Here is a 70,916-nt window from a genome sequence, read left to right on the forward strand (position 1 = left end):
TGTGCGGACTCCTGTCTCACTCCTTCTGTAACAAAAGCTCTAAGATGTTTTGCAAGACGTTTTGGTGTTTTTTAGACTTAATGATTTGATTAGCTTCAATTAAAGCTAATTCAAGCCAGTTCAAGGCAAAAACTTAGTCATTAGTCCTAAAAGAGAAGGCATAGATTTGGTTAAAAAAAAAAAAAAAAAAAAAAAAAAAAAAAAAAAAGGTTCCAGGTTTACAAATAAACTATTACAATTTCCCTGGAAATTATAAAATTCTTTTTTTTTTTTTTTTCATTTCCATGGGAGGATTTTAACAAAGGTTTACTGAAATAACATCGCTATGAGATGCAGGAGACGAAGTAGAAGGAACGGGGTCCAAAACACGAACGCTGGGCACGCGCTGGCCCGCGTGGCACCCGGTGGCACCCTGTGCCCGTGACCCAGCGCTGCTGGGCTGAGCTACAGCCTCGCTTGGTGAAGCGGGCAGAGGGCAGGGGAAGGCCGGTGCGTGTCCCAGAACGATACAGGCGCGATAAAACCACAGCAGCTGTGTGGAATCCGTGTATTTCTTTACTAAAAAAATTTATGTAAATTTGGTATACTAAAAACTGAAGCAAAAGAGATGGCTACAGGTGTACAGTATTATTAACACTTAGCATGTCCAAACAGTTTTCTTTCTGATATTAGCCATGTAGAAGGGCTGTGTTCAGCCTGTTTTTAGGACAACAGAAGTTTGGATAAATTCTGATAGCAGGGTAGGAATTTCTCAGAGTTTTAACTTGACTCCCATTGAACTCAGGAAAGGCTCTATCAACTTTGTGATACTGAATCTTAAGTATTCACAAAGAATTAAAAACTATATTTTTATTGCATCGGATCTGAGCACTACTCTGGCAGTAGCAGCAGCTTTACGGTTGCAAGCTTCTCTTTCTAGTATTGCCTGTCTGCAGTAGTAAATGGATTGGATTTATAAACTGTTTTCACAACTTTGTTGGATATCACATAGAAATATAGAACGGAGAATTCTGAGTCACTCCTGTAAGCAATCTTGGTACTGTGTGACTGAAGATAGCATACTATGAATTAGTAGTTTGCTTTCTAAAAATACAGTATATAATGAACGAAGTGACCTTTTATGCTATGTTCAGATATGAAGTAATTTTGAATAGAAACTTTTTTATCAAGATAACCTGCCTATGCATTTAGTGATTGCTTGCAGAAATGCCATGATAGTTGTACTTTTTTTTTCCTTGAATCTTTGATCTTTGCTTTTGAGGGACCACCCCAGGAGCACCACGTGCTCCTGTGTTTTGGGTGAGCGTGGACGCGTGTGTTGTGACTGGCCTCTGCGTCCCTGGCACCAAGACGCCGGCGGGTTTCCATGGATGGCTGCAGTGCTGGCCGCTCTGTGTGCTGTGGATGTGCTTTATGAAGCAATGCACCGCAAGAGGGAGTAGGCAGCTATTTGGAAATAATGCTGCTAGGTAAAATCCAGTCACAATACTAGGGATCTCTTAACTCTTCTCAAATGAAAAAAGATTTTGATTAGGTTTACATAATTTTGGTTCTGCAAAGGTTTTTAATCAGGAATTAAAATACAAATTTCCCATTTTCACAAGTGACCTGGTTAAAATTAGGTGTCTGAAAAATCTTCTATTGTTTCTGCAGATGGAAAGTTAGTAGAAGAGCATGCAGTCCCTGTCCTGCTAAAGCCAAACAGCTGAAAGGATGTCCCCAACTGCAAACAGCTACGGCAGCAGGGCCCGTCCTGCCACAGTTACCCTCTGTGCTCTGTTTTGCTTTATGTTGCTGTACCAGTAAAACAAATGAGTGTATTTCAATGTTGGTTTCCTTTTCTCGCCCTAATACAATGGTGTAGAGTTTTGTCTGTCTCGTTGCAGGATACTTTGTATCCAGCACATTTTTTCCAGCTGGTAGTTTATGCAGTGGAATCGTTTTGTGTCTTACAAACCTGAATGTGAAATATCACCTTCCCCCAGCAATACCTACTAGCTCTTTTTTTTTTTTTCCTATGTAAAGTTGTAAATCTTTATTGCTTTCATTATCGTATACTGGGAATACTGAAAATCTTGCTGAGCTGTGAAGAAATTCTCTATATTATCAAAATAACTATCTACTCTTATCTACTTAGCAAAAAATGCAACTTACCTTATCCTTTCATGTTCACATGACTCAGTAATAATGAAATTTATATAGCAGTAATAATCATATAATTGCTTCCCATCTACAGATTAATTATAGTTGTGTCAATCTTTAGAATATTGAGTGATGATTACAGTTGAAAATTACTTTGTATCTACAGAAAACTGAAGTGCAACTTTAATGGCTTGAATGATGCTTCCTTTCAAGTATAGTTGTATATTTATCATATCCATATTGTTCAGTGGGGGTAGGAAACTGAAGTCCATTTTTTTCAGTGTAAAAATTAATTTCTTTTTCAGTGGAAATGCCTTTAAGGGATTTAATGCAGATGAGACTGGAAACTCTGCTAGCTGACACCGGTTCAGGAGGGGGTTTAGTCTCTGTGTGGAAATAGTTTGTGGTGCAAGATTGAACTCTCGTGTCTGCAGTTTCCCTGTGCTGTTCCTGCTGTGTGCATCTCTGGCTGCTGTCCATTTATTAAATGAATGTGCAAGGAGTCCACGTCTGTGAGCAGATACTAGATTTACAAGTAGCAAAATTTTGGTAAAACAGATTTTTTTTTCTTCTGTCTCTCTCTGTCGAAATACTTAGACAAAAGATTATTTTAAAATGCTTCTCTCTTCTTGCCAAGAGTCTTAATGAAATGTACTAGTGATGCCTACAAAGACAACAAAATGCTCTTCTCCCTTCTGCTCTACAACATGCCAAGATAAAATGAGCAGGTAATGTTGGCTGGATGAGCTGTCTCTACAGTAAGCGTTGCTGTTTTCAGTGTGTTTTGAAATGCTTCAAAAAGGCCTGATGCACTGCTTGCCGTTGCACTTGTTTTGTGTTGTGAGATGAGAACACTGAAACACAAAGAGGGAAGTTTTCTAAACTTTCAAAACTCACCGTAAAAAATAAAAAAAACCCATTATATCCCTGTTTAAAAATATGAAGTAGATTAAACCTGCAGAGGTTTAATATATAAAAGGGATTGAACTTGCAGAGGTTTCGTTCTTCCATGTGAATGTTTTTCTCGGCCTGAGTCCGTTGGAAGAGCGGGGGGAAAAGCCCCTTTCCGTCACAGGATTTGGTTCAGCAGGGTGCGATAGTCCGTGGGAGAGCCCTTCCGTGCGGCCGCGGCGGGGAGGCGCGGGGGCTGCAGCCCGGCCGCGCGCGCCGTGCCCTGCGCCGGGGCTCCCGGTGCCGCCGCGGGCGCCTCGCTCCCCTGGCAAGGGTCCGTGAGGGAATACGGCGGGGGGTCGTCTGTAGGGATGTATATCTGTGTCGCTCCTGGGCCCACGCACTCATCGTAGCTGAAAGAAAAACAGATTTTTCATTAGATTGGTGTCATGTGAATTTTCGACCTAACAGGAGCAGGTAAGGTGCGAATTACCAGCCGCATCCTCATGCCGCTACGCAGGACGGGTAATACCCAAAAGCCTCAAGCCAGTCGCAGGAGGTTTAGCAAAAGTCCAAACGCATCCTCCTGCAGGAAGGCCTCGGGATGAGCCCTGCTCCTTCCCGACGGCTACGTGGGAGCCGCAGGAGCGACGCCAGCGGCTCGGGAAGGATCGCTGATGAGCTGAGGTAGCCCAGCGTGTCTCACAGCACTGATGATGTCCAGGCTGGGCCGTTATTTGGCTACACTGGAGTCTCACCTGTTTGCCTAGAAAAGGGAGCTTGATCCACTTCTGCTCTGAAACCAGCTCAGGGCTCGTGGGCTGGGGGAATATCCTGTTTTCCCAGCTTTCTGGCTCTGCAGAGTGGGGAAGAGGCACAGTGCTGTGTTCTTAAATGTTGGGCCTGCTTTGTTTGAGGCTACCCTGCTTGGATGTTTTGGGGTCACTTTTAATCTGACTCCTAGGTGGAAATATTTCCTGTAAAAACCTTATCTTGTTCAGCTGAGCTGAAAAACATCTCTGCTGGAGCCAGGGATATTATGAACCCATTTCCTCAACCACAGTAGCTGCTGAGTGATTAAGATCTAGGACGTTTCCTGAAACGTAGCATATTTAGCATCCATCTTCCCTGCAGGCAGCCGGCGCTCCTTCTGCCCCGGTAATTGCATTACTGCCGTGCTAAACCTCAACTAATCAGCCCTGCTCTAGATTGCGCGTGGCTTGTGAGCTCACCCCGCTGACGGGGCTGCTCTGCCACATCCACTGCAATCAGCCAGACCCTGCCGAAGAAAACAGTGGTTCTGCTGCTCTCCTTCGTACCTTAACCTCAACAGGAGCACCTGGAGCACAGGAGCACCTAGGAGAATACCGAAAAACACAACTGTTTTGAACTGTTCAGAAACATATCCCAGCAGGTAGAAGGTGTTGTTTTTGTGTAGGATGTGGAAAGGTTCTCAGCCCAGTTGCTACTAAAGCCGCTGCAGCTCTCCAGTGTTCCTGCTGCTCTGTTCAGTGATCCCAGACCTCAGCTGAAGACCAGGGAAGTGATGCTCCAAGCTCAGCCGTACGTGAAGTCAATGAGGGCAAAGGAACAGCAGGAAACCTTGCAGGGTTGCTTACTCTGAGCTGTATCTCCACTTAGTTCACGTTTTTTTTAGGATCATCTCTACTTAGTTGACTTTCTTTAGGATAATTGCTGACACGAAGCCCAGTCTTTCTTCATGTAAACATATATATATATATATTTATGATCAATAGGAATAAAATAAAACACCTCTCTTTCTCTGAAATCTAAGGCAAGTAATGCCTATCCCTCCCCATGATCTTGGCAATTAGGGTCACACCAAAAAAAAAAAAAACCCACCCTTCAAATAGAGCAGTAAGGAACCCATGCCAAATTTTCAATTAGCTTCTTGGCACCTTCACAGCTGTACCTACAGATCGTTATGGCCAAGGAGACAACTATAAATCATTCCAGCAGTGTGCTGCTAAAGTTACTGTGTTTCATTTGCCGTTTGTGATCTTGGTACTCAGTTTTCCATGTTCTTGGTTAAGCTTGGTACCTTTGCTCCTAGCACTGAAGGAGGGATATAGCAGTTTACAAATGCTACTGGCAGAGGCTACAGCCAAGATTCTCGGTGTTTTGCGTTGCTGAGGATGGAATGAAGCTGAATTAAGGCTGAATGTGCAATTTTAGCTTTTTTAGCTTTGTATTTTTCCCAGTTTGCTGCCTTTTTTTTTTCTCCTCCTTCTAATGACCTCGTTAGTTTGGTTATGCTTTCACAGGACTTAGAATGATATTCCTGTAATATAACTAATGAGTTATCAGTGCTGCAAGCATGAGTCTTTTCTCCTGCAAAGTCTATAATATGCGAGCTTGTGGATCTAGTCCTTACCACATCTTTTTTTTTATTAGAGCATTTTAAGCAAGTATTTTAATAAGTAATACACAATTGCAAAGGTACCTACTATTATGTATGTTAGAGGCTGGGGAAATCTCTTTCATGAGATTTAAAGGACTATTCATTTTTTTTTTTTAAAGTAATAGGGATCACTTCTTGCAGCTGATTATCATGTACTGATGATGTCAGTGATGCTGGACCAAGTCCTCGGTGGGATCTTTTAAAATAAAGTTTCATGTTTGGGGAGAAGAGGCATATTCCTGCAGAAAAGTGAGTAGAATGAAGAGAGCAACCTGGAGCAGAGTAACGGGGCGGCCTCTCCAACGGGGCGGCGCTGAGTTTGGGCACCCTGGGAGGTGCTGGCACGCGGGCCCGCCGGGCTGTGCCGCGCGGTGCCGCGGGCCGTCGCGCGGAGGCTGGCGTTTGTAAGCACAAATAACACCTCGCCTGCTCCCTCCGGAAGCAAATGAGTTTTCTGATCTCTAGCAGCTCAATTCTAGGGAGGAGGGCTGCTGCAGCTCACAGATTTGGGTTTGTTTAATGCCTTAGAGACAAAGACTGACCTTTAAAAATAAGCTTGATATCTAACAGTATCTCTTTCGAGTTTGTTATGTGTTACCTAGGTGTGATATGAGTCACTTGCAATATGCGTTCCTGTCTTGTACCGTGTACTAGGAGGTTTTGAGGGTGGCTGGTATGTTTTGTGGCAGCCTGCTTTAAAATACTGGTTTGAGGCAGAAGCTGCTAATGGGAGGGTGGAGGAAACCTCGGGAGTGGCTGAATGGAGAGAGAGATGGAAGTGTTGTCTGGTTGTGCATGATAGATTCTGTGTGTATGTTCTTTAATGCAATGGAGTATAAAGAAAACACTCATTATTTTGGAATAGGAAAGATTTGTATAGCGCCAAGAGAACTGATAGTCTTGGGTAAACTTTGGAAGAAATGCTACTGTTGTTTCTGCTGTGTGTAGTAGTGGCTGCAATTAAAAAGAACTAGCGCATTGGTAATGATTCTTAATACTAAAATTTTCGTGTTATCATAGTTTAGGCTCATTTTAGCGGAGTAGCTGGCGCTCCTGCCCCCAAAAGGGCAGCGTCCCCTGTCCTGTCACCTGCCACCTTGTCCCTCGCTGGCCCTCCCTCCTCGCAGCCGTGACCCCCTGTCTGCCCCGAACCAACAAGACTCGGACACGACGTCTCAGCCATGTCATAGAAGTGACCGCTCAGGAACAGCGAGGCAGCAGCACCTGTGTGTGTGTGTGTGTGTGTGTGTGTGTGTGTGTTCTGCAGCTGAAAACGCAGGAGCACGGAGGTTGTATGGCTTTGGAATGCAAAAATTCTTTTTAATATCTTGCAAAAGATGTATCCAGTGATAGTGTTATGCTTTGTCTGAGATTAAATTTTGTGGTGTTATTGTGCGTGTAAAAAGTAGCCAGTGTTCAGTTCAGTGGTTATGGGGAAAAGCCTTCTAGCCAAAAAAAAAAAAAAAAAAAAAAAAGCTTTTGGAAAGTGTTATGCTACTGCAGCATAATAATGGACTGCAGGAATGTGTTGCACTGCACCTCATGAATACCATGCATCTCTCTCCATCCTTGCAATAAGAAAACTCAGTTTCTTTTATTTCCTGGCTCCTTGCTGAATCCACTTTAATTGATCTTTCTCTTAATTGTAACCTCTCAGGGTTCGCTGCGTTTTGCAGGCGCTCGAGCTGCTGCCTGCGCCGCTTTGTCTCGCGTCTTGCCCGAGTAACTTGGTTGTCGCTGCAGCCTACACGAGGCTGCTGCTGAGGAGGGATCCTGCCAGGAGAGGGGAGGAGGATTCCTGTCTGTAACACCAGCTCAGCAAATGTAAATGTGACCCACAAAGAGAAGAATAATGCTTAAAAAAATACAGCGAATTTTCAGTCTGACCTGGTTGATTCAGAATGTAGCGACTGCTTGAGGGAGGAGGAGAATAACTTCATGAATTTGTCAGGTCTCATTGCAGTGAGTATTAGGATAGGTTTGTTGCTAAGGAGACACGAAGGAGCTTATTTAACTAGCTGTCATTCATAAATTATGGCTCACTCAGGAGAGAAGCAGGTTCTGCTTACAGGATTTTTAAAGCAGCAAACAATAGCTAGCGAAAAAAAAAAAACAAGTCTGGGGGCTGAGTTGTTCTTTGGGAATAGATGTTGTCTTGTTTACTTTGTTCATCTGTTACATGTTGTGATGCTACAGAAATTCTCTTCTCTATTTTGCTGATGACCTACTATCTTCCTTTATAAAAGTAAGCAGAATTGCTAATCTTTTCCTGGAAAATACGTGTGTTTACAGGTTTAAACTATGACTAAAAACAGCGTAGAGGATGTTGCCTAATAAAACTGAGACTGGAACAAATATCCTGTGACTCTAAAAGGAGAATCAAAGGAAAAACTAAACTGATGTGGTGGGTGACAACATAACTAGTTTGGCTAATGCTGCGTATGTCTGATCTCACAGTATATAAATGGTAGGGTTTGAAGAACAGCAGCTTGGAAATCTATGCAAGGGGTTCCTCTGGGATTTTTTTTTTTGCCTTAAATTGTATACATACTTTAGTTATATGTAGTAACCATGACAAAATCTTATTATTTATAACAGAATTGCTCTTGCTGACTTAGTGACTTGTGTCAGGAGGCAGGATATATTTCTATGTTTATTTCTGATAGGGACAGCTTTTGTTTGAGATGCTGTTTTTGCACATTTTGTTGCTGATTTAGTAAGCATTAGTTTAATATTTTCATATAGTGGCAATCCATTCTGTGTTGAAATATTTTGGAATCATGGGTTTCTGCAACTGGAGATATTGCCCTACTGGGAAAGTAACCAATTTTGAGGACTAGTTATGTAAGTTATAACATACATGAATTCTGACCCTCAGTTATGCGCATAGTTCTTGAACACTGACTCGTAAACAAGTATTGGAAAGTCAAAATGTCTCTTTTTTTTTCTAATCAAAATAATCACCCCCAATCCCCCAAACTGTTGTTTGATGGCAAAAAACTTTGTGGGTTAGCCTCACAACATGAAGACGGAATTGTGAGATGATTTTTTGACTAAAAATACCGCAATTGAGCAGATAGATAGAAAGGCTTGGACATTTGAGAAGAAGGGAAATGGCACAAAAGCTCTCAGAAAATGTCTGTAAACACATTTAAGCTGGAAATGAGAAGAATGCCGTAGTAATTAGAAATTGGTTCCGTTCTCATGTATTATGGAACTAATATAATGGGGCCCAAAGATCCTTGCAGATTTCATTACGGCATTAAATAACTTTCTGTTGTTGATTATGGGAGGTTTGCTTGCGGCAGGGGCTGAGCCTGCGGGCAGCAGCAGCCCCACGTGCCTTCCAGCTCTCCATCCGTGACTTCCAGCTGTCCCTCAGCCCTGACCCCAGGGACCTTCCTGGTCACAGAGGAGCGAGCGGAGGCAGCTCGAGGACGCCCTTCCGTGCCGCACAGAGGAGCGGAAGGAGCTGCTGCGGCTCCGCTGGCATCCGCAGCATCTGAGGACCTCCTAGGGAAGGATTCCGTTTCCATGCACACCAAGACATCTGGAATGCTTGTCTATAGGGACTTGTTGGGATCTCACTTGCAGACTCTGACCTCTCAAGGGATGGTTTAATGTTTGACATCAAGACAATATCCCTGTGCCCATCAGAGGGGCTGTTAGATGTGGGAGTTCGGAGGAAAAAAAAAAATCCCTTCACAGAAAGTAGCAATCAGCTAATCAAAAATTAACATCTAATATTAATTAGCAATGCTCTGAGGATGTGAAAGGGAGGGCTATGAGGACCGACTGTGCTCGGGTATTATCAGTGCTAGGATTCATCAAGCCTGAGCAATATGATTATCTCTAGAAATGATCTTATTTAGATCAGGTAAGATGTCCGGATGAGGAATAGTGAGCATGTTTTTAAGGAGGAAAAAAAGAAAGGTGTGTGAATACTGGGCTAATGGGTAACAAACAGGTTTTCATCATAGTGAACCCCACAGGACACATTTCAATGTGAAATATGGGGAGAATTTGTGCGGCCTCCATTAAAACTGTTCCTCAAGCTAAATCCCGTCATCTCTTAAGAGTCCCTGCTGGGTGATGTTACTGTATGAGACAGTCGTGACTCATAGATGAACAAGGCGATAACCTTGGCTGCCTAAAGCGCCCTACGTGCCATTAATATCCCATCAGCAAGGAGCAAAAAAGCACTTGCTCAAGTAGGGTGAAATGGATTTCCTCTGGCCAAAAGGTGAAAAGTCGGTAAAACGCCTTTCATGCAAGAATCCTCAAAACTCTCTCCTCATTTTTTTAAAAAATGCAGTTCTAAATTTACTAGGTCCTTGTTCAATACTGTACATTCAGCCATTAAAAAAGCATATAAACGCCAATTATTTTTGAAGTGTGTATTAGTGGCATTGTACTTCTTGCCAAAATTACTCCAGAAAGTGTGTGTGTGTATATATTTAAGTAAAAACAATATACTCGGTGCTCATCTCTGCAGCGTGCGGTGATGTGAGGGGGCTGCTCGGCGCTGCGGCACGGAGCCGGCGCTGCCGCGCTTGCCTGGGGCAGCTACTTGTGACTTGGTGATTTCTTTCCCTTCAAACATGTGTCGAGAGGTATGGGCTAAAGCAAGAGCTTCCCTTGCTGCTCCACACTCTGGTTGTTCCCATTTTGCAGTCATGCTGTTGGCTTTTGCGGGTGTTTGGATTAGTTTTAAATTACCTCTTCTGCTGTATGAATTAGGAAGGATTCCATTAATTTGGCCAGTGCTGCATTTCACTAAACATTTGAAAATGTTATAATATGTAACAAGATTGATCCCAGTAGCATTAATATTTTAAACACACAAGGTCAAAGACATCTTCCTGCCACCTGCTTTCATCCCAAGCAATCTCCACATTCCTGCTCATGCTTTACTAACTAGCAAATACACATTTTAATAATGTGCTGTGGAGGATAGTGTGGAGGTAGCTACACATAAATATATCAGGCTCTTACATAAGACTCAAAATATCCATGTAAGGCTTTTTCATCAGTGCTTTTGTGAACAGAAAATTACAAAAGAATGTATAATGTATTAATAGTGAGTTGAAAAGTCTCTACATAACTTTGTTTTCTGCCATCTGCTATGCTTTACTTTTCCTGAAGTTCTCTCCAAATTGTGTAGCATTTAATAAGATTTTGATGATTTGCCCAAACTATTTATTTTTTCCTAAAATACTTCAGTAGAAGGGAGGGGAAAAAAATCTAAATCAATAACAATAGCAAGCTGCAATAGGTTTTGCAGAATTGCAAACAGTGGGGTGAGCAGTGTGTCCTTGTCCGTGCAGAGCCAGGTCTGAGGGCTGCAGCTCCCGTGGCTTTGGGTCCTGGCGGGCAGTGCTTGGGCACCTTTATGGTGCTCTCAGGCTGGGCTGTCAATGTCCCCAGATATTTCCTTAGGCCAATGTGGGACCTGCTTGCGGCTATGAATTTGTGCCAAGCTTCTCATAGGGGTAGCTGGAGGATTCATGGGGAAACATCCCCATGAGTGCAGTCCTGTATCACTTCCATAGCCCGTTCCAAACAGAAAGCAGAGGTAAGAAGCCTGTTCTGGGGCTGTTTTGTACTGAAAATGGAAGGAATCTTCTGTATAAGCTTGTAAGGTCTGTCTGCTAAAGGAATTTGTTCTCCGAGCTTGTTCTCGGGATCTGGCCAGCTGCCCACGCAAGTTGTTGCTTGGGTGTCAGCTGGTTTACTTTTATTAGTAAAGGCTTGTAGGTGTGGGACCAAAACGGGTGTAAATTTGAAAGTGGATTTATATGAGATTTTACAGGGTAGATGCCAGGCTCAGAACAATTTTTCACATGTGAGCTTTTTGCTGAAACACTTGCACCAGCTCTAAAAGGCAGCTGATTACCTGGTGTTGCTTTGTGTGATAATAGTTCATCAATAAGCTGTACATAGAGGCTGATTGTTCAACATGAACTATAGAACACAAAAAAAGAGCTCTATATTCCACGTTCAGACATGGGCTTTTGCAGAGCTCTCATTAAGGCCAGATTTTTGGTTTCTCCACTTAATGCAATATCCCTTAGGCAGAATGGTTCCCTTTCTATCTTAAGGAATCTCATGAACAGAAGAAATTCTCAAGGAATTGATTAAAAGCTGGAGGCTGCTCTGTTGTGAAAGCAGCTCTGCAAGCTTTCCCGAGTTAAGCAAAGCTAATTCAGAATAATTTGACTGAAGCAAAGTCTATAATGGAAATGTACCTAGGTAATTTTACTTGTGTATTTTAATGTCATCTTATAAGTATTAACATTAATGAGACTATTAGTAAATGATAAGTAACTGTACGAGTCTTTAATAAGGTTATACTTTGCTTAGTTCAAGTATAAGTTTTCCTTAGCAAAGTTCATTTCTATTTAGCTTGATCTGCACTTCTGTGGTGGCTGCAGGCCTAGCAGTTTTATTTTCCTCTTCAAGAGGCTTTGCAAGTGTAGGGCTGCAATGTTGAGTGTCTCAGCAGGGCCAGGGCTTACCAGGGAGGTGAATCGGGATACATGACGCTGACCCGAGAAAGTGTCTCCAGATAGGAACCGAACTCGAAAATTGGTGGGAACTCCTCCATGCATGTGGATCTCAGCTCTCCAAAAGAGCCACCATGGGAGAAGCCATCTGGAGCTGGAAAACAGGCAATAGAGAGACCCTCTTTTATTTCCTCCTCTATGATGGATTCTTTGAGTCAGTATTATTGTTTACAGTTCTGCCTTAAGTCAGAATATAAACCTCCTGAGGCAGAGGCATTCCTGGTGTTCTGGATCTCCAGGTCTTGTAAGACATTTTATTCCTTCAAGAGCCAGTGCCAGCCGCAGCTGCGCCCGGGCGCCTCGGCTTGTGGCCCAGCAACTATAATACTCGGTGCTGCCCTACAAGTGCAAGTGTGTGGAATTCTTTCTGTGCATTCGTGATGAAACTAAGTTCTGCTTCCTTCCACTTCAAATGTTAGCAGGATTGCTGAGCTATAGAGGCTGGGAGCTGTAGAGGCTCATTGATTCTATGCAGGTACTTAAAAGTAGGCTTATGCGTCTGGTTTTAAGTGTCAATGTCTAGAGAGAGCAGGAAAAATGGATGTTACAAAAACTTATTCGTGTTAACCATTAAGTATGGGACTTGTGCTGTGTGAACTCAGTGCACAGAGATGCTGTTATGCTACAGAGTTGGCTGTTTTTCACATGTTTCTTTGTAATCGCTTGCCCAGGAGCCAGATGCTTTTGCTGCCCTAGGTACCAGCTATTATGAGTGCTAATTACTGGCTTATTAGCTGGCTGTCTTACCATAACTAGCATCTCTCCTCAGCTGCGTGTGTCGTAACCGGCCGTCCTTGCGCAGGCTGCCCACGATGATGGTGACGCAGGAGAGGAACAGCACGAGCCCGATCACCACCCCGGCCACCAGCAGCGGGGACACGAGCAGGCTGGCGTCGCTGCCGTGTTCGCTGTAGCTGGGGAACTCGCTGGCGGGGCCGCTCTGGTTGAGGTGCACTTCTGTGTGCAGAGAGAGCAGGAGTCAGGCAGAAATCAAAGGAATGCGCACAATGAATGCACTTTGCTACGGACATCCAACTTATGGAGCTGTTGATAACTGACTCTGAGCAGTGGTTCCCATGTTACCTGTGGAATATCCTGGAAGAGTCAACCATCCAGGGATGAATATGAATATGAAAATGAATATGAAAAGTAGATTCCTTTGTTCTGCTAGTGGGGAATGTTGTTACTAGGTATGAAAAGACTCCAAGGATTTGCAGGAATGCTGTGGGCAAGAACACAATGGAGGAGCAGCTTCTGGAGAACAGGGTGTGATTTAGTTTGTGGGGTGAGTTGGCATCCCCAGCCACTGATTTGCAGCAGGGCTGGGTAGAGATAATCCAGAGCAAAAGCTCTAAGGAGACCCTCCGTGGCCTGCGGAACTCTCCCATCAGCTCAGGTCCTCTCTGGACTCTTCTATGAGCAAAATGAGGGGTAGGGAAAAGGCCCTTCCTGGCTCCCCAGTTCATAGATCCCAGCGAGGCATTTGGTGCAAGTGCTGCCAACCATCTGGTTCTCTTCTTGTTGACTGCTTCATTATCCTTACAAGATTACATTTACTTCATTTCTATGTAACTTCTTCTTGTGCCTGCTAAAATAGGTTTTAGTGAGCCTACAGAATAAAGATTTTAAAAACTGCTGAGCCTAACAATGAATCTGAGCATAACTGTCCATCTGGAGTGCCTGGAGAAAATGTGTTTCAGTTGTTGGAATCAGGGGCTCTTTTTGACATTCCTAAAGTTAGCAGGTTAGCCACTAATACCTGGAGATGGCCAGGTGTTCCTCATGATACGGGATAAAATGTGGCAAGTGATTAGCAAAAGCAAGCTGGTATCCTTGTAGCAGTTAATGAGAGCTTACAGAAATGAGTAGCCTGCACAAACGTGTGTCGTAGCACGTGAGGAGATGGGCAGGTGGCGTCTAGTCACATGTGTCTTCATAGAGAAATGTCCCTTTTCGTGACACACACAGAGATCTGGAATCTACCTTGTTAACAGGCAAGAAACTTTAAAGATAATGGACACAAACATCCTGTAGCTTTAAAAGTTGCATTTGAGAGAATGCCAGTCAGACTGATGCCACCTGGCAGTTAAGAAATCCCTTAAAATGAACAGAGTGGGGTTTTTAGGCCCTGGATTTTTATCTAAGGCATGGCTTTTATTAGGAAGAAGTAACAGTGCTTTTGGCCTTAACATCTTAAATAAATCTTTGCAATAAAAGGACAACACAATGACTATTCTTACTCATTGGAGAAAATCCCTAGGGATTTTCTTTATTTACTTTTTAAAGTAACTTATCTATTTTTGTTTCAATCCAACTGTTCAGTACAGACTTTTTATAAGACCCAGAGTTAACAACAGGCTATGAGAGTTTGGATGCTCAGAAAAAATCACCAAAATGGATACAAACTTGACTTCTAGAAGTAAATGCTATTAAAAACATGGGGGAGTTACTGGAGATAGAATTAAAGTAAGAGGAAGATTCCAATATCTAGCTGAACCCAGTATCTAGCAGAGACAAGATACATTGTTCCTTGTAATAGGGACAATATTGCAATGTTAATCACTCTCCTTACTCCAACTTACTAATTGACGAACTGCTTTTGTGGGTGTTATTTTGAATGTGACACTGACGTCCTACTGGGGAAATGCTCAAGTGACTATTGACTACAGAATAAGGCTTCCAAGTTCTTCATTTGGGAAACCTTTCTAGGAAGTTTTTCATATTACTTTGTGCAAAGGAATGTCATATAATTTTTTTCTTATCCAAATACCTCTTCTGTTGATAAACTGTACATTTCTGTGCATAAAAATGCTTTGATTTTTCATTCAGAGTAGAAGTATTTAAAAATTTATGTAAAGTCCGTAAATATAGCAGCAATAGCAGAGTATTACCTTTCCCTTGAGATAAGTTGCATTTTTTTCATGGTATTTCATGCTGTAACAATGCATGAGTATATATGAGTAACCTACATATTCTTTTAAATATACATTATATTTGATGAACAAGACATTGCTTTTATTTCAGTCACTAACCAAACATGGCATCAATGGAACATACTGATAATTGCAGCCGTGAATACAATGTAAAGGGACATATGGCAGAACTAACACTAAATTCAGAATGAAAGCACTGATGGATAATTGCCAACACTGTTCATTCAGTGTTAGATAATGAATTATCCATTGGCAAAATCCCTTAGATATCATGTTATATTATTTTACACAGTGCTTTTCCCATCTCAGCAGGCCAACTTTTAAAGCAAGTCGTGGTGTTGGAGGAGGCCCCTCTCGGCACGTGCTGCTGTTTCTTCTTCTCCTGCCTGTGTCTATGAGGGGGGACTTGTTAGTGCTAGTTAGTCCAATTTTTTTCTCCAAGTTTAAAAGCTCCATATCAGAGAGAGATGGCAATTTGTTTTATCCCTGGGGAGGAAGGGAGAGCGTGAAGTGGTTTTGTTTCCCAGACTCAGCTTTGCATGAACAGCCCATCAGAGTGCGGGTGTGTGGGACTGGAAGGATGGTGAATCCCCTGTATGCCCTGATAGGTGTGAGCTGTCTGGAGTTCATGATCCGTCACCTCTTGTTATCTTAAAATACGCTAAATTACAAAACTATACAGACCTGGCAATGTGACCAGAGGGAAGCTCAGTATAGGGCAGTTACTGCCATAGCACGTTTTGCTTTTGGAGGATCACGACAAGGTATCTCGCACTCTGGAGCAGTATAAAACATTTTCTGGGTCCCCTGTTTTCCCCTGGCTGAGGCTGTCTGTGGATGTGCAGCCTGTGACCAAGGGGCTGAGGGGCTCCCGTGAGGCCTGTGCACAGGCCGAGTCCGTGGAACCAGTGAAGATTCTGTTGCTCTGCCTTTATAAATGGGCTCTGTTGAGAGATGACCTAGTCTGGGCGAGAGTGACGGGCTGCGCTCCCTGCGCCCCCCTGTTCTGCTCCCCTGGGAATGAGCCCCGCGCCCTGGGCTGCTCCTTCCCGAGGGCCCTGGCAGCAGCTCGCTGGGGGAGCAGGGTCGGTGCATTACGGAAACAAGTGGAAAACGGGGTTTGGATCCCAGGTGGGAGCCTGCATGGTGTCACTGCAGCGAGGGGGAAAGGATATGCTTAAAGGCATTGAATGTGAAGGCCCCAAAGGGGCCAAATCTCGCAAACAAACCCAAAAGAGATATCCGTGACCCCCCAGCCCCAATAGCCCCCTGCTGCATTCGGGGCTATTCCACCTGGGTTGTGAGGGAGGCTGGAAGCTCTGGCTTATCCTGGATTAATGGCAAGGTGTTGTGTGTCTGTGAACAGGGACTTACCTTGGTTATTCCAAGTATAAATCATGAGCAACTCGAGATCTAAATCCTGTCATAAATTTTTGATTTATAGTTATGCTTTGTTCCCCCTTTGTGTCTTGTGCAAACAACCTGCCATTTTAAAATATAATGGCAATTTAACATGCCTTGAGCATTTCCCCCTCTGCCCCAAGCCTTTCTAATCCCTTCCTGTAGTGAAAGAATGTCTGAAAATTCAGTGGTTTTGTGAAAGATTGTGTAAGAAAAGTTCTGCCAATCAGGGGCCTGATATAACTTTGCTTTTTCATGGAAGAAATATAAATGTCCTACTACAAAAGCATATTTCCTCTCTTACAGGTCCTGAGATGGCTGTTGAGTATTTTGTTTGCTTTGTTTTTTTGGTGTTACTTGTTATCTGTGGAATGCCACTTGCTTGGAATCTGCTCCTGATTTCCCTGGTTATGATCCTTCCCTGGTCTCACTTGATGAAAAAAAATGGAGCCCAATGCACTTTTTGTTGTAAAGAGAGAAAAACTCTGTGCCTTCATCTGTGTGTGTTCCCCCAACTTCATCCCCTCACTGCTGCTGAGAACCTGCTAACCTGGGCTGGAGGGAAGCTCCTCTGCTAGGATGGCCCTTAGTTTGACAGCAACAAGTGGATACATTTTGCTGTCAGTTGCTGCAATTGCGACACTTAAACACTTCCTAGAATTGGATGTTCATTTTTGGTTTTAAATTTGAGGTAAAAATCGCTACGAGTTACTAGTCCTGCCTAGCTACTATTGCTGTGGGACATACTTCAGCATTGCATAATCCAAGCTCATATCCGTGCTGTTAATGGGACAGGAGCCTTAAATTCAGTTTAAGCTTTCCTACAGCCTAACATTGCCTCTTTGCTCTATCTCTACATATAGCTGTTCAAATAGCAATTAAAAAATTGCACTGAGAAATAGTGAAGAATCAATACCTTATTCAGAAGCTGAGACTGCGTGGTAGGTACATTGCAGTTTTATCTGATGTGCGAGGTTTTAAGTGAATTTGGAGCGCGCTTACGGGTACAAAAGCTGCCCGTGACCTTGAGAAGCTCATCCCAGCCAGAGGGTGGCCTCTCCTCCGAGATACCCGGCTCTGCCTTTTATCATGTCTGCCAGCTATCAGATAATGACTTTTCTCTTCTTGCATTGACATCCTTATTATAGAGGCAGAATGAATAAGATTGGATCACCAGCAGCCTGCAAATTGAGAATGTCAGGAGCACAGAGCACGGGGCTGCACAAGGGCTTGGAAAATAAATCTTTGCAGATGCTGTGGCTTTAGGGCATTATGTTGATGTCGCAGCAGCATATATAGGTCCTGTTTCAAATTAACAGGAAAAATCTTCCAATTTTCAGATCCATGGTCTATTTTATCAACATGATAAATAAATACCACTGCAGGGAAACAAATCACTCTGTAGCAGCCCACCTTGTAATGGACAGTATATTTCTTCCCCCATATACAGACAACTTCCTCTCATATACAAACAACTTTGAACAAATACAGTTTTATAAACAGGACCTGAATCTGTTACCTTTTTTTTTGAGAAGCTCTCTATTAGGTCTTAGAAATAAGTATGGTGAGAATTCTATTTCACCAGTTAATTTCATAAGCTAAAATCCAACTTAGGTCAGCAGAGCCTTGACCAGGGCAAAAGCAGTAATTTTTATGTTGTGAGAAATTCTGATATTTTGGCACATGACCTTTTCATTCTGAAACTGAGGGGGGAAATAGCTATATATATACATGTGTGTGTGTATATATACACACACACACACATATATATATATAAAATGAGTTGGCAAGTTTTGAAGAACTATCACTGGAAAATAGTTCTGTATTTTACTTGAGCAGTGTGTCTGCTTGAGCTGTGAGTGGCTGTGTCGTGTCATGTCTTTAAGAGGATGTCCTCTCATCTGAACTGTATCTAATGCTACCTAATGAGGCAGCCGTAGAGCAGACAGCAACAAAAGGAAGATGCAGCCCAGCCAGGAAGCCTAATGTGGATGGGGATAAACATGTCCCCACACATGAACACACACACACAAAAGCCACAAGCCAAAACCTTCACAAGGTCTCGAGATCAAACCCTTAACTGGAATTGCAGGAATTGTATCCACGCCGTACTAGAATGCTTGTGGTTATGTGCTGTTTCTTATATAGCACAGCTCCTATAGAAGCTATCCTATTTCTTATTCCACCCTTCCCATCAGTCTTGAATAATAGTAATCCACTGGGAAAAATGTAAAGAAATGACTGATGTACACTATTTATAGAAAATAGTGACAACAAAAGAAACATTCAGCTAGCTACTTACTGAAGAGGCTTGGCACCAAGATAGAAATATGTTAAGAAATACTGGAATCCAAAGATCTTTCTTTAAGCTTGTGATATGTCTCCCTGCGCCTTCCTTTTAAGGGGACTTGGCATTTCTGTAATAAGTGTAATTATTTTGCAGCGTTATTATGCAGTACTATATGAATTACCATGTTGATGTCAAAGAGCTAACAAAACTTGTAATACTGCTTAAGTTATCTATCGTACCCGTGAAAGCTGCACCAGTACCCACTTGCATAAAGCAAGGACTTTTCTCATACCATTAAGAAGCTTTTCCATTTGCTCAGATGTGTCTGATTAGGACTGGGATTTCTACATAGGCAGTTGCAGGCAAGTCAATAACAACAAAACAGCTATTGATTTGTAGCGCACTCTCAATCGCCTCTTCTCTTTGTTGCTAGAGAAGCCACCGAAGTTCAAGGACGCTGAAAGATCCATTGAAATTAAATTACTCGCAGCCATTGCTACGCTAAGAGCTGGGGAGAGCAGGCCTGTCTTTAAAACCCCATCACTTACTGCACTTGCTGTGCTTAGCGGAGGGCTTGGCACACCGCGGCGCAGCACGTGCCATGCAGCACAGCGCGGTTCCCCGGAGCGCTGCGCGGTGCCGGGGCTGCGCGGGCGCCTCGTGTGCGCAGAGGGAAGAGCAGATCCCAGCCAGCAAAGGCTGGGAAAAAGCAACTGTCCCGCAGCCGAGGAGGAGGTGTTTCTCCTAGAGCAGCACAGAACTGTCTCCAGGCAGCTGGAAGTCTAGGCTGTGGTTATTTTTCCCTCCTCTTAAGACATTTATTATTTTCAAAGGCATTTGAAATATATATCTTTATAAGGGAAATTGCAGTGTGTATTGTTGTGCGCTGAATAAGGTTGAGTAAGAGTAGTAATAGATGTAGAATAAGACTAGAACAATAAACTTTTTTTTCATAAGCACACTGATTCCTAGGTTAGGCCCCATTGAAGCAATGGTGTGTTTTGGCGAAGTTAATTAAATTTCAATGTAAAATGGTTTTATAAATCCCTTTGTACTGAACGTTGTTGCTCATATGTGAGACCCCCGTTTCGCCCACGTCGCACGCTCGACGCTGCCTCAACCGGAGCACACGCTGCGGTCAAGCAGCGCTGGCTCCTGTGGCCTTTGGCACAACGGGAGCCGCCGCTCAGTCCCCGAGGATCAGCGTGTCCCGCGGGCCGCTCTGCGGAGGCTCCCGCGGTCAGAGCAGCCTTGGGGAGGCTGCGCAGGACGAGGGAGGCGGCAGGAGAGCCGCCGTCCTGCGGCAGCGAGGACCCTGCTGGGAGGGTGCGCAGCGGTGCTCGCAGCTACCACCTTGCTGTGCTTCATCTCTGCACGTAATTTGTGACTAAGATGAGATTTAGCCACCACCGCAGCATCCATTGACTGTGGATTGTTCCGGAAGCCCTGAGGTTAACCTCTAACATGCCTGTGTCCAAGCCACTTTCTTTCTTTCATTAGTATCCATGGAGGAATGGATATTATTTGTCCATTAAATAGGTCCCATTTACACTTGGAAAAATGGAAAAAATGAAAATGCCATGAGATTCTTCATGACGAAAGTATTGAGTATTTAGACCTAGTATTTAGGGTGATGGAAAATTCTTTCCTACTTACTTCCAAGTGCATGTGCAAATGCACCTGGACAATTGCAAAGAGATTTTCATTTGCATACTTGCTAACAGCAAGGATTTTGAAAATTGCTGATTAACAAATTAAAAGATCAGATTAAAAAAAAAAAAAAAAGATAAAATGAACCATTAATGCAGATAAGAGGAAACTGAAGAAGGGATTCTAAGTGCTGCAGATAAGTTATGCTATTAGAAGAGGATTCATGCGGTGTGTGCAATAAAGTGCTTCTATTCAAATTAACTTTCTCACCTTTGTGCTCGCAAAAGTACCTGTTGTGTTGTAGACCTGTAATGTAGGAGAACTCATGATATGCTTTAATACGAGGGTGATGTAAAAAGTTCATATTAAAAGGGGCTTGCAACCATCGCCAAGCAATGACCAAACCTGGGTATGTAAATCGTAGGCCCCTGCTCTTATGGGGATCGATGTTTGCACGCAATAGCGGGATATACGTCTACTTCAGATGTAAATGCCTGAACAACTGTAGTTTCTTATGTGTGAATAATTGAGCTTTTTACCCAGCGGGTGTGTGCAGGTCCCAAGTCCAGTTGCCAGCTGTGCAGCTGGAATGGGGGGCTCCGTTCCAGAGGTTTAGCCAAGTGGACGCCAGCCCTTTGGCTCGTCTTGCTCCCAGCACAGGTAGTGCAGTGCCCAAGCAGGGTGCTCAGGCTGAGCAAACACAGGCTTCAGGGAGGCTTTGGAAAAGCAGACTGCGTTCTGTTTAAAAGCTCAAGTGCTTGAATATAAGTATAAATGCCTTGCTATTGTAAATGGAAAATGAAACACAGTAACAATGTAAAAACACAAGGTAAGCACCTGTTAGTTATTAAAAAGCTGATAATTTTGGATCTACTTGAGAGGCATATGAAAAAGTAAACATGGAATTACCCTTTTGTCTCCCAAGTAAATCCGAAGTACTGCATTACCTTGTTATAGGAAACAACAAGCTCTTTGGCAGAACCTGTAAAACCATGGGGTTCACAGCACATCCTAAATACAGCTGTACAGACAGGCAAAATGCCCAAGCAGAGTGACAGAGGGAAGTGGATACACTTGGGATAAAAACATCAAAAGTGCCCACCATCTTTAAGCTTGAAGGAAAACGTTAAATAGGAAAGGATGGGAATCCCTGTGTACAGCAAATAATTTCTTAACTCCTCATTATTGTCTTGTGTGTCACAAGGTATCTGGAGTGGTCGTGGCCGTTTCCTCCTCCCTTACAGCTAGATCCGGAGTGGTAGCAGCGTCTAGAGCTGTGCTATGCAGACGTGCTGCCTGGCGTGCGCCAGGAGGGGGGCTCTGCCTTTCGGCACACATCCCAAGGGAAATGTGGTTCGGAGGTTGGTTTATTTGATTTTTTAATTACTGCGAGTAGAGAGCCAGATACCCATTATTTCCTGAGGAAGATATGAACACTGAGCAAAATAAAACCCTGCGTGGAGCCCTGCCTTCTCGAATGGCTTCTGCACTGGTACTGGCGGAGGCAGCGTGCTCGGAACGCCGCCGCGGGGACGGCTGGGCGTCCCCGTCACGGTGCGAGGGCTACTGCTTAGGAGGGCGCTGCTCGCGGGTGAGGAGTGATTAAACAGTGTGTAATTGATTAATTTCTGATAGCTGTCCTAATGATTGCTCGCTATATGAATTATGGCCCTCTCTGATGAATTTGGCAAAAGAATTCTTGTTCTTTTTTTCTCACTGTGAAGCAGGTATCACTGCAGGGACGTGGGCGCTCTCATTTCTTTGTGCTGCTGCTGCTGTGTTTGAAGTAGCCTTCGGTTCCTGAACGTTGTGCAAGGAATCAATACACACAGGCCCATCAGATCAGCGTCAGCACCGGCTCACTTATTTGCTCATCTTTGAATTATCTGCAAAGAGGCTCTTCACAGAGTAGGAATCCAAATGAGCAGGATGTGGAGGTGCTGAGGGAACACTTTCTGCCAAATACTGTGCTCACGCCTGTATTACATACACATTTGTATCTTATATGCTTCATACACCTCAGTGTGCACAATGTGCACAGTAATCGCGGCATAAAATTAGAGTTGTCCTTGTAAGTGTCTGTGCATAAGACTATGGCTATAATCATTGCTTGTAAACTTACTGAATTAGGTGTGGAATGTTCCCTTAATTTTGGTTGTTTCTATTTTTCTTTAGCAGAACTGTACTGAACTGCTTACAGCCTTAGTAACGCATTTGTTTTAATAACACACTGCAAGCAAATGCAAGCAAAGAACTCTAACTTTGAGGCTTTGCCTTGTCTTGGCTTCATAACAGTTCATTATTGTAGTTAATATTTTTGAATAAAGGCAGTATAATTAATCTTCATTATTGCAGTGAATTACAAGAGTTAGAAGCATGCAGAAGAGTTCTTCATCCTTGGAATAACACATTTGATTTCTGTCACATCACAGAGGCTTCCTTTGAGTGACAGTGCAGGGAGGCAGGGGAGGAAGGAGGAAATTGGGAAGGAAGAAACTGTGATCAGCAATGGTAGGAGTCGGTGGTCTGAGCTTTGGAGCCCATGGGTTATTCCTGCTTTTGGGAGGCAGCACGGAGGGAATTTGGCCCTCCAGTGAGTGTAGCAGAGGAACAACAGCCAGCAAACCTGCACAGCGTAACTGCAGCCCTGCGGGGGGTTGAGCCTCCTCCGTGCCGGGCTGGGAATGTTGTTGCTGGGGAGGAATGACCTTTTCTCCTCACTGGGAGGTGGAATAAAGCTAAGCAGAGGGTTACTCCCTGAGCACAGGGAACCTCAGCACTGTGCTGCGCTTGGCTGGCACCAGTGGCCACAAAGAGGCTTTTGCAGGGCAGGGATGTGCACGGGAGCTCGATCGTGTGGCTGGGCCGCTCGCAGACCCAGCCGGGCTGGGACGAGGAGGAGGAGGAGGAGGATGAGGAGGAGGAGGAGGCACCTCGCCAGAAGAGCCCTCCTGCCTGCAGCGTCCTGTGCGGAGGCTGGAGGGACAGGCGGGCTCTGAAGCTCTGGGCCTTCGCAGTGTGCGGAATATTTCACCTACCCTAACTATTGCATAGCGTTTGTGTGGAACAACCCCCTTCCATGGTACGGTTGGGTGACAGTTCTGATGGATGTCTTGGAATCAATGGAATATTTCAGCAGTCTTGTTTACTCTATAAATGCTGTCCTTTGGATTCTTGTTCAATTTAATCTGAATACATCAAACCCCTAAAACCTGTGTCTGCCTCCACGTGTGTATGTATATGTAATCACAAACGGGTGCTGAGTTGGGATGTCAAATCAAGACTAATCTAAAATCAGTTTGCCTAATGTCAGCCTTAATCTTAGCTTTCACTTATCATCCTCTACTAAGAGCTCTTCTCAGCTTTGTCCACAAGCTCTGCTGATAAAATTAGACTCTTTTCACTGCAAGCAGCAAAGTGAAACCAGGTTTTCATGTTTCTGTAAAGTGGTAGGAGAGATGCTGGCTAAAACTCAGCATCTATTTCTGTTTGGTGAGTCCCACTTTGCCTTGTAGCTGTGGAGGGAGGTGAGGGTACAGGCTTCCCTCATTGCTGTGGGTAACTCTAACTCCCTGTGTGAAGGCACATGGGGCTTTGGATGGGTTGCAGAAGCAAATTGTGTGGGATTAAAATAACCGGGGAGCCTGGAAGGGCCTAGAGCTCGCTGGACTGCCCAGCGCGTGGACAGCGAGGCGAGGAAGCGCCCGCCTGCGCGCGACACGGCTCCCCGGAGCCCCGGGACGGGCGACACACCGGGACCTGCCCGGGGTGTAAATGCTCCCTCCTCCTGGCCGTCCCAAGGGGAGGGCACGGTGTGAGCGCTCCATGGTGCCACACATCGCGTCGCCGTGATCCAGACCTGCCACGCGACACAGTCAGTCAAGCCCCACGTGTTAAAATAGACGTGCACGATTTCAGCGCCTCCAGCCTGTGGCCCTTTTTGAATTACACGTTGACCTCTAAAATCCTGTCAGAAGAACGTTTTATTGTGTGCCTGCTTACAGGCCAGCAGTGTTCACACTGCGCTGCAGCCTCCCAAGGACGGTGGCTTGTGCTCACTCTGTGCATTAACTCACTGCTCAACTTGGGCGCGCGGGATTTTAATGCCGTGTCTTTCTTGAAGTCAGTAACCACGAGGGAAACACCTTAACTCTGTTGTTCCCTGGCTTGTTTTTTAGATTAAACCCAATTGAAACTTTATCTATGGTCTGTGCTAGGGTCTGCGTTGTCATGTTCTAATTCTGCTCATTTTTCCCACCCTGGCTGAGGCTTTTGGACAAGCATGTTTCATCAGCACACTGTAGCTCTAAGTTGAGCAGTTGCTCTTGATGAGTATTACGTGGGGTTCATTAAGATGAGAAAGAAGGGAAGAGATGTACAATGGAAAAAAAGTGTTTTTTCTCCTGATGTTTTCATTTCTTCTGAGGGGAAAGTATAGGGGAAGTATGGCATTTAAAATATTAAAAATCTAAGAGACATTGCTTTATATTTCTTGAAAACTAGGAAACCTAAGTAATATTCCTCTGCTATTTTGTGTACCCATCTTACTTATTTTTACCATTATGTAAGACTTGCCCTCATCTCACCTTCAGTGAGCATTTTGCAAAGTCTGAGTATTATCACCAACATAATGTAAGAAAATATTTGCAGTCCAACCATAATGTGTGGACTGATCTCACTGTATCTTACTGAAGTGATGAATCTGTCTGTACTTTCCTTGACAGACCTCTTGGTTTCCATACAAACTATGTACTCCTACATGTTTCTGCTGCACTATATTATATACTAGATTCCAAAAGTTGAGACTCAGGATATCCTGAAGCAAAATATGTGTGAAAAAGAGCTTGCTGATAGGCACAAGGACACAAATTTAATTCCCCTGATATTCAACTCGTTTTGGGAAAGAGAAATGGATCCCTGTGCCGCTGACACTCAGCCAGCGGTTTGGGTTTCAGAGGGAGCGAGGGAGAGGGGCGACGTTTGTAATCCCCGGGCAAACGCGGGCGCCCAGTTCTGCCGCTTTCCCGGCAGACTGCTTCCCTGACTCGGCGGCCCTCATTTACAACGCGGTTACGAGTTTTATTGCTGCAAACAGCATTTCAGCTGGGACATTTTTCTTTCCCGAGAATCCCCCGAATCGCTGTTAATGTCTCATTTAGCCCCCGAGCTGTGTCTTCCCCAGGAGAGGCTGCCCGTCCCCGCGTCGCGCCGGCGCCCGCAGCTCCTGCCCAAGGAACCTCTCTCCCTGCGGGGCTTTGTGTCGAACGTGGTGCCAGCAGGATGGGGACGGCCTGGCCGGCACATGGGGCACAGGCGTCGAGAGGGAGCCGGGCGCAGGGGCCGCCCCTCGCGCTGGGCATCGTTCGGGATGCCCTGCACACACCGTTTGGTGTCCTGGGATTACTGCTGTTTGTGAGATTCTCTGAGAAAGCACAGTATATCCTACTGGGATCTTACTGGGATCGGGAAAATATCTTGTTTTCTACCGTATGTCTTTTTTTTTTTTTTCTGCTCTGATTATGTGTTTATATATAATATGTATTTATTTGCCACTGTTCTCTCTGGAACAGAGCCTGGCAGCTATGAACACTTTTCTTGCAATATAATGATACGAATGGGCTTGCTCTGTTAGGCGCTCAAATGAAACCTACCAAATCATTTCAGTCATGACTTAGGGCATATTTGGATTCAGAATTTTAAGGCGGCTTTATGTCCCCTGGCCCTGCTGAGTGTTGTTCTATTTGCTCGCTGATGTTTTTCATCTTATTCGCAATTCTACTGCATGTTGTGTCTCCCACTAACCCTTATTTCATAAAGCTAACGTGCTAAAAAGCTTCATTCTGCTGCTTATATAGAAAGAGACTCTGGACAAAGTATTTAGGTTCTATTCATTACAAATGAATAGAAACAAAGGAATGCATCCATTAGGTTAAAATTTAGTATTTTTGGTTATACTTTTCACCCTGTTATTTCAAATGACATTATGCTCATGTAGTTGCTCAAAGAACACAACTGTGTCCCTCTTGGAATCGGCTTTTACCCCAAGAACTGTCGTATCCTAAATCAGAGGCTGGATGGGCTTCAAAAGGCAAGATCATCTCCAGGGAGAGATTGCATGTAGAGCTCAGAAGAGTCTTGCAGATGGTTACCCCAAATATCCATGATAGTCTGTGGAAAGGCTGTCTGTAGGGTTATGCCTGGAGATGCTGCTTTTGGAATAGATAGCAACCTGGCTCCTGTTAATACCAGTGTTAAATCTTCAGGACAGAAAATTACTTCAAGTTTTTATGTAATGCTTGATTATTTTAATAATAATAATAATAAAAAGTCAGGTGACATGAAAAACACTTAATTTCTTTGTACAAAAGACTCCAATGATCTTGCACAGTTTGACTCTCTCTAGCACTAGTGAGATAAATTCACTGGTTGCAGTGAAAATGTGTGTATAAATTCCTAGCAGAACATAAGCCTTTCCTACTGCTTTCTCATGAGTTTAGAGAAAAGGCTCCAGATAGATAATACAGCCTAAAAAGAGCAATTTCAGAAGCTATAAAATAGTTTTTTTAAAAAAAAGTGTGCCAAGTTTCTCTTCTAAAGGGTTGGCTAGAGAACTGACAGGAGGAGAGCAGGTAAAGGCAAGTACTTTTTAAGCATTAGAGGTCAACAGTTTTTGCTGAGTATATTTTCAAAGAAACTTATGGTTGACCCTTGAGCAAAGGTTATACACTTGATTTCCTCTTATGATAAGGAAATATGATCTTGTTTTCTCAATTGGAACAAATCTGCACTGTTTTCAGTGCAGTTTTCCTTAAGTACATGCAGTACAGTGTGCTTGTTAAGGCTCTGCTGTAGGTCTGCTCCTCATTCAAGAGGATTTAACAGCAAAACATCCTTACGGGGGTCAAGCTAAGAAATGGGAGCACGAGAGCTGCAGCGGGGAGGGCGAGCGGGGCAGGGAGACGCGAGAGCTCCGCCGGGCGTGCGGTGATCCTGGCTGCCGGCTACGGGAAGGACATGGAAATTTATTCATACTGGAAAGACGCCTTAAATAGTTCATGTTCTTTCCCATTAGGTTAAATTTCATGGTAGCTGCACATTAAATGAAATACTTCAGTGTTTTGCATTTTAAATGCTAAAATTAAGCTCCAGGAGCGTGCTAAGGAAGTAACTGCATTGTGTCTTTAAAAACTGAAATAATAATTTACTATGGAGGATGAAAATCTAATTGAATTGTGGGGACTTCTAATGTTGCCATATGAAATGAATTCCGGTTTTAATTTTAAAGGAAGTCTGTTACAGGGACAGATCTGTATGTGTTTATGTGTGCACATATCACCTATTGCTAAGTGTACACTGTTGGGCTGGGTAAGACTCCTCTCTAAGGATGCACACAGAGCTTGGCAAGTCGTCGCCAGTCGCCGTGAATGCATAAACTGCCTTTTGGATACATCAGTGCTAAGGTTCAGCACGCGCTCGTGCTGCTGCTCTCTGCTGCCATTGCTGCAATACCTAGAATCCACACTTAGGAAGCTGCTGTGTGAGGTGCTGCAGAAAGAACAGAACCTATTTCACGTGCTCGTGGTTGGGCCCAGGCGTTTCCTGCCCCAGCTGGCCCACGGTGTGCAGTGACTGCAGTGTGAGTGTCTGTGTGTGTCGTGAGCCGCGATCGTGACCGAAATCTGTCCCGGACTGCGGCCCCGCTCAAGGTCTGCTTCTGCCCTCAGTGGTTACTGCGGATGCTGATGCTGAGCCAGCATTTTCCTGATTCCCTTTCAGCCTGAGGATTTCTTTCCCACGGCTGGCTGCACAGTGTGCGGGAGGCTGAGCCAGCAGGCACCGTATGAACTCTGCAGCGCTGCCACTGGTTAACTGGTTCTGGCAATCACCACTCCCTTTTGTAGGCTTTCTTAGTGTTTAGATTATACTTTTTTCTTTTGAAAGTGGCATTTGAGAGCAGCGTTCCTCAGGACACATTAGCGTAATGCATGTTAGGCAGGACCAGATCTCCCATTCTCACCGCTGCTGAAGTTTGGCAATCAGATGAATTGCAATCAGCATGCAATAAAGATCTTTTAGATGCATAAATTAACAACCCCCTAAATATCCATATCCTTGCAATAACAAAACCAGGACACACCTGAGGTGAAGAACAGTGTACTGCAAACACAGCTTCAGCAAGAAAAAGCTTTTACTTTCACTGGGCTATTTCTTATTACTTAGGAGGAAAGTGAAAGGTAACTCACTTGAACATGTTAGTTTGATGGACATGTAGTCTCTGCCACAGTCCTTCTTATAGCGACAGCGTAGCCAGTTTAAGAGGCAGAGTCCATTCCCGCACTGCAGTTCTTCCTTTTTGCAGGGCAGAATGTTCTGCTCGTCTGAAAGGAGGAGAAACAAGGGGTGACACTGGGAAACTAGCAAAGCCCCAGACCCAGCGAAAGGCAGCCTGCTGCTTTCGGCAGCCCTAGGAGGAGGAAACCACTCCTTTAGTCACCTAGCAGAAGGGTCTTAGGCTCAAATAGTTGGTACAGTGATGTTGCTTGTAGAAATAGTGGGAAACTATTTATTGAGAGAGAAATCATGAGGGTAACGTCTCTCAGCAGCACGCAGCCTCTGCAGTCACTTGCCTGCTTTAATGAGCAAAACAAAACAATCCATCTTTGCCTCAGCTTAATACACAAAATAGATAACGGGGAAAAAAGGGGGGATTTGCTGTCTGCACCCACGTGCGATCCGACACCTCTTGGGTGGTGGCTGAGCTGGAAGAGCGAAGCCCGTTGTGCTGCGGAGAGCAGGCCGGGCTGGCGGCAGGGAAACCCTTCTGACGAGCACGTCCGAGTGCCCAGGCAAATGCCCTGGTACCGCTTGTTGTACAGTGTTGTAGAGTCTTCAAGAGTGGGAAACCAAAGCAGAATGGAGGAGAATAAAATGTGTTCATCAGTGAGAGAATAAAAAGTATTGGAAGACTGGCAAGGAAGACCTTTGTGCGGAGAAACTCCTCAGGAATCACCCTTAGGTGCTCGGTCATTTCCCTCAGGTACGAGGCTGCATTCGCGTAACCTTATACAATCCAATGCAAGTAAATAGAAACTAAAGCTCAGCTTGAAAAACTCCAGCTCTTAAAAGCAGAGAGGGCCATTGTGAGCACCCCGCAAAGCGCCGACATCCTCACTGAATCAGGACTTTCTTTGCTCTCTGTTATTTTAAATTCAGAGCCTTTGTGTCAGCCTTCCTTGCCGCAGAATCACGCAGGTGGGAGCGACTGCTTGTGATTTCCAGTTCTCTGCACAGAAAATGCCAATGCCCCCAGTGCAGGTATAAACACCACCAGCCTCGCTGGTGTCAGCCAATCTTGGATTGCTTGTGTTGGTACCTGGCAGCTCCGCAACCTGCAGGCCAGGAACCAGATCACATTGTTCTGGACTCCCAGCGCATCCTGGAGGGTGTTTCCCAAATAACTGTCCTAGCTGGGGAAAGTATCTAAGACCATCATTGGGCAAAGTGGAATAGACTTCACAGCAATTTAAGGCTGTGTGGATTCTTGTCTGTTCGCTTTTTAAAGTGTTTAGTTATTCTAGAAGAAGCTATGCTATAATTAACGTCAGACTAAATGTAGTCATTGTGGAAATGGGAACAGCTCTTAACTTTTGATTATCATAAACTTCAGGAAGGAAATCACCTGCAAAAAATTATGCTAATGAAAAAACACCAAAACTATACTAGCAAATGTATTAGTGATTGGTCCAGGTGTGTGTCTCATACAAATACCTCTCTTTCGAAAAATGTATTTAGTTCATAACCTAATTTGAGGTTGTCTTAATTGTTTTAGGCCTCCTTGAACTTACTCCAATCCACATCACTTTCATCACTTGTCTTTCCCATTGATTATTTCTGTTTTTACTAGTTTAACACAATTCCCCACTCTCACTGCCTGCAGTTTGACCTCTTTTGGGTGTAAGAGACTTCTCCACAGTTCCTGCAACATCAAATTCCTGCTCCTCACCATTGTACTGACTCTGCTCCGAAGGTCTATTAAAGACAAGGTCTCTTCTCCTTCACCCAGAAAGTTCTCCTGTACTTTCTGTTTCTGGTAGGTGTTGTTGAACTGTGTGGGGCACTTTTGGATCCAATTGGTATGAGAACGGTAGAAAAGCAGTGCAGTGTTTTATTATCTTAAGGGTCTTACTAGCCTATATTTGTGTGAATACAGAAAAAAAAGAAGATGAATATATAAACTTAAAACATTCCCAGCATAAAATACCTTTTCCTAGCATGCAGTGTGAATAAATTCATATTATGAGGTGCATTTTATTTCTGATACCTAGGAACAAGGACTCGAATAGGCATCATCAAAGTTATGTGGCAAATATGAGCGCGTTGTGCTCCAGAGCAGTGGGCTGCTGCCTGACATGGACCTTGCTTCTGAGTGAGGTGTCACGTGGAAAACATTTCCATTAGACTGATGGTAGATACAACCTGTTGGCCGTTTTATTCTAGGGGGTGGTAACACTTCGACTTCGGGAGTGCCCTAGCAGTTCTGACCAGATAAAATTGCGAGTGTGCTATGAATTAGGACGATCACCTCCTCAGTTTGCTCTGCTTATCATCTGCTGTGGTGACACAAAGCTCCAGTAGATATTTCAATTTATATCCGTGGAGCATCTGATCTCGTGTGTTTTAAACATAAGCATGTAGTAGGTAAGAAAGGCCCTGCAGTATTGGTTCCAGGACTCACTTTATTGCTGTAAATTTAGCAAGTGCTCGCTCTATTTCACAAGGGGATGATGTCTATCAAAGGAACTCAAGGTTATGTAAAGCTCCTTCTGATTTGGAACGATTTAATGATTTGTGGAAAAATGTGCTACTTCCCAAAATGATATTTTTTCTCAGTAGAGGTTAGCATGAAATATTTTTTTCCTATAGACTTTTGACTTGAAGTTTAATTGATTATGAAAACAATTTTTGCTACAGGTGACATGGAGCTAACAAAGTTCCTCTTGGAAAACTGTTCCTAAGTCCTAATCCTGTCCTAAACCTGACTGTGCCAAGCAATAGATTACTGATGCTTTTTAGTGCTTGTGTTCTAAATTGATATAAATTTTAATTTAAGAATGTAAAAATGATCTCATCAAATTCAGGTTAAGGAGCAGTATTACGTACTGCATGAAACTAGCCCAGAAGTTGAAAATGAACATGCACTGTTAAAGTATGTTTAAAAAACAAAAACTTCTAGCTATTGTGCATTATCCAATTCTGTGCTTGGCTTTGTTGCGTTGACCACACGAAATGCTTTATCCAAAGGGCTCTGTTGGTATCGGGCAGTTGGACGAGCGCCCGCGCGGGGCCTGTGCCCGGCAGCAGCTGGAGCCTCCGCTCCCGCCGCGGGAGCTGGTCCTGGCGAGGGAGGATCCGCCAGGGCCCCCGATGTGGCTTCAGACCCTGCGCTTGGTGCGAGGGTTAGAGAGGAAGCAACATCTGGGACATCTTAGTTGGACGCTTAATGCTTTACTGGGCCCGTATGATGTAGATGAGCAGGACACAAACCTGCACAAGGACTCTATGAGGGAGATGCTTACCCCGCTGGTAATTTCCTGTGCCCTCAATTCCTTTCAGTTTGTTTGTTTTTTCTTTTTTTCTTTTCTTTTCTTTTCTTTTTTTTTTTCAACCAAGGACACTTACAATAACCCTCAATTGGAGGAGAGATGCCAGATCTAATTTCTGTACCACTCTATACTCTTTTTTCCTGCATCCATTATGCCTTCACCAATTGTCCCCAGCCTCCCCTACCTCTTGCAGGGCTTGAAGCTCAGCGAGAGGCACCAGGCACCCTGTTGGCTCCCTGCTGAGAGCAAAGAGCTGCTGCTGTGTCTTGTTGGCAAGGTTCAGCACCAAGCAACGGACGGGTGCCCGTCCGGGAGCAGGGAGAGCCTGGTTTGCTCCTCAGGAGGCCACGTCATCCAAAACGAGTAATTTCTCTGCCTCACCATTTCCATTCCCTTCTGTCTTATCCAGGCACCTGCAGCCTGGACGGACAAGGCCAGTTACTTGTATAGGAAATAGTGTGTGAGAGCTAATTCCAAATAAAAGTAGGATTAAGAAAAAAAGGTAAATATCAGAATGCCTTCCACCAGAGCTGTTTCTCTTGTTCTATGAAACTAAAAAAGATTATTTCCAAATTGGAGAGAGATTTAAAAGCCAAAAAAGATGAGATTGCATATATATCACTATTTCTTTATATATTTCTAATGAAGACAGAAAATAATTGCAGAAACCCAAATCCTCATGTTAATGGCAGAAGTTAAGGGATTAGAATGCATACAACTAAAAACTGCAATTAAGTGATAACAGACTTAAAATGAGGAAGGCCCAGGAAAGACCCCATCACAAAGTGAGAAATGCATTAATGGTGCTGGAGGGGCTTTGGCTGGAATGTCCTCAAGCAAATCGCTCTCCACAGTGATCCTTTAAGACTGTAGGTTTCCTGGTGTCATATAATACTGTTATTTAAGAAAATGGTCTGACGGATTTCAGGCATAGTATCAAAATATATACAAAGTCTTGGACTTAAAATGACTATTTGTTTAAATGCTGTCAAAGCCAACTGAGTTGCTTCCTTCTGAACTTGAGGCCAGATTTCCAAAGCACCTGAAGACAGAGGCTCTAAATAGGCTTTAAAGAGTGTAATTTAATTAGGTGTCTGTCTCTCAAGATGCCTTTGCATAAAGGCACTGGGATATCTGTTGCATTTTTAGGTGCTTGGAGGTGCTATTACTGTTAGTTTAATAATTTGTACAATGTGTAATCCAGGCATGGGAGTAATTAAACACCATGCCCTCTATGTAGGAGGCCGAAATATTGGTCCTGGCTGCTCTGCACTCAGTTAAGACTGAAGTAAAAGGAAAATACTGTCTTAAAGACACTTAATTGTGAAGGTAAATTCCCATTTGGAAACGGGGGCAACACTGGGGCTGCTCTGAACGATGTTTGCTGCAATGGGTCCAGTACAAATCTTGGTGAATGTAATGCAATTAATGCAGTTAATGCAATACAAAGGTCTCTTGCCATGAAGAAACTGCCTCTCTGGGGGAACAACAGAAGAGAAAAATCTTAGCTCAAAGGTCAAGGAACATGCAAGTGAAGGACGTGCAAAATGCTGTGTTATTCTGACATGGTTTCCCAAGCCCAGCAGATGCTGACTGCATGTGTAATGAAGTGCTGCAAAGCTGGAATGGGATTTCATGCCTGCCGGAGAAGCAGCGGTGCTGCCGAGAGGCTACTGAGCGCTGTTCTGCAGCGTTGGCCCTCACAGCACGAGCAGGGACAGGGCCTGTTTGTTTTTGCCCTGTTCACAGGCTATGTGCTCAGAAACGAGCAGCCTGTCACATGCAGCTGCACTAATGAGAGTTTGGACTATCTCCTGTCCCTTTTAGCGTGTTGTCTTGTATTTCTTAGGACTTAGGAGATGACAGTTTGTCATACACTAGGTACCTAGAGGGTGAACAAGTTTCGCTTAGCAGCTCCTGGGTTTGCACTTGCTTTTGAACCCAATTTCAACATGGTTTTGCTAGAAGCTTAAGGGCTAACCAGACAATCTGAAAAACAACTTGCATTTACTTGTTTTTTTTGGAACATAACCAGCTTTGCAGACCAAACTCTGCCCTTAGTTACCACATGCAGCAGGTTTAGTTGCTACAAATACTTAGTGCGAACAGAAGCAGTCAAGGCATGTGAGTGACTTCTCCCAGCTTGTAGGTCACGGTGGCAGGCGTGCCGCTTGGTAACATTTCTCGCCTGTGAACGATAGTAGCTGCTTCACTTTGCAGTTTCCTTATGTGTGTTGCGATGTAAATGAGAGAGTTACTTGTCTGTTCTTCAAACTTTCTGTTTTCATATGAGCTCTTGTGTGTGACAGGCATCTTTAGCTTGAAAGTTTTGTTAGAGGATAAGTAACCTGGTTACAGTGTTTGGGAGTATTTCACTAGCAATGGCCAAGGTAACACAAATTTTGCCTGATGCCAATGTGCTCAATTTGTAAATTGGTCTTAGAAGCCATGTACTACCTTGTGTTGGGAGAAAATGTTGCAAAGGAGGAACTTCCTTCCCTCCTTCCTTATATATTTATGTGAAGTGTTGAAATACTTGTACCTGCAACCAAATGCTCTGATGCTCAGTTCCAAGCAGTTCTCAGTACGTTCTGTCCAGATCACAAGGTTGAGCGCAGCTCAGTTAATTCTGCTGTTTTCTTAGTCAGAAAGCTATTTGCCTTTTTTTTTTTTAATGGATTTAATGGATTGGAGCCCTTTTCTGCTAGAGGACTATAAGTACAATATTCCTAGCTCTGTCCATGACTGCAAGGCATGCCATTAAAGCAGGTTAGAAAAAGGAGGCTACTTACAGAGACTGGAATAATTGCTGCCTATTCCAATAGGGATGGAGCTTCCCGAGATGAGAGGAAGATGCAAGAAAAGAACTAAGGGGGAAAAATGAAGAGAAAAGGTCCTTAATAGCAGTTTGTGTTTGTTGTGGAGCAGCTGTGGGCGCAGACACACGCGCTGTGCCGCTCCCGGCACCCGCTCCGCGCGCGACCGCCGGTACCCGCGCGTGGGCATGGGATGGGGGCAGAGAAAATAAACAGGTCGTCGCTTCCTACTTCCAGGGACTGCTCTAGGTCTGGAACGGTGCTAGATCTGTGCTGTTTAGATGCTAACGGCCACGTATAAACAAAAATGTGTTACATAAATATGCTAAGTGTTGTTCGGTCATCCGGCAGCCTCTGGAATAGGCAGTGACCCTCGCAGGTGAAACCAGCTCGCTCGTGCGAGCGCGTCCCGAACGCGCCCGGCGGGCGCAGCTCGAACCGGGCACCCGGACCGGGGCCTGAATTTGGTACCCCAAGGCACTTAAACCCGAATAGTTATAACTCGCACTTCAAGTGCTTATGGTTACAGGCAACAGAATCCGCACAAGTAGAATGTGTCCTAAATAAGAAAATGTTCGGACTTGGAAAAAATAAAGAGGGACAGGGGGCGAAGGAAGAGAAAAAGGAGGAAAAAAAAAAAGGGAAAAACAAAGGGAGAAAAAAAGAGGGGAAAAGGGAGGAAGGAGGGAAAAAGAAAGGAGGAAAAAAGGAGGAGGGGAAAAAAAGAAGGGGGGGGAAAAGGAGGAGGGAAAAAAAAAAAAAAAGAAGGGAGGTGGGGGTTAAAAAAAGGGAAGCAAAAGAAGGAAAAGCCGCCTTTGCTGCTCCCGTTAGGGCCCCTGCCCGGCTCGGGCCGGGCTCTGCGGCGGCAGCGGCCCCGGCGCCCCCCGCGCTGCCGCCCCGCTCGGTGCCGCCGCTGCCCGCGGGGGCTCCGCGCTGCCCGCGGGGGCTCCGCGCTGCCCGGGCGCCGCTCCCGCCGCCGCTGGGGCCCCGTCCCCCCGGCCGCCCCCGGCCGCGCTTACCCCGTCCCGCGCGGGCCGCCGCGCGCTCCATGCGCCGAGCCGCGAGCAGCCGCCGCCGCCAACGCCTCGCGGGGAGGGCGGCGGGGCCGGGCGACCTCCGCCCCGCGGGGCTCCCGGCCCGGCACGGCACGGCCCGGCCCGGCCGAGCCCGCCCCGCGCCGCGGGGGGGGGAGCGCGCGGCGGCGCTGGGGCCGCCCCGGCCCGCGGGGCCCCCCCATCCCCCGCTCCCCAGCCCCCCCCGGGCCTTGCGGGGAAGCGGGTGCTGCTGCCGCCGGGATGGGGAGCGGCCGGGATGGGGGAGCGGCCGGGATGAGGAGCGGCCGGGATGGGGGAGCGGCCGGGATGGGGGAGCCGCCCGGGTAATGGCTCCTGCCAAGGCTGCGCGCGGGAAGCGCCGGGGGCTGCGCGGGGAACTCAGCCCCAGTCACAGTGAAAAGCGCCACGGAGCGAGGCCCCCTCGCACGCGGAGGCTGCGGGAGCTTCCCCGTGGAGCCGAGACCCGCTACGGGAGATGGGAAGCAGGGCTGCCGTGGGCACTGCACGAACCTTCATCACGGGTCGTGTCTGTCTCCAGTAAAAGGGTGTTCTTAGCTGCGTAGGTAACGAGTGCAAGAACCGCGGCCCTTCTGGCTTGTCCGCGCATCGCTCGATGCTGCCCGAGGAAGCAGCAGCGTTGCTGGGTCTGCCCCGCGCGCGTTCGGCCCGTCCCGCCGCTCCTGCCCACGAGGAGCGGCCCAGCACGTCCAGCCGCGCTGGAACGGCTTCCCCGTCAGCTCGGGCGGCCTCATCGCCCCTTGGCTCAGGAGCGACCGTTTCGGAGCTCTGATGGACTCTATGAAGCTTGGAGATTCCGAGGTCTTCCTTGCTGTAAAAAGTTTCTTGCTGACATTGATGACTGTTTATTTATTTTTATTTTTTCCCCTTCTCTTCCAACGGAAACTGTAGGGCTTCATGCTATCATCTTGACCATGATGTCTTTCCCAAGTGGCATGTCTCATATTTAGCCATAATATCAGTGTTAACCTTTTTCCTGACAGAATAAAAGTCTCATCATTCACGTCTGCAATATCTGCGTTTAGACAGTTAAATAAGCTGGCAAACTGTTAAAAACCTAGAGGACGCAGTAACTGACTTTGAATTCAGGGGAAAGAGCCTAGTGTTTGGCACTAGTGAGCCTAGTTTTCAACTCGTTTCTGTGCCAGTCTTGTCCAGCATCAAAGCGGTGTCTGTCTCGGGTGATTTAAAGCCCTTGAATGCTGCATTCTGTCAGTTGTCCTGGAAGATTTTTCTCCAACCTTTTGAAATGAGGATCTTGGCTGCCTGGAAGCTCAAATCCATGTACCTCGAGCCTGGAGTGAGGTCCACTGTGCGTGGAACTGTAAACCCACTGTTCCCAGTGGGTTTTCCCCATTGACCCATAACGGGCAGTGAGTGAGAGGCATTTCGGGAGGGCAGCTTTGGGCTTGGCGGTGGTGATTTTATTCTGGGGTGATTTTACGTTTTCTCCAATGCAGGCACTCAGTTCTAGAGCTGCTGAAGGGACAGCCTCCCCGCTGCCCCTGCCGTCCCCTCCGCTCTCGTTTCAGGTGCTTGGAGCTGGCGCTCGGCTCGTGGTAGCTGCCGTGCCACCCTCGGGCCTTTTGTGGCGGCCAGTTTCTGTAAGGCAAAATAAATTCCACTCTTACATGGACATCTCTGATTGGAAATTTCCAATATTAGTTAAGAGACATTTTGGAGGATAATTTGTGCAACTCATCATATTTTCAATGGAAATAAGGGTTAGTTAGATTATACGATTATCCTTAGATAAAATGTCTCAGGATGAGCAAAACTGGTTCATCATAGTTTGCAGGAAGAGAAGGGTCTTTTCTGTATGATTTCTTTTTGTGCTGTCAGTGATAAAACCATTGATCTATTCACAGTGAGATTTCAGTGCTACCAGCTTCAGAAGTCCCGTCACCAAATACGTGCAGGTCTTTTTGCCTATGTACCCCTGGCCAAGGTCTTCTGTCCTAGCCCTGCTCTAGGCCATGGTGCTGGTTGGAAGCACCGGCTCTTCCCAGGAGCCCCGGTAGATAAAGAGAATCTTGTGAAATGAAAATATCATTTTTTTTCTCTTTTACAAAAGTAAAGTAATTTTGAAATGGAGAATCCTAATATTTTTGCTTTCAACTTTTTTTTTGTCAAAAAAAAAAACAGCAAATGTAGTCCAAGTTCCTTTTCAAATATTTTTTAACAGACCAGCAGTACAAGTAGAATATGTGTAGACATGAATTTGTGCCCTCATTGTGCACAAGCGCTCTCCTTGCTCGTATCGTGAGACCCCTTCCCCTTGGTTTCATGGCACTGTGGAGCGGCTCTGGTTGGGGTGGCTTCTGGAGGCGGCCTCCTTGTTCCCTGGTTAGAAGCGGGCCCGGTGGGAGCTGGTGCCAAGGCCTGTGTCCCCCTGAGCCCTGGGTATCCCAGGACCTGCAAGCCTCCCCGCGGTGCTGGGACGCCGCACGTTGGTGACCTCCCCGCGGTGCTGGGACGCAGCACGTTGGTGACCTCCCCGCGGTGCTGGGACGTGGCACGTTGGTGACCTCCTCGCGGTGCTGGGACGCCGCACGTTGGTGACCTCCTCGCGGTGCTGGGACGCCGCACGTTGGTGACCTCCTCGCGGTGCTGGGACGCGGCACGTTGGTGACCTCCCCGCGGTGCTGGGACGCGGGACGTTGGTGACCTCCCCGCGGTGCTGGGACGCAGCACGTTGGTGACCTCCTCGCGGTGCTGGGACGCAGTGTGTTGGTGACCTCCTCGCGGTGCTGGGACGCCGCACGTTGGTGACCTCCTCGCGGGCTGGGACGTGGCACGTTGGTGACCTCCTCGCGGTGCTGGGACGCCGCACGTTGGTGACCTCCCCGCGGTGCTGGGACGCGGCACGTTGGTGACCTCCCCACGGTGCCGGGACGCCGCACGTTGGTGACCTCCTCGCGGTGCTGGGACGCAGCACGTTGATGACCTCCTCGCGGTGCTGGGACGTGGCACGTTGGTGACCTCCCCGCGGTGCTGGGACGCGGGACGTTGGTGACCTCCTCGCGGTGCTGGGACGCAGCACGTTGGTGACCTCCTCGCGGTGCTGGGATGCCGCACGTTGGTGACCTCCTCGCGGGCTGGGACGTGGCACGTTGGGTGACCTCCTCGCGGTGCTGGGACGCGGCACGTTGGGGACCTCCTCGCGGGCTGGGACGTGGCACGTTGGTGACCTCCTCGCGGTGCTGGGACGCCGCACGTTGGTGACCTCCTCACGGTGCTGGGACGCGGCACGTTGGTGACCTCCCCGCGGTGCCGGGACGCAGCACGTTGGTGACCTCCCCGCGGTGCCGGGACGCCGCACGTTGGTGACCTCCTCGCGGTGCTGGGACGCCGCACGTTGGTGACCTCCCCGCGGTGCTGGGACGGGGGCTCCGTGCACCCACAGGAGGACACGGGTCCTGCCCCTCCGCGGAAGCGGAGCAGCTCTGGCTGGTGGCAGCTTCCAAGCCAGCCCCCTTTGCCCTGTGCCAGGAATCCAGCCCTGGTGCCCATGGATCCACGTGCCCGAGTGCAGGGTAGGACGAGCTTCGTGCGGGCAAGGGTTTGCCTGCAAGGCAGAGCTTGAGCTCCGGCTCAAACGCGAGCCTGGGCTGTAGCAGGGCTGCCCCGCGCTCCCCTGGCCCGGCAGCGAGGTGGGTTTGGGCTTGCTCTGCCGCTGCCTTCCTTTTACTTCCCTTCTGTTCATTATTTTATTCCATTTTAATGTTGTCTTTTAACCACGGGTGGCGGGAAGCAGTGAAATGAGTTACGTTTCTGAGGCCTGTTGTAAAAGGAATTCCTGAAGGGTTAGTTAGGATCGATGGTTCATTTTTCAAATGCATTTCTTTAAATGAAGTTCTCTAAATCGCATTTCTAAGAATCTTAGGTAAAGATGGCTTTCAGTTTTCAGGTTACCAATTTTCAAGCAATGGATTTGAATATAATTAGATGAAATTAATTCCCAGCAAGATACTAAGAATTTACCGAGTTTGGACATATATTGTAGAATTATTAACAGAAAGAAATTTTTCTGTGCCAAAAGTTGTTTTAATGCAAAGGATGGAAGTTTAACTATATAATATATAGTTAATGTGTAACATTTATTCAACTAGCATTGGAGGACAGGCACATTTATTTTGAAAAATATTTTCTAAGGTTTAAATCAAGTGATTTAGCTCTTTAGGGATAAAATTTGTCAAGAGAAAAAATCATATTGAATTATTAATAAAGATGAAACATATCAATCAAAATTATTTTACGCTAGCACCACAGCCCAAAGGCAGAAATCTTCTCTTACGTTTATGTAGAGAAATGGAATGGAGAATGAAGAGGCTTTTCATTCTGCTTCTGTAGCTGCTGTGTCAAGGGAGTGTCTCAGATCCTTGAGGCTCTTCTCCTGGTTTGTAAAATTAGCAAAATCTTTTGCTATGGAGCAGAAGTTGCTTGTAGGTTGTGGAGTGGGGCCAAGTTCAGTTTCTCATTTAGTTACCTGCTTGCACACTTTTGAGGAGGGTGGTCACTCATGCTGGCATCGCCGTCTGTACGTATATATTTTTTAAAATGTATTTATACGGAGGAAATAAATGGGTCTGATATTGTTATTTAAAAGCTTATGACATTTCCCCTATCTCTCTGTCTGCTTTCAGTCTTCCTGATGCCGACTGATTTAATATTTAACATTGTAATAGGGAAAGCATGGTCTCGGTGTTCTTTTCCTCTCGTTCCCTGACTCCTTAATTAAATTTACAGCTAATTGTACAATGAATTTTGTATTGACCTTTCAAGGACCTTAAAGCAGCTCTCAGTGAACGCAGATTCTCACTGTTTATTTCCATTAGCCCTTGTGCGAATTTATCACAAATTCTTTTGGAACTGAGGGTGGCCTGTAGATTATTAACATACAATCCCCGAAGAGATGCATACATATGTATGTACATGTATGTATATATGTGTTATCTGAGTGTGTGTATGCAGGCCTACTCTTTAATGTAGGCATCCTGCTCTCCACTAAAAATCCTGCATTTCAGTGATCAGATCCCCTTGTCATTTAGCCAAGCGCGGATACCCGTTTCTCAGGGTGAGGTGTCCCTGTTCCCTTAGGGGTGACCTGACTGGAGAGCTGGTTTCCCAAGTACGGAGCAGAATGGGTGGAATCCAGGTAGAATCCAGCCGCACGCCGCGCGGCGCGGAGCCGCGGTGGTCACCGTGGAACGGCCCGGGCAGTGCAGTGAAGGAAGGATCAGTGCTACCCGCGAGTGTCCCAACCGTGTTGAAGACTGTTAGCCCGCATAACCTTGGGGTTTATGACTTTTTCCTATTTTTCTGCAGGTGGATGCTAAAATAAAGCCGTTGTCTTTTATTACCAGTAGTCTTTTTAAGAGCTGTTTTCTAGAGAGCTTTTGGGAGGAAGGCAAGCCCTGCAGGGTCCTTGGGTAGGTAAGCTCCTGAATCTAGCAATATGTTTGCTAATCTAAGGCAAAATATGTACAAGTGAGAAAAGCCAGGATGGGAGGAAAAGGAAGTTATGCGTGTGATCCCAGATACTATTTTTTTTCTTCTTGGAAACTGTTTCGTGCTAGCAAGGAATATTTAGTGCAAACTCTATAATTCATTGTCTTTTGTGTTTTACCAATGAATATGCCAACCAGCATCTCTCCAGTCCATTATCCGTTTCTTGAGGAAGTATGCATGTATCTTTAGGATCTCTGGAAGATGGTAAATACCTATAAATATGTAGCAGATTCATCACTGCAACTGTGTGTGTTCTCATAATCCTAAGGAAACTATGGATGCTGGAGATCAAAATGCTTGAGGACATACCCTCAGACTCATGAAACCCTCTGCAGCCTGGTCTTGGTTTCACTGAGATTGTGCATGCAAATGTGAGGGGAAAAGAAGACCCTGAAGCTCTGCTCTGGCTTCTGTGAGGCCTCTGTCTGGCAGCAGTTGCTGCAAGAAGCAGTAACCAAGGCCCCAAAGAACTCTCTTGGGTGAGTGTTCAAATGCAGCCAGGTTTTACATGGAACTGATTCCAAAACAAAACGATCCGCAGCCTGCAGGGCTTTCGCTCCCTATTCTGGCAGATAGGCACTGCGGATTGTTTTTTTTATGTGCTGTGAATGGTTAAAATAAGGATGTAACCTTTTCTTTTCTTAGTAGGACTGGCCTGTAGAAAGAAACATGCAGTAGGATAAGCAAACTGGAAATTCATTTTAAACCTCAAGAGTGGAAAGGTTCAATCACTACAAAAGAGGAGCACAGATATAAATGATTTGAAGAAATGGGAAACCAGGGCAGCTAAGTGGCTTATGCAATTCATTTGTAGAGAAACGTAAGGCACGCTTAGGGACAAAAGGAACAGCACAAAGCAAAGAAAAAGAAATATACCTTGGGTGTTTCACAATATAAAATGATTTTGCTGGGATTTAAGAGCAGATAAAACTTTGTCTCTGACAGCTTTGGCATGGTGCTTAATGCAGTGGAAAGAGCAAATAACAGCCTGGCAGGAGCAAGTGAAAAGGTATCAGAAAAGCCGGATGAACTGGTTGCTACAGCTCTTGGAAGGCTGGCAAGCGAGACCACGTTTGAGAGAGAAACAGCCTCAATTTCTGGTCAGCCTGCGTGGTCCTTTTGACAGAACAAGATATCCTCAAAGTGGAGGATGAAACGATAGAGCAGCAGTTGTGAAAGACGCTGCAGGGTGGAGGTGAGCAGAAGGAAGGAAGGAGCTGAGCAGAGGGCCACGGCAGGAAGGAGATCCCGATTAGACTGCAGCGCAAGGAGCAGAAGGGGAAGGAAGCCCCGGGCTGAGTTAGTGCCTTGCAGGCCCAAAGGAAAGGGCAGTTTTGTGCTCCTTGGCCTTGGTGTGCGCTGCTCTCTGCTCTGGATCCGGTACAACACCCCGTAAATGTGTTCTGAGAGCCAGCTTTAAATAAATAAATAAGTAAACAGGGGCCAGACAGGGGCAGACATACACAATGCTGAGGCTCGTTTCCTCTGGGGAAGCTGGATGGCTGAGCCACCCAAATAGCTGTTTTGCAGGGAAGCACCCACAGCTGGTGCCTGCTGCGAGGCCGGGCTCCAGGAGCCAGCTGTGTCCCCATCTGGTGGCATCTCCCCATCTGCGGGCAGCGCCAGCCCCTGCGCAGCCCCCGTGGGAAGGGCGCCCCGAGAAGCACCGCGCGTCGCAGGGCCATCTGCAGCCACGGGCTGTGTGCTGGGAGGAACCTCATGGTGCCTGTGCCGTCTGCTGTGTGTCAGCTGCAACTGCCGCCGTGGGGTGAAGGAAGAACAGTTAAAAAGACCAGGGTCAGCTGGGGTGCAAGTGGAAATCCCACTGTGCCCAGATTAAGTCAGTTATACTGGGAGCCTTTGGCATTTTGTGTGCAATAAGTTCATTTGCATGTAGGTGCTTTACGCAATATCTGTAAATGGGCAAAATGCGGATAACAGATTTTATTTAGTACAAAAGCGAGAGTCAAGATGAAATGAAATAGCTATTAAGCTCTTCCATTGTAAAAGTATGTGTGTATATAAACATATCTATCTCTGTGTGTTTATAAAATAATGATTATATTTACTGCTTTACTACCAGGTTTTTGCACATTCGTAGTAGCACTGTTTACCATCAGAAAAAAAAATGGTTATAAATTCCCAAGGTTTAAGAAGTAAAGAGAACATGCAGACTTTGAACTTCTTCATTTGTTAGCTGTCCTAATGAGGAAAATGCATAACATTCCTTGTAAATACAACGAACCTTAACAACAGAGGAAGAGCAACTATGGAGATGGCAATGCCAGTTTATCTAGGCCGCTTCCTGAGCAGGACCGTGCTCTACTGGAAGAATTTGCCTCCATTCTGCAGTGAAACGTCATATTAGGAAGATAAAGATGTTTCCATGATAGCAATCTCGGAAAATAGCGTCACCACTTCTCTGCTGCCTTTTGTGATTTGCTGTTATTTTGGCAACACGCTACAGAATATGGTTTTTCAGAAGCTAACACCAGCTGACACGCATGGCAATGGAAAATGCTGCTGGGAGGTTCAGTGTCTTGACACGTAAATCAAAATTTAATCTCTGTGAATGTATGTAGACTGTCTCTGGGAAAGAAGAAAGGTAGGGAGATGTGAAAAGGTAGGAGCCTGTGTTGTTACACGTGGGGACGCGCTGCCCGCGGGGACGGTGGCTGCAGCTGCTGCTCGCGCTGCTCCGTGTGCGTCCGGCTGGGATGGGGACCCGCGGGCTACGAGTGCCCACACTGCGCTGGCCGCGGGCAGGGAAGGCCCTTGTTTCCCTCAGTGCTGCCGGCTCCCCGGGACTGAGCCCTGGGAACGGTAAAGACGGAGCAGCGGGAGCACAGTGAGGATTTCGTGTGTCAGTGATCGCTTCTCGTGGGTGCGAGTACTTAGGGCTTCACTGGACTCTTGAGTGCTGTATAAACATGATGCCTGTGAAACTGCAGAACTTATTCTGGGAAAAAAATCACATATTCCATTAAAAAAACACTAGGGGAATGCATTATTTAGCACACTACTTCATGAGGGTGTTTAAGTCTGAAGCTAAATATACCTTCAGTTGTAATTATACAGGTGTGTTACGAGTGGGGACCCTAAATGGATTTCAAAGCTTTGCTGAGGACAATGTTTAATATTAGACTGCTTTTCTATTACTTTCAAAATCATTTTGTTCCTGACAATGTGAACTGACAGCAAAATGCCAGTATGTCCCCCCTGCTTAGGGTATTTTGTTCTTTCATTTCCCTTTAGTTGTCCCTTGATTAGCAATGTGCCTTGTGCGAGGCACCTGATGTAGATGTTAGATTTAACAGGCACCCATATCCAAGTGCATTTAAATTATTGCAGCTGTGAGCTCGTGGGGCAGGAGTGCCAGGATGGCAGCAGGTGAAGAAGAGCAGGGCTTAGTGCTGCTGTCAAGACACTGGTTTACAGAGGAAAGGAGCAGCCACACTGCAGTGGCTGTCAGGAAGGCTGCCCAGGACCTTGGTGTTCCCTAGCAGGTCTTGTCATGTGCGTGGATGAGGTGAGGATGGGAAACGGAGTAGCCCAGGGGAGCTGAACATGTTGGGGCTGTTATTTTATGTGGGCTTGCAGGTAAAATTGGAAGCTTACATGAGTTGCATAAAGTCTACCTGTGCTTTTGGTGTGTGATATTCCAAGTTTTATCAAGTGAAGGCAGCATAGTGATGTTAATTCAGTCACACCACTCTGATGAGAGTTTATCAAGATTATCTTCCTGGCATTGAGTGGAATTAATAACGAATGCAGGAAAAAAGGAAGTTTTTAACAAATGATATATGACATCACCAGATGTTATGTGTATAATGTATTTTATTCTATTTTTCCAGGTTACATGAGAATTAAGGGATCAGAACTCATTTATTGCTTTGAGAAATACATACCAACAGTCATCACCTGTGTTTCAGGACTCCTTATTCAAAAAATAAGCAATTAGGTCAGCAAATAATCTAGTGTTATATGCTCAAGTAGGCTGTTACTCAAAAAGCAGGAGTTTAGGAGGCTGCAACTAGAGATGGGATTACGCAGAATGTCTTAATGTTTAAACATGGCGCTAGGGGCTGAAGATACATGACAGACAATGGCAATAACTTTTGTGCCCAAATGGGCTCAAAGCACGTCCTGGCATTGAAGATGAATCAATCTGAACCTTAAAGCTTTGCAGGTCAAACTTGTGCTATGCTGTGCTCTGTTCTTTTCCAGTCGGTACAAGATTTATGATGTCTTTATGAACATGGTATTATCTGTAAGGAAGTGGAGAGGTGTGTGTGAGAGCATTATGTGGAGGGGCAAAGGTTTGATGGGAAAATGGATTTGAGATATTGTTTGGAAAAGTTGAGGTGAAAGGGCAGGGAGAAGGTGTGTGGGAGGAAAACGGAGAGGATGGTTGGCCCTGGCTGTTGGCAGCACGATGTGCGTGAGGGTGACGGCAAGGCTGAAGTTACGCTGTGCTCAAAGGAGAGAGGCCTCTAGTTCTGCTTGGCCTCCCGCTCTCTGACATCGGGTCTGGGAAGAGCGAGTCTCTGGAGAGCCCAGCTCACCCTGTGCTGGTCCTTCCTGTCGCTGCTTCTGGAAAAATACCCACTGGGCTTCTCAGTAGGGTAGGTGTTGCCACACTCTATTAATGTGCAGAAATGGGCTACCTTCGTGCCGCGTAATCGCATGGTCTGGATTTGGGAAGAACCCTTCAGGTCCCTCATATGAAATGAGGTGTATAGCAAAGATATGCCAATTTTAGGTTGAGTGAAGTTCCCCTAAGATGAACCTGAAAGTTATAGCTAGTCACAAATAGCAGATAAACAGCAATTGTGCTGTGTAGAGAGAGAGCAACTGATAGGTGGAGTAGGAAAAAAAAAAAGCTATTAAAATGAGTGCATTAGAAGGAATAAGATCAACTGCTATAATGTTTTCTGTGCAGCAGGCGTGCTTCGTTGCAGATTAAGCTCTTCCCATTACAGCAAAACACTATTGAAAGGGCTTGAATAGCTTCCCTAGCAGAGCAGCGTATAATAGTATGAGTGTAATTAAACTTCCAGCAGCATTTCTATGATATAAACATATCTGCAGGGTCCTATAACAGCTTTCAAATCTTTATTCTGAGCCGGCAGTATATACCATGCCATGATTTGCCTTTCATCCAAAGACTATAATGTGGCCCCGCTCTCGTAGCGGTAGAGCTTAGAGTGAAATATATATATCAGTGTCCTTTGGACCACACTGAGTCCTTGCAGGCGGCCTTGCCTGTTTGGAAGTGGGCAGCTGAGCATGTGGGGACAGCGAAATCACAGAGGTCATGTTCAATAAGAGCCTTATCCCTGCATGATTAAGTAGTTAATGCTCAGAAGAAGGCAGGAAAATCACAGTGGACTGACAGGCACCGTCTGATCCCCATTTCATCCCTCCTGCTTGAGGAGGGATGAGTTCGTGACAGCCCCTTTCTGTCCAAGTGCAGCACTGTAAAATCTCTTGGGGTTAAGAGGATTGACCTGCCTCTGTACGTGCATCTGCACATGCGGGTGGGCAGATGTTAGGCGCTGCACTCCCCATGCTTCATCTCATAAGGGATATGCAGAAGGTTGCTGATTCACAGATGTGGAAAGAAAAGAAACTCAGGAAACTTCCATTTCGGCACACTCCGAGTGCTTAAAATGACTCACTCCTCCTCTTTATGAAGGAAGAGCAAATAAAAAAAAAAATCCTATATGTTATTTGATGTGTATTCTCTTTTTCTTTTTTCCCTCCTCTGAATCTGCAAAAAGCAGTAGGAAATTGCCTGCATGGTCCCGCAGTTCATTTGGAAGCGATGTACATGAGAGCTGTGCTCGTGGCATGCCTGTGTCTGCTTGCCAGGGACTTGCAGCTAAGTTTTGCCCGCATAGAGGTGGGTGAGACTCCCCCGCTGTGGCCCTGCGGCCTGGCCGAGGCCGCGTGAGCCCGGGCCGGCCTCAGTGGCGCTTGCGTGTTGGCCCTCCTGCCTGGTGGGCGGCCACTCTGCGCCGCACGTGTCGGGGGAACATGCCCTGTGCGCTGGAGGAGAAGGGGGCCCGAGGCCGCTCTGTGGGGCGCAGGCCCCGCGCGTGTCCCTGGCATCTGCGCGAGCGGGAGCAGATGGGATCCGTGCGCCCGCAGCCAGCAGCTGTGCGGCCGAGGAGCGAGGGAGCCTCGGCCGTGGGGATGCCCCCTGCTTACAGAGGATTTGCTACAGGGTGCTACCTGTATATTATATATATATATATTTTTTATATAATATAATCGGAGGGAGGAGATTTTTTTTTTCCTGCTCTGTTTTTGGCCTACACTTCCCCTTTCTCTCTCCCCGTCCTGGCAACCTTTGCTTCCATGGAGCTCCTTTGGGCCTTGTCCTTCGTGCACGTATGCAGCGAGCAAGATCATCCCCCTCTCTCTCATTTAAACTGAAGCACAGACAGACTGTGGAGACTGTTAAGCCAATTACTCCGTTATCCCCAGGCCTTCAAGGGGAAGGCGCTGGTGGGAGGGAGCTGCCCGAGCGTGGGGTCCCCGCCAGGGCGGCGGGCGCGTGGACGTGCCGAGGGTGGCGTCACCTGAGCTGACACCGAGAGGTGACACTCTGAGGAGGGCGACGTCTGCAGCTCACCCTGTCCCAGAGCCGCCACCTTGCTCTCCGTGCGCTTCCAAGCTCCTGCTTGAGTCACACCTCCGCTGCTTTATTTACAGAAGGTAATGGTTAATTACTGAAGTGTAAAAGAATAAATGCTTCCCATAAAATCCAAGCTCATTCACCTTTCCAACTGCAACAGGCTGAATAGGTTTTTTGAAGTCAGTATTTAAAGCTGTTTAAATGAACTTTCTGAAATCATTAGTTCTATTGAGTACGAATGAAGTGTTCGTGGGAGCTGCCAGGACCGGGGATGGAGAGAAATCCCGAGGAAAGCCAGGCCCGTGAGTGTGGAGCGGGCGAGCGGGAGCGGAGCGGCGGCTCTGGCGTCGCGCTGGCAGCGAGTGCCACCCCGTGTCCGCGCGCGGCCATGGCAGAGGCTCCCCGGGGCTGGACGAGGCCGCAGCGGCAGCGCGCGCTGCCTCTGGCCCGTGTGTTCCGTCCTGCGGGGGCGCGATCCAGTGCGGGCGCGCGGTAACGGGGCTGGGTCAGAGCCGGCTTTTCAGGCTCTTTGGCTTTTTATTTTAGCTTTTTTCAATTTTACTCTTTAAATGGGTTGAGGGGAGCATAGCAAGTTGTTCAGAAGGAGCATTTTGAAGTTTTGGGGTTTGGACTCGCTGTGTTCTGGGCTCTCTGTACGTGCCCTGTTGTGTAGAAGTACTTGGAAATGTCCATCTTGTGCCCAGGGACATCTGCAGCGGGGTTTGTGCAGGCCCGGGGAGCCAACGCTCCGGGCGGCCCTCGGGAGGGTTTGTTGTTAGAAGGACAGAATTGCAGGGGTTTGTGCCCGACCGTGGCTGTCCGGGTGAACCAGGGCGAGCGTGGTGAGAAAGCAGGTGGGCAGCCTTGGCTGTGGGTGAGTCAAAGGAAACGCAATTCTGGCAGGTCAGGAGGAACAAAGGCAGGAAACTAGGAGAGGTCAGGAAAAATCCCTGCTTTTTCATCGCTCACAAAAGAGTTTTGTTGTTGCTGTTTTCTTTTCCTGCTCCTGATGCAGACTGCAAGGGTATCTTTGCTTCCAGCTTTGTTTTCTATATTGCTTTTTCTACCGATCAGATTAGGGTAAAATCACTTGCTGAGTTCCTGATGAGATTTGATGACCCTACAGTAAAGTTGTGGTAACTTCCTTACATGCTAAAGATGTGACTCGGGTGATTTCTTTTGTTTTGGGAAGCATGATTCCACCACAGCTTTATTTTTTGCACCACAAGTTTTCAAATAGTTATAAAAATTTATGAAAGAGAAATAGGCTTTTTTTTTTCCTGTCCTAGCCCCACCTGAAATATAAGGGGACTAAGTAAAACGTTATTTCTAGCCACAGAAGGTATCTGCGTGGGTACCAGTGCCACGAGCGCGTCCCCTCCGCAGGAGCACCGAGGGTGCCGCAGTTGGCAGTCGCTGCAGGAGCCAGGGCTGCCTCCGGCCTTGCCCTGGCGCAAGGAGGTGCCTGGGGCCCTCCGGAGCACCCCTTGTTCCTGAAGGGAAGAAAGGGGAGAATCCACCAACTGGAGAGAGAAAATAAGAGCTGAACAAGAAGCTCTTTATAATTAATCTTTTTATTTTTGCGGTTTTTGCCATTACATTCTTCCCAATGGCGTATCAGTGGTGCTAGACTGCAATAGCTGGTATAAGTCTCTCCTCTGAGCAGTGGAAACCCATTTTGGTAAAGGGCACTTAGCTCACTTCTCTTACTTGGCAAGTACAGCAGGGTGCCAGGTGTTAATTCTCAAAAAGCTTTTGTGACTGGGACATGTATCAAGGATTCCAATCACAGGTTGTTACTTCAGGAAAAATCTATTGGGGTGGGAGAAAAAACCTTTATTAAATGGCATGAACTTCTCTGTCTGAATGTAGTAAAATAATAATTAATTATATACTTTTAGGGATAAGAAATTAAAATGCATATTAATTAGATTAATAATGAAAACCTCTATGAAAGTCTGTGCTATGAGTTACAAGTAACTGTTTTGTGAATTTTTTTCTTTGGAGAAATGCATTTCAATAGACCGCAGGTAGCACGTCTGCCGTGTTTGCTGCACAGCTTGTGCTGATGTAGGTTTGATCCTGAGCTTGCTCCTGCCCGGGTTCCTTGTTTGGGGGGGGATTTGCGGGAAGGGTCGGAGCGGGTCCCGTGGGGCTGCCCGGCAGGGGCTCAGCCCTGCGGCTGCACAGCCAGGCTGCGCCCTTGGGCTTTTCCTCGTCCCTGCTCCTCCTGACGGCTTTCCAAGGAGCAGGACAGAAAGTCTCTTGCAGGAAGCCCGCTTGTGAATCGGTGTCTAGTTTAGGTGTGATTTGAATGTCGATCGCAGTGTCTTTGTGGTTGGATTCAGGCCAGCCCGAAGCCTGGCAGGGTCTTTGTGGAACTCTCTAGTACACAGGACACCCAAACTTGAAATTCACTTTTATGTAGTTTAAAAAAAATGTACAGTGACGTAAAAAGAAAACATCCAGTGCAAACCCTTTATACAGTGGAAATCAATACAGTGTTCCTTACAATAACCTTATAAAACATATTTTAAAATAGTGATTACAGGTAATACAATTGAGATGATGCTAACTGAAGAACTTCATTTACTGCACTAAATAATTTCCTAACTAACTTTATCTGTTGACTGCCAATATTTTAATTACTGATGAAAAACTTAAAAGATAAGTATTGTTAGTTAGAATTCTTTATAACATGCTAACATGGAACCTCAATAGCATACAGTGTTGACTGGATTAAACAAGATAAAAATGAAGCCAACTAATAAACCGAGACTGTGATCCCAACGTGCTTCTTTTGTAAATGGTCTGATCGAAAGCTGATCTGATTGATGGGCAGGATTCTACTTTTTTTTTCCTTTAGTTTATATTTGAAAATTGGAATGATTTGAATTATTGATGATAATATGCATTAGTGTCCTGTTAAATGTAGTGTTAGGCACCTTTTTATAGTAATGGAGGACTAAGATGAGCCCGTATTATAATGCATTGCTGTTTCCTGCTGAGAAAGCCCTTTGGGAGCAAGGGGGTGTAAATCAGAGATGTCCTGGATAACGGAAAAGCAGTGTCGTGAGGTTCCTCTACTCTGGTTTAGGAAAAAAAGCAAAAGATTTAGTGTTATCTGGTTAGCTACCACATTCAAATAATCAAACCAGCTAGACTAGCACCCAGAGCTCGAGCACAGGTCCTGCCGCCCCGGCTGTGCGCGCGGCCAAGGCCGAGAGGGCCCGTGGGCCGGGACGCCCCGTTCCCTGGGAAGGGCGCGCGGCCGCGCGGCTCCGTGCGGAGCTGCCTCCTTTCCCTCGGGCGCCTCTGCATCGCGTGAGGGACTGAGCACGTGCTTGCCAGGGACAGGGGGACCGCAGCTCCAACCTCACTGACGTGGGAGGTTCTTCCGTGCACGCAGATGCGCAGGGTACATACAGCATCCCGGTTTGGAAGTCTGCTATATTTTCCCAGATGGAAAATACCCGTTTTACAGTACCTGCTTAGAAGAAGTCAAAACAGTTTCACAGTAATGAGGCCTTTTGTTTGTTTGTCCCTGAAATAATAGAATTCCTTTAAGAATGTTGAATAGAAAACTTACTCAACCTTTTTAGAGATCTAGAGAGACCTATGTTGCAATCTGGAGATATCTACAGTTTTGGAGTCTTAATATTTCCCAGATCTCCAGATTTCCTGCCCTGCAGGATACCATGCCATTGGATAACATTGAGGTCCTATTTACAGAAAGAAAAAAAAAATTGCTTATAGCTAGAGGAATTACAGCACTCCAGAAAGGTGCCTGAAATCATCATCAGGCTGTTAAAAATGACAGATGAAACCAGATTGTGCATCTAAAAATCCTCTTTAATTTTATCTTTAGTAATTCAAACTTTTAGTAGAAGACTATAAAGCAAGAATAATTAATAGATTGGTAAAAAGGAAAAAAAATAATGCCTCCTCTTGCAATTGATGAAAGAATTGTTAATATTAAGTGGTAGACCATATGTTCCTCCTTGCCTCTGCTGGGTAAGTTTAAGCACGGAATATGAATGAAAGACGTTACAGGAGGGCCAGGCAAAGCAGTTGGCCTGGGACACAGGAGGTTAAACAAATGCCACCAAGCTTCTCCTTCCCCGCGGGTGCTGTTCCTGAATGCGTGCTGGGTAAAAGAATACAGGAGGAGGAATGAAGAAGAAACTGTAGGAGGAGGCGCTTTTTAAGGAGGAGCGTTCTTCAGGGTGGGGAGAAGAGTCGTGTCCTGGAAGACTCGAGCAGGTCCCCGCGCAGCCCTGTGGGGAAGGAGCAGAATGCTAGGAGGGATAGCAATGCTAGGAGGAGCTGGTAGATTTAACTAGATTTAACTCTTTTCATCCCTGAAATGCCACTGTCAGCATTTTTTCTTGTTTTTCTGTCAGAAAACCTGGTAGTGCTTGGGTAAAAAGCTATGAATCCTTCCTTGGCCTTTGGAAGGCTCTTGATGTCTATCTGTAGCAGGTAGGAGAAAACTGGCTAATTAGAAGATGACTAATTTGAACTCAATACACAAAATCTTCATTTGGTTCTGACCCATAAAGCTCAGCTAACATTTTAAACCTTGGTCCCCAGTCATTTAGAAAGTCATAATCAATATCTGAGTCTGAGGAGCCCGATTCCAAAGAACTGAGAGACTCTGCGATAGACTCGGCACCTTCGTAGCCATAGATGTGAAGTGTGTCATAGGGTAGCAAATCCCTGTCGTTGTCAGCTTCATCCTTCTTAACTTCAATCATAATTTCCATCTCTCCAGCACCAGAAGTTACATTTTCGGAAGGTTTTTGAATCTGTGCATACGGAGAAGGCACTGCTTCTGGCTTCATACCATTCTTGCGGACAGAGTTGAGTACAGACACATCATAGCTCGTGGTGTCCATTTCACCACCACCTTCTTCATCGTAAGTGACAAGCTGCTCGTGAATCTCTGCCACATTCCTCCCAAGACCACTCAAGTCCTTCTTGTGTCTCTTTCTTAGCAGAATTAGCAATACAATTACTACAAAAAAGAAAAGAAAAAAGAAATCAGCAAGTGTAAATAGAGGTGAAAGGGAACAGAGTGAACAAGTTGCATTTCAAATATATAAAGTCTGGAGGTCTGTTTTTTTTTTCTTGAGGGAGAAGAAATACAAGACATTGCAGGATTTGTCTGTTCTCAAAGCAGTTCAGTCTGTACCAGAATTGTGACTCTTGAACCAGGGTCACGAGTTCAAATGAATAGTGCCACAAGTTCATTGAATAGCTCCATCAGCCATTGCCTTGATCAATAAATCATTTTATGGCAGGCATTAAAACCTGTTAATACCGTGGCACTTGTGATGGGGACCATTTCTAAAGCAAGAAAAACCTCTAGTAGATTCCAAACACAGCAAATAGTTGATCTACTAATTTATTAGAGATATATTTATGTTCATTGGACTGGTTAAAGGCTGTCTGGACTACTCTAGCCTTTGGAGACAAGAATCCTTTTGTTGCTGTGCTGGCACAAATTTCTTGTGTTACCTGTGTGTGAGCCTGGTAACGACGACTCCAGTATATTATGTATACCTGGAATAACCTTTCCAATAGAATAAATACAGTTTAATAGTTGAAAATATGCCAACAGACCTGGTAAAAAGAGCTAATTAAATGGTTCAAATAGAGTATTTCTGCTTTCACAGTAATTTTATAGGATTTTGTGGACTCAGTTAAAAAAAACTCCACATTTTAGATCAGAGAACATTACAGATTCAGATACTTACTACTGATTGTGAAGATGCAGATGAAAATTGCCACCAGTGCTTGAATACTAACTCCAACTTGCTTAGTTCTTTCCTCACAAAAAGTAAAGTTGCCTTTTTCATTGCACTTGCAGACGCTGATGACCAGTGTATTTGTGCTGCTGAGGTCAGGCTCGCCGTTGTCCGAGATGATGACAGGCAGGTAGTGGATTTTTGCAAGTTCACGATTAAACTGTCCGTATTTGACAGTGATATTAGCTGTATTATCTGGAAGAAGTAATAACATATACTTAAGTGATAATCTCCACCCGATTTGCCCTATAGATACATCATCTAGATTAGTGTATCATCTGCTGAGACTGAGCAAGCCTTTAGGGAAGCCAGTCAAACCTGCATAGTGCCAAAACATTTTTGTAGTAGGCTAAGCCTTTAAAATAGCAATAGCTCAACTGGGCCAAACTTAGGTTACAGCTGCAGGTTTTTTGCCCTGCATCTAGTCTCTCACTTGGGATAACTCAGAAAATCCTGTGCAGGGATACGCTACCGTGATTCTCGATCAAAGAGAAGTTGCTGTCCTCTGTGGCCAGGGAGTATCTGAAGAAACCTGCAGGTGACACTTCATCCTTGTCAGTGGCTGAAATCCTGACGATTACCTGGAAAGATGGAAGAGATCATAATTTTCCGTATGCGTTGCCTCCAGTGCTGAAAAGGCTTACAGTAACTAAATTACAGTGTATCCTGTGTAACATTTTAGTAAAGGGCAAGACAAAGACATTCATGGTGCTCCTCTTGTAGTTCTTCCAAGGGAAGCTTGAAAAAGAGCACTGTCTTTTCCCTAAAATAGTAATTTAACTTCACTGACAAGTGGGAGACAAAAGACAAAGTCTTGGATAATTAAAGCATTAAAAATGCCTCATACTAAAAAGCATGCATAATGAATGCTCGAGATGGCTCTCTTCTGAAGCCTGACTTATTTAGAGATAAGAGTCTAAGTCTTTGAATGTTGTTGAGACTTCCACTCCTGAATGACCGCTTTGTTTTTGAAAACTTTGACCTGCAATGCAGTAGATGTGTAATATATACGAGATGTGTACAATTATATCCCAATAGTAGTTTGGTTAAGGTGACATCAAGTTATAGGTGAGATAATACCTTGTGTTTTCTTACAGATTCTTTCCAAGAGTCCAACCTGTTCCAAAGACTGCAAATTAATCAGACATGAGATATATATGTATATATATATGTAGGCTAAATATATGTGTCTGAGCCCAAATATCTAAAAACACAAATGCTAAACAACTTCTGTATGCAAACAGTTGTCCTGATAAACACTACAGTAGCGTTACATGTGGCAGTGTGGCAACTGCTGATCTTTGCCTTGCAAGTGTTGATGCGACTTCACAGTTCAATTGCTAATGCATGCACATACTTACAAGCCTGGAGGGGAGGAACGGTGCAGTTCATGTGGGTAAGCAGATAAATGTCTATAGCTTAGCAGCCCTAAAGAAAGACTTCTGACCTCAGACAGTTTGGAAATTGCTGAAAATAATTTCAGATCAGGCGTTTGGCTGTGAAAACTGAGACTAATTATTTAACAGAAGACATGTTTCGCTTACACTTGCAAGTCGATAATTCAGAAGTAAGGAAAAAAGCTCCTTTCTCACCTTTCCTGGTACAGCATTTTCGCACACTCGAGGTTCCTCAAGATAAACAAGTTCTGGAGCATTATCATTTACATCAGTAACTGTGATGTGGACCTGGGCGTGTGATTCTCTGTCAGAAAGCCGGCCTGAGAAGAACCAAGAGCAGCACATGTCACAGAATCATTATAGACTCATAGAATCGGTGTGGTTGGAAAAGACCTTCAAGATGATTGAGTTCCTCGCCGTGAGGAATCGTGGCGATACGTTGGCGCCTTTTCCCCTTGCTTGTGTCCACCCGTGTGCCTGCTCTGTGATGAACGAGGAGAGTTCCTAGCTCCATCCTTCAGTCTGACTTCCCTTTGATGGATTCCAAGTATTTCCTAGCAACTCTCATAGTGGACTAAATTATCCAGACTTTGTGAGGAAGAAGAGATAAAAAAGATAATTGCTAACGGCTTCTTGTTCTTCAGCCTCTGTGACTGTAGTGTCCAAGATGATCCCTTAGTGCTAAGGCTGCTGGCACAGAGGCCAGGACAGGTCCTGGCCCTGGCGTAGACGCTGTCACTCAACGTTTAAGATTATTGTGCAAGGCCTGTGAGCATCCGCTTCATTTGTGCTTAGTGTGAACAAGCTGTCAGGCTGAGCCATTTCTTTTTGATAAGTAATAGTCTTGTTGTAAAGTCAAATTCCGATTTATTTTAAAGAAGAAAATGAACAGTACTTACCATCCTCAAGGACTTCCTGGGCTGCTACTGTTATGTTGTAGGAGGCACTGAATTCTCGGTCCAGAGGTTTAGGAATCTGAATAATTCCCGTATCAGATACTCTAATGTAGTCTCCGTTAGGACTGGCTCTTCGGCGACTAAATCTGTTTTTTGTTTAAAAAGTGTTATGTTAATACAAAGGTTAAGATAATAGCAAAAGCATCTTAGTTATTTATCAAATTATTGGGATCATTAGTAATTTTTCAATTTTCAAATAGAATTACTGAAACTAGTGTCATGTTACCTGATTTTCCGTTTAGCTGCATCAGGGTCATGTGCCCAAACTGAGCCAAGTGTTCGTTTTTCTGGATCATTTTCCCTCACTTTAAAATTATATGGCAGCTTGGTGAAGACAGGAGGCTCATCAACATCGATAACCTCAATGGTAACTGTTGAGATGCTCCTAGAACCACCAGATTTAAAATAGCGAAGATCAACTGTGGGATCTGTTGCTTCAATGTCAAACCTGTATTCAGCAACTTTTTCAAAGTCCAGGGGCTAGAAAAAAAAAGACGAACAGATATTCTAGTTTTGTTGATATCTAAGTAAACCTTGTGCTGGCTGTCTATGCAAACTAAAGCTCTGTGCTTGGCTTTTCTTTGGAAATGCTAGCAAATTTCAATTACATTCTTGGGAAAGCATTCCCTTCCCAAGCTGCCCTTTCATGAGTAGGGCGGCTTGAGCAACTTCTGATTTTGAACAAATGTATTCAGCATTCAAAGTTCAGCAAAGCTTCTTGGTTTAAATAATTTTCTTTTTATATTTCTGTATGAATAGTCACCCTTCAGAGTCTGTGCTATCTCCCCCCAGGCTACATCCGACTCATCACTAGTTTAAGGAAGGAAGGTGAGGGCCAGATTCTCCTCCTGCAGGCCAGGCTTTCTGTTCTGCAGTCACCCAGGCAGATTCCTGGCTGCACTGACCGATAGCTGGGACAGGCAGTGACAAACAACATCCACTTCCTTCGGGATGCGCATGCTGCGTGTTGCGACTTCCCGGCATTTCCACTGCTATTCCTATTTGTACACAGAATCACTCTTGAAAACAATGCAGTGATCTTTCTGTTACTAGGGAAAAATACCTTCTTTGGCCTAATGATTCCTTCGTTTGTGAATGGATTTGCTACAATTTCGAAGGTGTCCCTGTAATTTCCTCTGACAAAACTGTATTTTGTATTTCTATGTTGTGGTTCATCAACATCTTCCACTTTGACTCTGCCAACTTCTCCTCCTACTGAAACATTTTCAGGAACTTTAAAGTGAAACGATGCTGTTAAAGTAAACAAAGAAGAATGTGCATGGAAGTTAGTACTTAGTTTGAATCATTTGTATTTTTTAGACATATAGAACAATATTTGCCTGAGAATTATCAGTCTCTACAGACACCTTGCACAAAATCTTGACAATGTTTAGAATGTTAGACTTTCATAAAAAATTTATCAAAAGTGCAAAGTGATAAAGTTAATATCAATCTTTTTCTGCTCTAGGGGTGCATCAGCTGGATTAATGTAGCTAGAGCTGAAATACAGAAGCGCCTCTGAGTATGTGGAATTCTTTCATCCATTTTAAAGAAACAAATGATTGTGGTGAGTTCCGATATCAGTTTGTTTTAGCCCTGCCAACCCTTGGTTTGCAACTGCTACACTCCTGCTTTATACTTACGGTGCTTGAATACTGGGAAGTTGTCATTGATGTCGCTTAACGTGATAATGACCGTAGCTGTGCTTGAATCCCCAGAAAAGCCTGGGGCATCTTTTGCTTTAACAATAATTTCATATGTTGATTGATTCTCTCTGTCCAAATCAGCCCTGGTTGTAAAAATCACACCTTTAAAAGAACAACATTGAGAATGGTTAGATCTTGTAGCATGTCTGACATCTCAATTTTTTGCTTAAGTAGCATTTTTAACAATGGTGTTTTTCTAATGCTAGGAATGCTAGAAATCTTTTTATTTATTGGCATACTTGAGAGGTTTTGTAGAATACATTCCTTTAAACTGATCTTTGCTTCTTACAAGCATAGCTGATTCTAGCAGTACCTAAACTTGGTCCCTATAGCACTGAGGTCCCTATAGCGCTTGGCTGACTGCTACTTTATCTGAGCTGACAGACTTTCTGCTTACAAGTGGCACTGGTATATTTTTAAGCTTAAAGAAGACAAGCTTAAAGGAGAAAATTTAGGGACAAAAAGTGGTAAATTATTGATTATAAAATTGGAAACCACATATCAAAATCAAACCAATAAAATGCACATCAGGTTGTATGTAGTGACCTGCTGCAGGTCCTAGCTGATTTGGGTAGCTGATAACCTAGCCCTCCTAACTGCAGAGCTGCAAAGCTATAGGGAATTCTTTATGGATGGAACCACCATCTACCTCTTGCTTATCTTTTCATAGCATTTTTGTCAGTTTTTCATATCAGTAATGCAGTTCCTGGATTTATGTATTCACCTTTCTCTGCTTGGTCACAGGAATGATATCTGTGCCAAACTGGAAACATAAACTTAAATTAGCTCCCAGTCAGTCTCTTCCTTAGTGGGGGAAAAAAAAAAGGACTTTTTATCTTCTCATTTAGGTCATGACACCCAATATCCCAACTTTATTACTTCATTTCCAGATGCAGACAGGGGCACTGCGCCAGTATGAAGGAAATATCTTTCTAAATTACAATCAATAATTGAATTTGTAATTTGTTCTTCACCTGGTCCAGAAAGAAAAAGACTTAAAACTGTGTTTCCTTATAAAGCATAAGCTAGAAGTTTGACATTTGCATATCTGACCTACCAGAGTCATCAACTGTGAAATATTCGTCTCCCTTAATGACTTGGTAGGTGACCGTGGCATGACCTGTGACTGTTGGGTCATCAGCATCTACAGCTGTCACTTTGGTGACCGAGGTTCCTAGAAAAGAATTACCCAGATAATTCACAGATTCTGCTCTTTAATCAGGGTCACAAAGGGGAGTGAGCGGATGAAGAACGTACCTACTGGTGACATTTCTGGGACAGATCCATTGAACACCTTTTGTACAAACACCGGGGCATTGTCGTTGATGTCGTAAACCTTGATAATGAATTTAGATGGTGCTTCCAGCGACTGGTTATTTCTTCTGTCAATAATGAGAGCTGTCAGCTCATACTCTGCTTTTTTTTCTCTGTCTAGCCTCTCAAATGCATATACATCACCACTGTCTTCTTCCACTTTGAAGATGATGTTGGCATATTCACCCTCAAGAATATACTTAGCGTTGTTGTTCCTTACACTCGACATGATCTGGAAGGCAGAACACAAAAAGGTAAAAGGGAGCTTTGTCACCTGGATGCAGAACAGTTTTAACCAGATGATGCAGCTAACCGAGACCCCTGTCAGATTGAGTGTGAGGCCAGAATAGCCATCCAGAAGTTTGATGGCTGCTGGAGCATTGCTCAACACACAGTAGCTACTTTATCCAGGATCCTACTACTATCCTGCTTTATATAGGATCCTACTTGCATCCTATATCCAGGCCCGTAGCATGAAACTTGGATCTAGATGGAAACTTGTTTGCTTATAGACTTTTTTCTTTTTTTTATTATATATCACAGTTCCTAAAGATATAAATTGTTCGTGCAGTCATAGATGCAAGTATTAACCTCACTACGGTGTTCAGCACTGCCCTGTTCGTTTGAGCTGTTCTTGTTTGCAGGTAGTAGCAGAGGCCTGCCCAGGTCTCACCGAGTTGTGGTATCGCATCCGTATTTGCAGCGTTATTTGGCGTTATTCTGTATGTTGACATTGTTCAGTGTTATTGTGTATTACTTAGCATTTAGCAGAACTCCTACCATATTCCACAGCTTTCCTGTCAGTAGTCATAGTAGTTCCTTTATGATCAGTATTTTAGGCTTATGCTTATGACAATAAGATTAAATTTTTACCCCCTAGGGCTTAAATTTTAAGATTATGTGCAATGAAGAAAGGTATGGGGTAAAAAGAATGAACATTAATCAGTTTATAAGAGTAATTTAATCCGATTCCAAATGGTCTTGTGCATTATTTAGTTTGATCTGGGTGTAATCTGATGATTCATCTGTGTCTATACTTTCACTTATCTCAGTACACTGATAGCAGGCTTAAACCACAGTTTTCCGTGCACTATATTAGCATTCTTATTTCAGCAGACTATTGATAATTGCAGGTTTGACCAAGATTTTCCAGTCTTTTGTTACTGATGTTATCATAAATTGCAGCTGTTTGTTATTCAGGATTTGATTTATCCTGTAGCTGTCATTTACTGCCCAATATCCTTTCATTTAGGCTTTCTATTTTGAAATGTGTCTTAAAGATTTTCTCTCCTCATTCCACGTACATAACCATGCTTTTGGCTGCTGGGGCTGCTGAAGAAGAGCTTACAGCCCTGGAGATGTGAGGTAAGAAATAAGCCCACCTTGGTCTCAAAGATGGGAGTAGTGTGCTGCCTTGCTTAATTTTTATTTGCTTGTTCAGTGTAACAGAGGCAGACTTTGAAGATGGCCCTTGCTAAAACTGAGGATGAACCTCCAAAAGTCACAAAAGATAAACCCAAAACCTAGCAGGATGTTCCTGCAGCTGCTGCTCCATTCTGCCATGCTGCTGCCGTGGCCTTTGTGGAGGGTTTAGCGAGTGCTCAGTGTTGCAAATACAACGTGCAGAGCGTGGGCACTGCAGGAGTCAGCAGGGCCATCCACGGCCGAGAGGCCAGAGCCCAGCACGGAGCGGGTTACCCTTGTTGAGGGCAGCTCCAGGCATAGAAATGTTCTCCTCAGTCTCCTGCTGACCTCCTTGAGACCAGGGCTACCCCGTGTCAGCCGGAGCCGCCCGTGGGCTCTTTGCTGCCTCCCTCCCGTACTCTCCGCCGGGAAGCAGCGCGGATGCAGGAGGGGCTGCGTCGCTTTGCCAGGACAGCCTTGACAGATGCTCATTGCTGTGCATGGGAGGAAATCGAACAACTGCATTTATCTGAGAAGTGTCAAACTGGTTCAGTTTGAAAGACTAGATAGATTGGAGGAACTTTGTCTGGCTGATGTGCAGTTAATCATAGGATTTTATGAGTGCTGCCCTGGAGAAAATGAGTTTGCAAGCAGGTCAATGCTCATTGCATTTTTTTTTTTTTAACAATTAATTGCTTTCACTTTGTGAAACAAAGTTTTTCGGTTGTGTGAGGCATGTCCTAAACACAGCATTTTTGGTTTGTGTAACCAAGCTGAGAGATAGAAATTCTGCTTTTTAAAGCAACAATCCTGCAACCAAATACTCCAAGTACACCAAAAATTGAATGATGGATGAAATGCAGAAGCATGAAACTGCAATGATACATTAAGCATTTCTGAGCTTTGTTGTTAGAAATGAGGTACAAATTCAGTAATTGTGTCTGGCATTTTAAGGTTCTGCTGTGGCACTGAAGCACAGTGGATGGATGTGGAGGACAGACAACGTTTTCTGGAAATATGGTGCTTCTTGGCAGAGTAAAAAGGGCCCTGAATATTGTGTGCGAGAGGTTTTCTTGTTGTGTTAATCTACTCAGGTTACAGATTATAAGTCTTTTAAACTGAACTGCTTTTGATTCCAACTAAAATATGAAGTAGATTATCTACTAAAGGAGGAACTAAATTGAGGAACTACTTTGTGGTGCTAACTTTTCCAGTAAAAGGAAAATAATTGACATACATCAGCTTCCAGGTTTCCTTCTAACTTTACCCCGGCAGGCAGTGCAACTGGTCCTTTGCTTTGGCTGCTCCACGCCTGCCATTCTCTAAAATTTATTTGTATTCTTCCCAGGAATTCTAATCTCCTTCACATCACTCTAGATTTACTCTGTCCCTGTGTTCTTAAGAATGTAACATGTTATTAAATCCCATTTCTATTTCCTGGTTTTCCTTCTATTTTGCTGAAAATGCAAAAAAGGGCCAACATTCGGGACACTCATTTGCTGCTTGCATTTCTAACTAGTCATTGACAAAAGACTATTATTTACCTTTCCAACATGGTGTGGTAATGGAGTATCAATCTCTTCTTTGATATGCATTTGGTTCCATATCCAGTCTCTCTTAAGTCGTTTATGACCGGGATTGTTTGAAGAAGAGAAATTTTCTTTTATTTTCAGACCTTCTTTATAAGCCAAGGCTGGAGCCAAGAACAATAGGAAGAGTGGAATAAAAGTCTTCATCTTCTTCTGTAGCCTAGAAAGTAAAATAAAATATGAGAAATGTGTAAAAATAATGGAGTCACCTTAACCAGAGAGAGCACCCATAGAAAAGCAAATGGACTTTCCTTCTCTAGGAAGTTTCATTACTTTCTTTACTTTTTCATCTGGTCAAACTGATAATATCAAGCTTCTTCCAGCACAAAACTGTTATAACCAGATGATATGACAACTGTTTAAAAAAAAAAAAAAAGGGAAAAAGACAAAGGGAGGTTCCCAGAGCTGGCGTTAAAGCCGGCACCTCCATGAGGCTCCGCCGTTAACCAACGGGCAGCTCCGGTAGCCGAGATGCCCTGGGTGGCAGCCAGGCCCTGGACACAGGAGGCCGCTCCGTGGCTGAGCCGGGTCCACGTTTCTGTTAACGCAACTTGACATCATGTGTTCCAGCCTGACAGACCAGAACGCAACGTTTTGACTTTCCCTGACGCAAAATACGCTTTAATCGGTATCTTATATGGAAAATATTGATTTAGAATAAAACCTGTTTTTTGGTGGAAAAAAATGATTCCTGTGAAATCTTCAATCAATTCCAAGCACAATGTAGAAAATTATCTTGCTCAAAGAGCTCATTTATTGATTAGATTCCTTCTCTTTTCGAAGATTTGACGACATGTATAAAGTTCCTTTATCCCTTCTACTTAGGTTTTACCATATGATAAAATTATTCTCTGATGAAACCATTTTTAAATCATATGTTAATATTAGCAAACTTTAGACCTGACTTTCACATCAGATTGAGAAGTTCATTTAAAGTAGCAAAGCTGATTAATTTTCTTTCGAAATTTTTCCTTTGCAATATAAAGCACTGTGAAAGAACTTTAACACTCAAATAATCAGACTTCAAATTATACATAAATGCTTTTCCATTAGCTTTTAGGAGCTGTCAGCATGTACATCAAAAATGAAACAGTTAATTGCAATAAAGCTAAGTTGACATCACACAGTTTGCTAAATGTAAGATTACATTAATATTTTGGGCAGGAAGGTGGAGAGATGTTTCCAAAATTGCTCTGTGGTAACGAGGCAATCAGTGTTAACCCATGGTTCATCATCATTATCAGTAAAAACATTTTATTCCAATATGAAGTATTTTCTTTCCTGTGTATTTTTCATGTATGCATTTGTTGTATAGAAGCTGCAAAACGTTCCTTATTTGCCAATGTGCAGGAAAGCACCGATGTAAAACAGCTTTGTTCCTTAGAAGCTAAGCTAAGGCTGGCTAGTGATAGAGAAAGCACTTGTGAGAAGACTAGGATGTTGCTTGGCCATATGTGTGATGGTGCTGGGCATTGTGGTAAGATCCCTAGGCCCAGCTTTAGGCACAGGCCTTTCCTCTGCCCTCTGCACTAGCTGGAATCTCCTTAAATAGATGCACGTTTCTGCTGGAACTTGAGCGGGCAGGTCCCGGTGAGCCGGTCTGCGGGGCTCAGGGTGTGCGGTGGGTTCCCTTCCTCCGAGCAACCGTTAATGGATTCTCTGGCGACGCTTTTGCAGCGTCTCTGCTGCATCGGGTCAAACAGAGACTAGGACAGAAGAGCCCCTTGCAAAAGCTGCCCTCTACCTCATCCGTGGCATTTTTCAGAATTTCTCATTTGGCGGAAGTGCCCATTGGTTTATTCAAATAGCTGAGTAACTTTCTCCGCTCCTATATTTTCTTTCAGCAGGTGATTAGTTTTCCACTAACATTACTCATTTTTTAAATTAGGTTATTTTAGCAAATAACTCTTGGTCTTCAGGGCACCACAGACAGCTAATGGAGAGATTTGGGTGTTCAAACTGATTTATGGAGCACGTGGCTCATGTCATATAGTTTATTCTTGTACATAGGGAGTAATTATTAGAATTGTTTGAAGGAGAGATACAGACAAAGCAGTGCCAATTAAAAGTTTGCATTTCACAAGTTCTTTTGGTAAATAATCAGCTGTAACATTGAAGAGCAGCAAATATAAATCGTGAGTCCATGTAGTGAAGCCTCATATGATGGAGAATTCATATGAACTTTCATTAACTTTTTTGAGACATTTGCCTGGTATCTGATGGACTCCATAGTTTTTCTGGCTGCCTTCCTCCTTTCTCTCTGCTATTCCCACTCCAGTATTCCTAAGTAGCTCCATGCGAAGAATCCTGTTGAATTTACACTGGATTGAACCCTATGATACAAAGCAGCTAACACTTTTTTTTTTTTTCCCAGAAAGTAGTAAATTTTACTTTGCACAATCTAAACTCCTCCAAAATTGCCATGCTTAATGAAGCTGTGCTAAACTTAATCCAAGAGCAGAATGTGGCCCAGTGCCTCACAGAACCCTCAGTTTCTAATTAAATTATCATCTTTATCATATTTAAGTCCACTGGTAAATGCATGAATATAGTAAGCAGTGAGAAATCGAAAGATGAGCTCCAAAGAATACGAGAAGGATACATTACCTCTTTCTTTGCAATGTGTATATCGTAATGCACATTTAGGTTAATGCACGGTTCTTAGGTAAGCAGGAGAAAACACTGTTAGAAGAAAGCAGTTCATAGCAGTGCTTCATGCTGCCTTTCCAGGACGTGGAATGGCTGGACAATCATGAACCGATAAAGCCTTCCCAGGGAGTGAAAAGTACTGCAGTTAGGTAAAAAGCAGCATTACCTTCAAACAGCACATAGGATGCACACAGGACTTAAATGTATTTGCCAACTCTTGCCAGTGGACCAGGGTCAGAGTCACAGCAGCATCTCAGATTTTTTCTCCCAGTCTCTTCATCTGATAATTAAGCAGCTTCTAGCTGAGCAGCTTCTAACAGGCCTGGAGGAGGCGGCCGCCAAGCGCTCGGGCAGGCAGAGCCGTTCCCTGCGCTGCAGCTGGTGTCTGCGCTGCAGGAACGGGCTCCTCCGCGCTCCCTGGAGCGCGGGCTCTGGCAGGAGAGCTGAGGACGTGCAGGGGGTCAGGGAACTAGGGCAGATCTTCAAACTCGAGTAACTTCACTTAGAAACTACGCTCTCCAAGTAAAGTGTGCAACATGATTGGGGCAGTTGTATTTTCTTGTTGCTTTCTCAGACACAACTTTATTTTTTGGGTGGTTATTCAGCGTTTCTGTCATTTCTTTTTTATTGAAGCTGACCTATTCTCATCAAGGTTCATATTTTAAAATAGATCTGTCCTCCAAACAGCGTGCAGCTTTGTGTTCTCCAGATTATTGAATTGATTTGAATGCACATTGTGCATGGCTACCTGGTAGGGTATTTTCCATTGTCCTTTTGTCAACTTTATGCTTTTGAGAAGTGGTTTCCACTGATAACTAAAGCGTGGAGTGCAAGTGGTTTCCACTGATAACTAAAGCGTGGAGTGCAAAAACCTACCTGAAAACAGATTATAAAATGACTTTTCATATGCATGATGGTACTTTCGAGTAAATAGCCACTCTGATGATTAAACAGTCAGGAGTGCAAATACCTACCTGAAAACCTGTTGCAAAATGATGTTTTCTGTTCATGATAGTAGCTTAGATTAAATAGACACTTCAATAGTATCTTAACTACATATGTTATTTAAAAAAAGAAGTTGCAGAGTATTGCAAGAGCACTGCTGTTTAGTGCTGTTCAGATGTCGATGAAGCAGTGCTGTGTATCACTGACTAAGGAGATGGTTTTGATTCTGGCTCTTGTTTTGTTATTTTTTTCTGTCGTCTGAAAAAATAGAACTAGTTAAAAATGGAAGGGAGGCAAGTACTGTTTTGGCTTTCATTTTATTCTTTTTTAAAAGAAATAAAGCCACCTTCCAGTCTACTGAATTAATGTCCTTGCACTAAGCAGCGGTAAGAAGTAGTAGTAAAAACTGCATAAATGACCCCTGCATCTTCCAGACTCCCTGGCTTGCATTTTAGCAACTGTCTCGCTGAACGCCAGCTAAAAGCTGCAGTAAATACTAAGGGAAGGGCATGTGAAACAGCGGATGCGCCACGCAGGCAAACGTGAACTGAAAGCCATAACTGTGTGTTTGAAGAGGATATTTTCTGTAAACAGAATGATCTTAGAGCAATGAGTGAGGAAGAAAGTTATAAGAGGTCATGAAGATCTCTTTTCTTCCTTGTTAAGAAGCTTTTAGGGAAGAAGGAAAGTACAGATTTGCAAGTGGACTGTTTATTAGAAGATGCTTCATCATAGATCTGAAGGAAAAACACGTCAAGGCCAAAGTCAGGTGGAGGATCTGATCTCGTATCAGTAAATTCTCCTGACTTCACAGGGGCTTGTTTTCCATCAGTGGTGTGCCTGGTAATATTTTAATTGGGTAGATAAAAATAAAAATGTTAGCATGAGTGCAAAGAGAGCAGCCTACGGCAGGCTGTGCTTATTTTGATTCATGAACAGTGCATGACTATGGACTCAGCTGTCTTTGCAAGCCAGAATGATATTATTTTAATTGAAATCCCAAGGATTTTCAAGAGGAATTTGAGAATTTTGTGTGTGAATTGCTCTGAATCTGATATCCAGGAGGCACAGGCAAATGATTTTGGTTTTGGTGTTACCCCGACTCAAATACTGTCACTTACAGAACTAACCTTAAAAAGGAGCCTGATAACTGTATCAGTAAAATTATAACATTTACTGTTCTATACTGCAGTATGTGAGACTTAGTCAGGTTGGTGTCCCTCACCCTGGCTCACAAAAAAGCAGACTTTGTTGAGGGAGTTCGGAGTTGGGTCTGTTGGACAGGCAAGAACCAAGAATCTCGAAGTTAGAAGGGCATTTAACTTGGTTTCTAGTTAATGTTGTCTTAATGAGTATTTCCACAGAAACCATGCAAAAGCATGTTTGCAGTTTAGGGTTTTTTACTATCTATACTCCTACATGGCCCGTGTCTGATAAAGGAGGGATTAGTTATAGGACTATTGAATGTGTTTTGCTCATGTAGACTCAGTCTCCTGTTAACAAATAGGCATTTGTTCAGCTTAGATCTTGATTTACCTATCTACATAACACACACATGCCTGCTGGCAAGCTGATTTGAAGCTCTCCTGCCCGGAGAAGCCCCAGAGCTGAAGTCCAGCATAGGTGGGGTGTTTGTAGGGGCAAGAATAAAGCAGTGGTGATCCCTTTAGACTAGCAGGCTGCAGAATTTCTCTCTCACCTTTGCCTAACTCTACCCATTTATTTATGTTTCAGTGAGTTTGAATTTGAAACAGAATTTGGCATCTATTAAAATTGAACTGAACCTTCTCCAAAAATACATTTTTTTAAAGACAATTTGGAAGAAAGGAGCTGATAGAGGGTGTGTTGTTTTGCCTGCTTTGGGGAATCCCAGTGCGGCTGTGGGGATGAGTCCGCACCTCCTGCCAGTCCAACACCACGTTTGCCAGCACTGTGTGGGTGTCTGGTGTCTTCTCAGATGAATCCCAGACACAATCTCATCAAGCAGATTGTGAGCATAGTTCTATGTACCTGCATAGTATGTATGAAATGTGTAAAGCCCATGTAAATAGAGGGAGCTTAGAATTTTCTTAAGGTACACACCAAAAATCTTACCTAGGTAAGTTAGCGAATGAAAAGATGAATGCTATTTCTGAGTCCCAAATACATAAACTGATGATTCCTAATCAGGCTTTAATTAAAACTTTGTTTTCTCTCTATCTATGCTAGCCCATTTTTAAGGTTTTCTAGCTTGAAAATCTGATAACTGAGAAGCAAATTCAATACATGTTATAGCTACTGAGCTAATCTCTTTGTGGACTTAGAGGAAGCCTCATATTTGGACAAGATAAACTGATATTTCTTGGTCATCATCTTGAATTTCTTGAAATGGCAATTCTGCCATTGAAATGACAGTGCAGATTAATTAAACGAGGTTTGTTTATGCTGTTGAGGATGACATACATGTGATGCAGGCAAAACCGCACTTCAGAATCGCGTAAGTACTCGGTAAGGACACTGGCTAGCTGTTTCTCTTCCCCCCAGAGCAGGTAGACACTGCAGCTGTTGCTCTGGTGGACGCTGCTCTCCTCTTGGGAGAGCCCTGGGAGGCCTCCCGGGCAGCGCAGCAGCCTTGGAGGGGCAGGTGCTCCGGGAGGGCTGTGGGGGCCGCGCGGCGCCGCAGGCCGCGCGTGAGGAGCCGTTGGGCCCGCGGCCCCGCTCGGCCCGCGCGTCGCGCCCCGTGCGCGCGGAGCGCCTGTCGCTCACGGTAGCGCTGTTCGTCGTCGCAGAGGCTGTGGGCATGCTTGAGAACTGGTCATAACCCGCTTGAAGCTGAGCAGATACAGCATGCAAGGCAATCAAATGCCTCTGTCCTGGTTCTGATTAAGACTCCTCGCTCAGAACGTGCTCCTGCAGTGATAACGCGCCTCACTGCCGAGGCCGTCCCCGCAGTGACCCCGGAGCGGGCGAGAAGGCTCTGCAGAAGGAGCAAGTGTCACTATCCAGGCTCGTCATGCATAAAGCCTTCACCTTCAGGTATGAATATATCAGCACAAAATATAAGAAGGAATAAGATGGTCTTAGCACAGGGCCTAGCTCGAGTCAGGCCCTCAGTGCAAGTCCAGCTGCTGAAATCTTTTATAGTTTGTTTGCGATTAAAGAGAAAATCGTTAAGCCAATTTATGACAGTGTTTTATAGCAAACAAATATATTATTATAGCGAGATCTTAGCTTTCTTTGGGAGCTGACAGTATGGCCATGGTTGAGTTTAAGGTCATATGCTGCTCTCCTGTATGTCCACACAACTTCTGGGACTTGGTTGTGCGTATGTGAGGCTTGAACAAGTGAGGAGCAGAATTTAATGAGTATAGTCAGATATATGAACAGTACATTCTGCATTAAAACCCCAAACAGTTTGGATTTTGGTACAGAATCCATGTCATTGCCATCATCATCATGTAGATCCCCGTGCTTTGTTGATATAGGGGATTTGTTTTTTTCTAAATCAGCCAGCTCATAGGGCCTATGACATATATATATATATATATATATATTGCTTTCCACATGGTTTAGGGAAGAAACTAACAGCCACAGAAAAATTGCTCTTGGCCACAAGTGTCTTAATGGCAGTTGCCAGATGCTGTCAAAATGTGAGCTAGGTTTGTCTGAATTAAATACAACCCTTCTGTTCTGAAGTGATCTAATAAGATGGGTGGAATAAACCCAGGACGCACAGTTTGGAACAGCAGACAGTATTTCAGTGATGATCTTGCACTCATTCCTAAGCACGGTCTAACTGATGTTGAAGAATACTATGGGATGGTGTTTTGGGGCAAAATCAGAGACAGACTGCTCTTTCAGAAAGAGGAAGAGCTTAATGCTCTGAGAACTCAGCCCTGTCCATAAGGATCATAATATCTGGGTTTGGTCTCTTTCAGTGGTTTCTGCTGGATCTGTCTTGCTTTACAAAAATAACTACTCATTTGGACAGTGAATCTTGAGTCCTTGGTGGTGCCTCAAGTGGATGTGGATCCAGCCTCTTTCTTTATCTGTTGAGCCCAAGGTGGGGTAGCTCTGGCAGGAGACACCAACAGAGGTGCTGGGGTCTCAGCTTCCCCTCTGCTCATAAGGGCTGAAGGTCCGAGTGACGCAGGGAAAGGGCATCCCGCAGAGGTTATCTGGCTGGGATAACTTCCAGGGCAGGAGTGGGGCTCTCTGGGTCAGTGGAGGTGTTGGCTGCAAGATGTCTCAAGCATCTCTGATCAAAAACTGTTTCCTGCCATGATGTTTCAGAATTGTTTGGATCTGATCCCGTCCCCCTGCTTAGCTGTGCTGTATACAGAGATTAGCTAAGGCTGCCACTGAACCTTTAAGAGGTTGTCCAAGCTGAAACAAAGTAAGGTGCACTACGAGAATAAGGGATCATGGAGCTTTTCCCATCTGCCTTTGTTTCCAGATAAAACCTTAGTATCAGAGAAGCTTCCTAGCGCAGAACTCTGACTGAGTAGCTTTGATTAAGGAAAGGTCCCCATCCTTTGAGGAACTGGATGCCATAAATATAATATTAAAAAAAAATACAATGAAGCTGTGCTTACAGCAGATAAGATTGTTTTTTGACATTTTCCTTCAACAAAAGCTCAGGGAGCAAAAGTGCAATCTGTCTCTAACAAACATCATGCATAGGTCATGGTAATTTATATTTATTGCACTAATAGTAATCCAAATCAGAGGAAAGATGTTTAAGTGTGTGCGTGTGCTGCTACTTTTGTCCACGTTATTCTACTGGATAACAAAATGCTTTAGTGTTTCTCTGCACATTAATTTTATGGTAGATAAAGAAAACATGCATGTACATAAATCGCTTGTTTTCTGGCTGGCCAAGGGGCTAGAAAGCAGGGTGTGTCTGGATACATTTTTCTGTGTATTTAGTATTCAGTATTTTTCTCCCTTTTTAAATGTCTAATTCAAATGTCAGTTCATTATTCTCTATTTCCTGCCCTTATTCAGCTGGACTTCCAGCCCAGGCTTAATTAACTTTAAGACCTTTTTTACCCACCCCTACAGTTAGTCTTTTTTGGGAACATTTCCATTGTTACAATGTCCACGTGTTTGAGATGATACAAATTATATTATTGTTACTGCTCCTATGAATTTACCATGCGCCTTTCAGTATTTTTACTTTGAGCTTCACTCTTGGAGTCAGGGAAATCTCAACTTCAAATCAAA

At 44.7% G+C, this 70,916-nt stretch overlaps 2 protein-coding genes across 2 annotated transcripts; both read right to left on the minus strand.

The window, feature by feature from the left end:
- Positions 1-3,211: 3,211 nt before the first annotated feature.
- Positions 3,212-35,801, minus strand: BEAN1 (brain expressed associated with NEDD4 1). The gene is made up of 6 exons (XM_088530807.1): positions 35,734-35,801; positions 34,691-34,765; positions 28,539-28,673; positions 12,769-12,978; positions 11,974-12,115; positions 3,212-3,446 (listed from the first exon to the last, which is right to left on the minus strand). The coding sequence occupies exons 1-6, from the start codon at positions 35,762-35,764 to the stop codon at positions 3,212-3,214; spliced, it is 828 nt and encodes a 275-aa protein (XP_088386933.1). The 5' UTR covers positions 35,765-35,801.
- Positions 35,802-52,363: 16,562 nt separating this feature from the next.
- Positions 52,364-64,951, minus strand: CDH5 (cadherin 5). Its single transcript, XM_010221574.2, has 12 exons — positions 64,933-64,951; positions 62,073-62,277; positions 59,068-59,356; positions 58,868-58,984; positions 57,748-57,912; positions 57,168-57,355; positions 56,331-56,584; positions 56,048-56,190; positions 55,344-55,468; positions 54,224-54,332; positions 53,701-53,946; positions 52,364-52,958 (listed from the first exon to the last, which is right to left on the minus strand). Exons 2-12 carry the CDS (start codon positions 62,262-62,264, stop codon positions 52,465-52,467), a joined length of 2,322 nt encoding a protein of 773 aa, XP_010219876.2. The 5' UTR covers positions 62,265-62,277; positions 64,933-64,951; the 3' UTR covers positions 52,364-52,464.
- Between the last annotated feature and the right edge of the window lie 5,965 nt (positions 64,952-70,916).

Source organism: Tinamus guttatus, unplaced genomic scaffold (genome assembly GCF_059628265.1).
Source record: "Tinamus guttatus ecotype Peru unplaced genomic scaffold, ASM5962826v1 Tinamus_guttatus_pri_ptg000389l, whole genome shotgun sequence".
NCBI classification, from domain to species: Eukaryota; Metazoa; Chordata; class Aves; order Tinamiformes; family Tinamidae; genus Tinamus; species Tinamus guttatus.

Coding starts and splice junctions, on each gene's coding strand:
- BEAN1 (XM_088530807.1), bottom strand. CDS start 35,764: ATGGAGCGCGCGGCGGCCCGCGCGGGACGGG. Junction 34,766..35,733: donor GGCGGCCCGCGCGGGACGGG/GTAAGCGCGGCC, acceptor TTTCCCCCTTAG/TTCTTTTCTTGCATCTTCCT. Junction 28,674..34,690: donor CAGCAATTATTCCAGTCTCT/GTAAGTAGCCTC, acceptor TCCTCCTTTCAG/ACGAGCAGAACATTCTGCCC.
- CDH5 (XM_010221574.2), bottom strand. CDS start 62,264: ATGAAGACTTTTATTCCACTCTTCCTATTGTTCTTGGCTCCAGCCTTG. Junction 59,357..62,072: donor TACCACACCATGTTGGAAAG/GTAAATAATAGT, acceptor TCTGCCTTCCAG/ATCATGTCGAGTGTAAGGAA. Junction 56,191..56,330: donor GCAGCTAAACGGAAAATCAG/GTAACATGACAC, acceptor AACAAAAAACAG/ATTTAGTCGCCGAAGAGCCA.